This window comes from Lolium rigidum, chromosome 2 (assembly GCF_022539505.1).
Source record: "Lolium rigidum isolate FL_2022 chromosome 2, APGP_CSIRO_Lrig_0.1, whole genome shotgun sequence".
Classification (NCBI taxonomy): Eukaryota; Viridiplantae; Streptophyta; class Magnoliopsida; order Poales; family Poaceae; genus Lolium; species Lolium rigidum.
This window is the reverse complement of record NC_061509.1, coordinates 263,037,473-263,109,561: the sequence shown is the minus strand read 5'-3', so window position 1 is coordinate 263,109,561 and position 72,089 is coordinate 263,037,473. Positions and strand designations below refer to the sequence as shown.

The 72,089-nt window shown below is 45.7% G+C and overlaps 2 protein-coding genes across 3 annotated transcripts; one reads left to right on the top strand and one right to left on the bottom strand.

The window, feature by feature from the left end:
- Positions 1–18,937: 18,937 nt before the first annotated feature.
- Positions 18,938–22,647, bottom strand: LOC124693361 (probable E3 ubiquitin-protein ligase XBOS32). 2 transcript variants are annotated; one of them, XM_047226840.1, is made up of 10 exons: positions 22,015–22,647; positions 21,852–21,911; positions 21,694–21,765; positions 21,439–21,614; positions 21,201–21,364; positions 20,843–20,901; positions 20,708–20,754; positions 20,425–20,565; positions 19,895–19,986; positions 18,938–19,612 (listed from the first exon to the last, which is right to left on the bottom strand). In XM_047226840.1, the coding sequence occupies exons 1-10, from the start codon at positions 22,207–22,209 to the stop codon at positions 19,125–19,127; spliced, it is 1,494 nt and encodes a 497-aa protein (XP_047082796.1). In that variant the 5' UTR covers positions 22,210–22,647; the 3' UTR covers positions 18,938–19,124. The 2 variants fall into 2 exon arrangements, with proteins under 2 accessions (XP_047082796.1, XP_047082797.1); XM_047226841.1 differs by having other exon boundaries at positions 21,201–21,361; positions 22,015–22,642.
- A 41,268-nt stretch (positions 22,648–63,915) lies between these two features.
- Positions 63,916–65,433, top strand: LOC124690857 (RING-H2 finger protein ATL13-like). The gene has a single exon (XM_047224185.1). It carries the CDS (start codon positions 64,066–64,068, stop codon positions 65,431–65,433), a length of 1,368 nt encoding a protein of 455 aa, XP_047080141.1. The 5' UTR covers positions 63,916–64,065.
- Positions 65,434–72,089: the final 6,656 nt, after the last annotated feature.

Here is a 72,089-nt window from a genome sequence, read left to right as displayed (position 1 = left end):
GAACATTGCACAAAGCTTCTGAAAGTTAATGGAACAAAGAAACTCATTCAACATAGCAAAAGCGGCAATGCGAAATAAAAGACAGAATCTGTCAAAAACAGAACAGTCCGTAAAGATGCATCTGGACTGGGCACTTAACTTGCTCAAATGGAAAAACTCAAAACTAATGAAAGTTGCGTACATATCTGAGGATCACGCTCGTAATTTTGCAGATTTTTTCGATTTTTTTACAGAGACTTATGCGAGAATTCGTGACAGACAGCAATGCTGTTTCTGCGCAGCGATCCCAAATATAACATCAACTTTAGCATAGAAACTTTACTTGGCACAAAAACATGATAAGGAGAGATTGCTACAGTAGTAAACAACTTCCAAGACTCAACAAAACAAAAATTGCTGTAATAAAATAAACACATGGGTTATCTCCCAAGAAGTGCTTTTCTTTAACGCCTTTCAGCTAGGCGCAGAAAGTGCAAATCAAGTAACATCAAGAGATGATGCATCAACATTATTACCTTGGAAGTTGGGAGTTTTCTCAACAATGCATTGTATCTGGTCTATATAAGTAACTTCTCTCTCATTGCTCCTAGGCTTACTATTCTCATCAAACAAATTTTCAGGAACAAGCCAAGCATAGTTGTTTTCCAAAGCTTCATGCATTCCTAGGAGCTTACTAGGTATTGGCGCTTTAATTTCCCTACCATCATTAACATTATTAGTATACTTAATTCTATCCATGTCCATCTTTTCAAGTATTTGTTTAAAATTAGGAAAGAAACCAAGCCTCTTATGCTTAATAAAAACCTTTCTAGCTTTTTTAACTATATCCTCAAATTCTCTAACAAGGACTTTTAAAACAAAATTTCTCTTTTCTCCCATCTCCATATCCGAAAGTGTAAGAAACATATGTTGTATTATGGGATTGAGATTAACAAATCTAGTTTCTAACATGTGTATCAAACGAGTGGAAGCACTTTCATAAGTAGGAGCAGTTTTTGATAATGGTATATCTTCAAAATCTTCATCCATACTAACATGGGTGAAAAATTCTTCTATATTATCTCTTCCAATGATACACCCTCGTCCTACCGGTATCTTTTCAAAAGTAAACTTAGGATTAAGCATGATGAAATAAGCAAAAAGTAAACTAGGCAAATAAAATAAAGACAAGTAACTAATTTTTTTTTTGTGTTTTTGATATAGAGAACAAGACAATAAATAAAGTAAAACTAGCAACTAATTTTTTTGTGTTGTGTTTAAGTGCTGCAAACAAAGTAGTAAATAAAATAAAGCAAGACAAAAACAAAGTAAAGAGATTGGAAGTGGAGACTCCCCTTGCAGCGTGTCTTGATCTCCCCGGCAACGGCGCCAGAAAAAGAGCTTGATGCGCGTAGATGTACACGTCCGTTGGGAACCCTAAGAGGAAGGTATGATGCGCACAGCAGCAAGTTTTCCCTCAGAAAGAAACCAAGATTATCGAACCAGTAGGAGCTAAGAAGCACGTGAAGGTTGTTGGTGAAGGAATGTAGTGCGGCGCAACACCAGTGAAACCGGCGCCAACGTGGAACCTGCACAACACAATCAAAATACTTTGCCCCAACGTAACAGTGAGGTTGTCAATCTCACCGGCTTGCTGAAAACAAAGGATTAAACGTATCGAGTGGAAGATGGTGTTTGTTTGCAAAGAATAGTAAAAGCATTAGAATGTATTCAGATGTAAAAGAATGGACCGGGGTCCATAGTTCACTAGTGGTGTCTCTCCAATAAGATAACTAGCATGCTGGGTGAACAAATTACAGGTGAGCAATTGACAAATAAAGATTCAATACATATCAACGATGATTACTATGTGATTTAATCAGGGCATTACGACAAAGTACATAGACCACTATCCAGCATGCATCTATGCCTAAATAATCCACCTTCAGGTTATCATCCGAACCCCTTCCGGTATTAAGTTGCGAACAACAGATAATTGCATTAAGTATGGTGCGTAATGTAATCAACACAAATATCCTTAGACAAAGCATCAATGTTTTATCCCTAGTAGCAACAGCACATCCACAACCTTAGAACTTTCTCGTCACCGTCCCGGATTTAATGGAGGCATGAACCCACTATCGAGCATAATTACTCCCTCTTGGAGTTACAAGTATCAACTTGGCCGAGCCTCTACTAGCAACGGAGAGCATGCAAGAACATAAACAACACATATATGATAGATTGATAATCAACTTAACATAGTATTCTCTATTCATCGGATCTCACCAAACACAACATATAGCATTACAAATAGATGATCTTGATCATGTTAGGCAGCTCATAAGATCTATAACAATGAAAGCACAAGCGGAGAAGACAACCATCTAGCTACTTCTATGGACCCATAGTCCAAGGATGAACTACTCACGCATCAATCCGGAGGCGGGCATGATGATGTAGAGCCCCTCCGGTGATGATTCCCCTCTCCGGCAGGGTGCCGGAGGCGATCTCCTGAATCCCCCGAGATGGATTCGCGGCGGCGGCCTCTCAGTAATGTTTTCCGTATCGTGGCTCTCGGTAAAGGGGGTTTCGCGACGGAGACTTTAAGTAGGCGGAAGGGTAGGTCAAAGGGCGTCACGAGGGGCCGACACAACAGGGCCGCGTGGCCAGGGCCTGGGCCGCGCCACCCTGGTGTCTGGCCACCTCGTGGCCCCACTTCGTCTCTCCCTCGGTCTTCTGGAAGCTTCGTGCAAAAATAGGACCCTGGGCGTTGATTTCGTCCAATTCCGAGAATATTTCCTTACTAGGATTTCTGAAACCAAAAACAGCAGAAAAACAGCAACTGGCACTTCGGCATCTTGTTAATAGGTTATTGCCGGAAAATGTAAAATAATGTTGTAAAGTATGTGTAAAACACTCAAGTATTGTAATAAAAGTAGCATGGAACATAAGAAATTATAGATACGTTTGAGACGTATCAAGATGCTCTTAGACCTTTCATTCTACCTCTCTCGGGCACTTCCTTGTCCGGTCTAACTTTCCTTTAGAGCAACTCCAACAGGCGTTGTAAACTGCGCGCGCTAAAAAAACCAAATACAGCGCGGGAGCGGACGCGCGAAGCTCCAGCAGGCGTGCGAAAATGCAGCGCGCGGTAAAAAAATTGACGCGTGCGGGCTTCTGCGACATCCTACGCGCCAAAACTAGAAACTTCCCACCACTCAACCTCACCCCACGCGTCGCTCCGCCTCCACTCCACCTCACCTCGCGCGCCACTCCGCCGTGATGCCTCCCCGCGGTAGCTCGAGCTCCGGGTACGCGCGTCCCAACGGGACGTTCTACGCGGAGATCCGGAGTGGCGAGGAGCGCATCGGGCTCGGCACATATGAGACGACGCATGAGGCGGCGCGCGTACGACGCGTTGGCCTGGCGCCTCGGCCATCCTCTCCGTTCAATGAACTTCTCCAACATTTGGACGCGGCAGCAGGCCAAAGACCTCGCGCCGCCGGCCGTCACGCGGGAGTCGAGGCAGCGCTAGCGTGAGCTCGAGCAGCGCCTCCTCGCCGCCGAGTGGGGCGAGCGCCTGCGCCTCGAGTGGGCGCGGCGCTTGCCGGAGGACGTGGCCACGGAGGTCGCATTCTTTTCCGAGAAGGAAGAGATGAAGGCGGCGTTGAAGGCGGCGAAGAAGAAAGATCGGGAGGTGAGGAGGGCCAAGAAGGAGGCCAAGAAGAAGGAGAAGGAGGAGAAGGCCGCGAGGAGGAAGGATGAGAAGAAGAAGGGCGCCGGTCTGTCGACCATCGCCGTTGACTCTTCCTCCTTGGACTTCGAGTGGCCGTCGACTCCGGTGTCGTCCACAACACCGGACTCCTCCGAGTTCGAGTGGTCCGATTAGTTTTAGTGTAATCTATCTTTTAGTTTTAAATCCGATTGTAGTAAATGTGGGTTGAACTATGTAATATATTTATATTTTTAGGTTTTGTTTGATCCATTTAGATGTGCAATTGTGTGAGAATGTGGTTTTTGGGGCTGCATTTTAGCGCATCTGCAAAAGGACCGTTTCAGTGCTGAATTTTGGCGCAGCGGTTTACAACACCTGGCGAAGCTCTCGCCGGCGCAACGCGCTGCATCCGCATTGCTCGCGCTATTGCGCACGCTGTAAAGCCGATTATACAACGCATTTTATACCGTAGATGTTCTTAACTTGCATGCCTTGATGCCAAAGAAAGATTTGAAATAAGGTTTCTTTCCACGAAAAACTCTCTCTTAACCGTGGTGTCAACAGTAAAGTCACATCTCAGAAAAATAAACAGTAAAGTCACGCTCAATTTACCATTTAAACCGCGCGCGAATCTTCCACCACATAACAGAAGCGGGCTCCCTCCCGCCAGTCCGCACGCATCAGCCGCGTGCGCCACGCAAGCAATCACTTAAACCCTAACTATCTCTCTGCGTGGCCCGATATCTCTTCCCGAGTAGAACTCCACCTTGCCGCCGCCGATCGGATCGATCTACCACCGACTACATCACTTCTGCGTACCCCCATATAAGCCAGATCAGCCTCCTCCACCCACAAGCAAAGCGAATCCAAGCCACAACCACCAACAGAGTTCGCCTCGAGCGCAGCGAGACCAAACCCTAGTTTCTCGCTCGTGCTCTCTCTCGCCCACACCTTCTGATCGATCGCGACCGGCCTGGCCTGATTCCATGGCCGATGATCAACAGCCGCCGCGCCGGGGACGCGAGATCGAGGAGGGCGAAGTTGTGTCAGGGTACCATGCGTCGGCGGGATCCGACACGGACACCGACGACGAGGATGCCAGGTACTACCTTCAGTCCAGCCACGACAACAACCACTGGGTGAACGTTGGCGCTGGCTCGCCCGCGTCCTCGTTCGGCTCGGACTGGACCATCAGCGACATCGACGCCGGCGACATCGGCGATGCCCTGGAGAAGGCGAAAAAACAGTTCCCGTGCGGTGTTTGCGGGAGGGAGTTCGGCAGCAGGAAGGTCGTGCATGGCCACATGAAAGTGCACGCGCAGGCTGCCAAGGTGGACAAGAAGTTGGCTGCGGTGGTCAGTGGGGGCGGTGTGTCGGCAGTGGAGCAGTTGGGCGACTCCGTGTCGACGGCCGTTGTCGTCACGGCGATGCCCAGGCTCTTCGACGATACCATCACGCCCGTGCAATCGGCGTGCACCAATAACCCGGCCGTGAACGGTGGCAGCGGCGGCAGCAGCGCCACGAGCAGCATGGAGCCGATGCAGAGTGGTCAATCCACGGTCATCGCAGTGGAAGCTCATGCTCCGCCCGCCGCTGCACCGGAGCAAGTACATGTCGCCCCAGCGCCTGCCGCACAGCAGCAAGCCACCTTCATCCCCCTGATGGTTCCCGCAGTGCCGCAGCAAGACCCCGTCGGCCTACACATGGCCGTGGGTATGGCGCCCGCGGGGAAAAGCCAGCGCGGGTTCCCGTGCAGGGAGTGCGACCGGTGGTTCCCGACGTACCAGGGGCTGGGCGGCCACGCTGCGGGCCACAAGACCAAGAGGATCGCTGCGGAGGCTGCAGCCGCCGCCGCGGCGGGCATCGACCCGCAGGATCACGTCGCTTCCCGCGGCGGCGCCAGGCCGGCGAAGTCGCACGCGTGCGAGATCTGCGGCGCCGAGTACGAGAGAGGCGTCTCCCTCGGCGGCCACAAGAGGAAGCACTACAAGGGCAAGCCCATCGTGCCGAGAAAGCGGCTACGTCCTTCCAGCGAGCTCTACCTACCGGAGCTTACGCTGGCGCTGGAGCCGGGAGTCCCCACTGTGGCGCCGCCACTGGCAGCTGCTGAGCCGGCAGCGGCCCCGCAGCCTGCGCAAGTGGCGCCGGCGGTTCGGGCTAGCGTGAGGATATTCGGCGTAGACTTCGTGCAGCAGGCGAATAGTGAGTAGGAGGAGCTGCCCGACGAGGCCATGAACGAGCAATAGAAATCGATAGTGTTTTTTCTAGGAGTGCTTGATTAGGATGCTTCGAGACTTCGAGTTAGTTACACATTAGTTAACAGTAAAATGTAACCACCTACGCCTCCTCTCAGCGTTTTGACAACCTCAGCCATCAGATCTACCTCAAGAACGGACTGGATCAGCCCATCGTCCCGTGGCTGGTGGTGCTCTCTTGCATACTTTTTACCCCGCTATTCCGTACAAGTAGGCCGGGCCAACGTAACAGGGGCCGCTACTCCGCAAAACGAGCTCGGCGATTTCTCATGAACCAGGCCAAAATGATGCGGGCCGCACTAGATTTGTATGCAAACCCAGCCCAGTATCGTTACCCTCCCGACCCTGTATTTGTTTTTTTTCCATCCACGGCGTCTCCTCCTCTCCTATCGCCGCCGCCGCGGCCTGCTCCTCCTCCACTCGTCCGACGAATCGCGCGCATCCCTACCTTCCACCTACGGCACCACTTCCCTCACATCTTCACATTTTTATCTGCCTTGACTATGCATGGGTTGCCGTTCTTCCACCCTCGGGGCAGTTGTGAGTCCATCCCTGTTTGTTGCCATGGACAGGGGGCACGGATCATCCACAAGGTATGATAATCTCAGCCACAAACTCACAATTGCATCTCCTTAGACGCACCTGTAACCACTCACCATCCCCTCCGTGCACCTCAGCTTTAGACACGCTAGGTCTGTGGTTCGACACAAAGTGCATGGCTGATAGGTCAAAGTGGGACTGTGGCAAGTTTGTTGCCCATTGCATCGTGGTTATAGTTCTTAAATTCTATGCAATTATTGCTAAATGTGATTCAGGTTATTATATATTTTTCATTTCAAACAATTATTAACTTCACCATTATTTCTTCGATTGAAGGTAGTGGGCAGCGGTTTACTCCTCAAGAAACTCGTTATACGAGTCTTTTGAAATTTTATGTTCCCTGAGTTCATTTCTCAATTTCCATCAGTTCACATGATAGAAGGAAACTTGTAGGTTCTGTGTATCAGAATGAAACGTGGCATGCCTATCAGTTATTATTTTTAATACATCTACAGGTTATTCTCATGGCTAATAATGTTGTGATTGCTGAGATTGCTGCTAGGAGTAACAAAAGCCTTCTCGAGATTTTGTTTGCTGATAAGTTCCAATGGAGTCATGGGAGATTAAGCAGGTTTGCATGTAAGATGCCGTTTTTATCATGTTAATTTAATTACAAGTGACACGATATATGTTAATTTTGTTCTGCTACAGCTTGCAGTTTACTAACAAGTTACTGATATTTTTGGCATATGATCCCTAACCATGTTGCACAGGTAAGTAAGATGGTACTGTAGATACCCGTTTGTCAAGTTAGTTTTAATTGCAGTTAAATGCCATATATGCTATTTTTTCTGCTACTGTTTGCAGGTCACTCACAAGGTAGTAGTTGTTTCCTTTGTCATATCGACTCATGACAATATTTGACAGGTAAGTAAGATATTACTGTGAAGATTGAATGTTAAAACTATCACACAATCATAAGTAAGAGGTTTGATTAATCATATTAGCATCAGACCCAATTTATCCTTTAATCTTGTATTAGATTTTTGTGTTGTATCTTAATGCCTTCAGTTCCACCTATTTTTTCTAGCTGCTCCAGTTTGTTGCTCCATGGGGTTTATTTGTTTTGATTGATAATGCAGAGGATAATATTGATACAACATTGAATCTCAGATCCTGGCATGTCTATATATTTGTGTATGGATTCTTATATACATAGAATCTTCTACTTTTCCAATCGTCTACCATCTAGGATGAGTGTTTTGATGTTACTAGATAGATTCTTTTGCAGGCCTCAGTATCTTGCATCCTTTACATAGCATTTCATATGCATTTACCAAAGCTGATACTCTCTTTTTAAATCTTGGTTGCATCATTTTTATTTTTGTTTTCTTATGAATAATTTCATTTAAGAAATTTGGAGATACGATATGCTTTTTTCGAAGTGTGGTTTCTCTTATTTATTTTCTACCTAGAATTTTGTTAATACTTGATTCAGAGCCTCCTAAATTTTGGTTAGAGTGGCCCCATATATTGTATGCAAGATTTTTCAATGTTTATGTAGCATCAAGTGCCTGAGTTGCTGAAGGAGATCTGAGATAATTGGGAGAATTATTCTCCTAAGGTGAGTTACTAATTTCTTATGCAAGAAGCTTTGTGTTACTTCATTGCCCTGAATATTCCATATAAATTCATTAATTCACTTCCCTACATATTCCCTATAAATCGTGTTGTTCTCTCTAAAGATGAGTACCAGTGCCAATATAATCTTCTAAGACTATTTCCCTTTATGAATTTCGAAACTCTTCTTATGTTGCCATTCCGCTCCTCATTTTCGTGCCGCTCGCTCACTCCTTCATATATGCTTCAACCTAGACTAAGACATGTGGTTGATGAGCAAACTTTCTTATCTTGCTTTTGATGCGGCATCTCCAATTTTGTTGGACAAAAAATACTATCAGAGTTATTCATGCGTCCTTCTATTCTAAAAACTCCCCTTAGACTAGAAAGAGAAAAAAATATGAGATACTTTTGGATAAAGAAAAATAAACAAGAAATTCATTCTAAAAATGATGTTTTGCATGTATTATATGTGCAAATCATGAAAGTATGAAAAAATCACATGCTTTTGAAAAAAGGAACAGGAAAATAATTCAAGTATTGAATACTGCCTCTTCTAATGTTTGTACCAAGCATGCTAGAGAGGTTGTGTGTACTCCAGTGCATTCATGCATGTTTTTTTATTTACATATCTCTGTAACAAACTAATGTGAGGAATATGATGACCACCGATTGCCATATAACATACTTTATTTATTTTACTAGGTGATGTATGTCATGGTGGTCATGATGTATGTCAACGGATAACTGTCATTCCTTTACTATTTTCGGGTTTGCATCGTACTGACTGCTGATTTCATATCCCATGAGCTCTCCATATTCTTTCACCTGCCATTTTTAGCAATCACACTGCAGGTAGGATGTATATCAAATATATATGTGCATATCGCTATAGTCCCTTTTTCAAAGGGTAAAAAATGGACATTTTAGTTGACCTCACTAAAAGTTTATAGCAACAACCAGTTACCCATTCTATGTTTTATGGAGAATAAATAGCAGGTTCCCCTAGATCAAGTTCATTATATAAAGGAACGACAAGTCCTTAATTAAGTATGTGACTGCTATCTTTCATGACAAGACATACTCTTATTTGAAAGATACAAATATATATTGTAGTTCAATCAAAATGCACGTGAACTATGCATAATAAGTCTCGATCTCTTGCTTGATGCTCCTGCTAAACAATCTTGTATGGCAATGGAACGTACCTTGGGAGTTTTGTTATTTACCACTGTGCCATATATTTGTTCTTTTAATTTCTTGGTACTAGAGTTTAAGCACTTGAATTAAGTCTATTTTATTACAACAAAAAGGAATTTTATAGACCATGGACACGAATTATTCAGATTAGGAAGATTCTTATAAGGCTTTAGTGGTGTATCTTATAGCAAGCCTTATCTCCATGTTTTAAAAGTATCTATCAATATTTATATTTCTCTCCCTCTACTGCTATCCGACCTGCTATTTTTAGAGAAATAGATATGCAGCCTACAAAGAAATCGGTATATGTAGCAATCTCACTTGAGTCCTTTGAGGTATGGATTATTTGGGATACTCTGGATTCCGCAACGTAAGAAATCTATAAAAATATTCGTGTATGGTCCATCCGACTCATCTGTCTGCACCACTGTATTCCTTTTTATACACAAAAGTAGTTCCTATTGTTTACTCCCTTTATTTTCTGTAAGAATATAGGAAATTACATGACACCGGTGAGAGATCAGGTTGAAGCTTAGTGGGAATGTTTATTTTTTGTGATAATCTATAGTGTCTAGCTTTATTGAGTTCACATAACTTATCATTTCAAATCTGCCTCCTTTATGCTTGCTCATATTCCTATTGTTAATGTAATGGTGCTTCTTAATTTGATCCAAGGTCTGAGGTTCGGCTTACAAGCATGTTCATATTTCTGATTCAGTGTGTGATGGAAGTGGAGTGTACAAGTGGTTGCTTATTTGATGGAGGTGGCGTTTTGGCTCATAGGAGCAAATGCTCCTATTATATAAAATAATTAAAAAATAATTTTAAAAATTTCAAAAAATTCTGACATAAATTTTTTGTTGTACATCGTGACATTTTATGTTAGTGCACAAGTTTTCATGGAGAAACAACATTTTATGTGGCGTGTCCAAAAAAGATAAAAAAAATGTCCTGTACGTAGTCGTGTTATAGCATCAAAATTTGTCTTTTTTACTGGAGCCACAAATTTTTATAGTTTTTTTGGAAAACTTGTGTACAAACATAAAATGTGTAGATGTACATGAAATTTTTTAGTTTAGAATTTTTTGAAACTTCGAAATGTAGATTCACACAATGGGAGCAAATGCTCCTATGAGCCAAAGTGAATATCCCTTATTTGATGGCCTTCAGGCAATACTTGATTAGACACATGAGTTGTAGACAAAACTATCTGGAAGTATTTAGTTGTTTGTGGTCTCAATAAGAATGAATTTGATCACCGCAACAAGTCAGCATTGTTAGCTCAGTTGTGCAACTAGGTCTTTGACACATGTAATTTTGTCGGTATTATTTGTTGCTCTTTGTCATATAGCAAAATCAGAAATGCAATTGTTGGTCTTCTTACCTTATTTGTTTTGCTTCTGACTTATTTTCCTTTGATTTTCATGCACAAAAGGTCTCCATAAAAAAGATATTGGTTAAAGCTTAACTTAGTTATTAAGATAACTTTGGCATGTTATCCTGTGTCTAGGGTTGATACTGAATGAACAATACAATAGAGTGATCAAAGGGATTGAATTTAAGTTCATTATCCATTCTTTCTTATTTCTAGGTCCAAATGTACTATTATTTAAAACAAGCATGGCGGTCAACAACAAGTAATATCAAATCGTATGTTTCTATGGTCTTAGTTCATATCTTTCTTTTTCTCAAATGGATTGATCATGGTAATCGTATTTATTTACTTCTATCTTTCTTCTCTTCGGATGGACGGGCGCGGCAACGCGCGCCTTGATGATCTAGTACATATATAAATTTTAGGGGATTTGGAACTTTTACAACACACTGATTAGGATCAGAAATTTAAAAGCGTCTTAGGAGGTATCTAAAATTGTACTCCCTCCGATCCGGAAAGAATGTCGGACCGAAGATTTTGCAAAAAAATCCTAAAATTTTCTTTTCCTTTAACCCGCACTCCACCCTATCTCTCCTATTCGCTCACCCAAACTCTTCCCCCGCACGGCCGCAATTCCCTCAACTTGCCGTCAGTCGCGATTCCCTCGCCTCTCCGCTCCCTAGCCGCCAAACCACCGGCCGGCACCAGCTCTTCCCCCTACAGCCCCTCCTGCTCCGGCAGGTACTCCTTTCGGCAGAGAACCCCCAATACAACGCCCTCCCCCTCCCACAGCGAATCGTAGATCCCAAGATCTGGCAAAACGGCGCCGCCGTGCGATTCCTTCCTCAGGACGGCCACCTAGCGAGGCAGCAGTTCGGGTTCTGATCAGCAGACACAGCAAGAGGAGAAGAGGCGGCTCCACGCAGCCGATTCAGCGTCGGCCCTCGTCTCCTTCGCGGCTGCTTCTTCCCGACCGCGGCCGATTCAGGCTTCTCCTCCTCCGCAGTTGCTTCTTCCCGGCGGTGGCAGTGGCGGCGACGGCCAAGGCGTCGGAGGCCGGTGCCAGCACATACACATACTTCTGCGGCGTGCTGCTTTCCATGTCGCTGAGGAACCCACATGACGTGCACGCGGTCTGCACCTCCCTCGTCAGTTCGCCCAGGCCCGCTGCTCTAGCGAGAGGAAGATTATTTCGTGAATTCAGAAGGGCTTAAATGTAAATCTCATTTGTATTAGGCACCCGACACTTTTTTAGGATCGGAGGGAGTAAATATTTTGATGGATACGCCCCATATAATTGCTTAAGTTTGAATATGTGCATCTTGGTTACTCTTTAGTACAGTACTATCTTGTTACAACAAAAACGCTCTTTGCAAGGGAATAACTCACACATTCATCATATTCATCAGATCAACGGAATAAACGGCGCGTTGGCGGAAATTTTCCGGGAAATATCCTAAAACAGAGCTAATGCTCATTTAAACCGAAAGTGTTTGCATGCTCAACCATAAGGACTGTCTAATCAACATCAACCTACTATAGCAGACATATTTTCTGACCAGTAACACTGCACCATGGCATCTGCTTAACCGCTCTCCCGAGCAAACTACTCCCTCCGGGTCTCTCCCCAAGCAAACTCCTCACTTCGGATCGGTTAACAGGCGTGCATGTATTTCAAGAAAATGCTTTGAACATTATTTCTGTTAATAAAATATATAATATATGTCACAACTATATTGCTTGAAACTTTTTTTGAATATGAATCTAATGGTATAGATTTTGTAGACATACAATTTATATTTTGTTGACAAAATTAATGCTCAAAGTTTGACTTAAACTACGTGCATGTTAAAGTAATCCCGATAGAGTACTTGGTCGCTGGTTGCCGGGCCTTTCTAATTCTTGGGCCTAATCCATATCACTTCCCTTTATGGTATTCTTTCTTAGTTCCATTGTGGTTGTTCCCTGGGCCTTTTACTCTTTTTCTGCATACCACCAGCTGATGATGCTTAACCTCACTCTTGCTTTTGTTGCGCCTTGGTGGAAGATGGAGCTTTCATTAGAAGAAGAAATAGAGCAAAACTTTCAAGTGTTGTACGTTGGGGAAGTTGCATGTGCTCCAGGTTGCAAAGCATGACTCGCACGGGTGCTAAACAAGGTCGCTACCTAAGTACCTAGACACAAGAAGACAGCATTGAAACTAACAAAGCAAAAAACAAAAAGTAAAAAACTCATATGCGCACGTATAGTTACATTCATGATGATAGTCTTGATATATTTGATACTACACCAAAAAAAAACACATAATAATCACCACAAGAAATCTATGGAAAGTAGAACACATTGGACTAGGGAAGTTTGTTTATCCAAACAAAATTTACACTTCGTCATCGACTAGAACTTCAATGTTCACCATTGCATCAACAACTGTAATTGGTAAAATGAAACATCACATCTATAACATTCTCAGGGTCAATCCAAAGGACTTCTTCCATTATGCGTGCAAATAGAGACAACCGTCTGCTACCGTGTTGTAATTTTATTTTGTGTATTTTTTGGGGATTTCCCACAACACGTGACAATAGATGCACGGAAATGAAAGAAAGTGTGTAACACAAAAAAAACTTCTTGGCCATAAATTGAGAAAAATGAGGCAAAAACCATAATGAAAAGTGTATAACCATAGAGGACAAATCTATGTTTGTTCTAGATAAGAAATGCACAAAATGGCAACCCCATGCTCTCACAACCGAGCATGTCGATTGTCACAAAGGCACGAAGACTTAGTTTTGTCTAGAGCAATGGCGGATCAGAAAGCTATGCTACACCTTCACATGCAGAAAATAACAAACAAATATGTGTTATAAATATTGGTTGAAGAATGAAAGCAAAGCCGGGGCTCAAGATTGAAGTGATTAAATAAAGAAAACAAAAAAAATAGGCTACCACATGAGGCAGACACAAAAGAAATTATTTATTTAAGTTAAATTAACTAGATAGAGACTATGGATATACAAAATGAGAGAATTGAAGAAGTATACATGACTCAACAGAATGAAGAATGAACATATGAATGAACAGGCATATGAATTGGAAAAGTGAAAACTAAGAAGTAAAGAGATTAATGACTACATGAAAAAAGGTGGGAAAATTGAAAATGATTGCAGCGAGTGACTGATTGAAAGAATAGTAAGACTGAAGACTGAGGAATCCACTAACATAAATTAAAGACTCAAAAGTTAAAATAAGGCAAGGTCATAAGAAGATAATGACGAACTAGAATAAGTATTACTCCCTCCAATTCCAATGATTAAGGCATACATATTTTTTTAGAAACATGAGGCCAATTAAGATTTGATCAATGATGAAAATAATCTATCAACAAATATGATATTATAGAGATATCATATAAAATATATTTCATGACCTATCTAATGAAAATGGTTTTTTATTTTGCATATTAGTAGTTTTCTGTAAAAACTTGGTCAAACTTTATAGTGTTTGAATTTTCAAAAATAATATAACTTTTGGTCATTGGAATAGAGGTAGTAAGAAATAATAAAACTAAACACTCTAGAAAGATGAATGTCTCAACCATAGAATGAATGGAAGACTGAAAATATGTAAGTCGAAAAATGAATGCAAAGAGAAAAAAAATGAGCAAACTAATAGATACTTACTTTTCGTGAGGACTTAGTACCAAAGGGAAAACGTTGAAGAGTGAGTAACTTTCTCCCACAAGAGTGACTCGGGATTTTTATCGAACTGTCGACAAGATGCTAGTTCCCTCTCTCTATTCTCTTCTAGCAATCTTCAAAATAAAGATAAATGCCTTGCGTCCCTAAATCAAACGTGGTGATTGTCAATAAACATAGAGAGCGAATGAGATTAAAACAATTAGCAAGTAAATAAAATAGATAATGCAAATGTAGTAAATGTTTTGTATTTTCAGAATATATAATTGTGCAAAATATAAATGGAAGTAATTTAATGTAAATTGTGCTTCTTATGCTAAAAATGACTGGGGTTCATGGTTCACTTGTACTCTCACATAAATATGGTGCCCTTATCAGGGACCATACAGGTTCATGCTTAGCTGCTTGCGGCGAGTACATTGCTGAGGTAACAAGGTTGGAACTTGCTGAAGCTCTTGCACTTCGTCGGGCGATCTACTTCGCCAAAGATGAAGGCTTTGATCGGGTGGTAATGGCCTCAGACTGTCTATCTTTCATCCAACGTGTTACAAGCTCAGTGACTGATCGATCCATCCTGGGCACGGTAACTAAAGATATCAAGCTACTAGATCCTTTGTTTTCTTCTTACGTTTTCCAACACGTTTTTAGAGGTGCAAATGTACTTGCACACTCTCTAGCTAGGCTTTAGTTTTTCGTCGTGTGGTGCTGCTCCGCTGTGTATCTAGGAGCATATTTATAATGACATTATGGTTATGTGATCAATAAAACCCACTCGTTTCCTCAAAAAAAGAAAAGATGATGCACTTATAGATTTTGTAGACAAAATAATATTGATGCATCTTTGGCGTAGTGTTGATTCACATTTGTATGGGCATGCATCACATCCTCTTATACACATGATGCAAGATTCCTAAAATACTCTCATAGTAAGAGAAAACTCCGCATACTAGAAACTAAGTGGTTGCACTCTCGTGGTGGTGCAGGGTATATTTTCTGTTACTAGACGGACATAGGAAATCGTATCTAATTCTCCTTAGTGATGTAAAGAACGAAAAGTTAAAAACCATAGTAGTTCCCAAATTTTATGGCACTGTCTATTTCTACTACGAGTTTCCTACATCTAACACACATATTCCCCATCCTGTGTTATAACATACTAGTTTTATCAGAATTCATAAACTAATAGAGGGATAGATCAAGCTACTGCCACAAATCCGTATTTCGGGTGTACTACTCCCTCTTCATCATGGATATGATGGAGATGATGTTGGAGGAATTGATGGAGCAACCAAGGTGGCTCCACTGGCATCTCCTGCTCCAATATTTGATGGAGACGAAATTTGTGTATCTATTTTGGTATTTTGGTGATGGAGGCTGCCTCCTCGTGAATTTGCAAAAGCAAACATATTCACTGATGGTTTTAGGTCAAAACATATATGTGGGTGAAAGAGTGGGGCGTGAGAGAGAAGGTCCCCATGGCGTGTATGGGCTCTATGGCCGCACCATGGGGTGGTTCTAGGCTTCTAGCCCTCAAAACCACCTCCTGGCCCATCAAAGTTCCCGAGTCTTTCTTCCGGATGAAAACTTACATGGAAAAGTTTCAGGACCTTTTGAGCTCAGGAAGGTTTCTGAAAGTCCAAAATACGCAAAAGCAGGAAATCCTGCTCTTATAGCCCAAATAAAGGGATTCTGTGGGAAATCACATAAAACATTAAATATATGTTGGAATATAATTAACATAATAAACTACAAATTTTGTGGATACATTTCCGATGTATCATAGCCCTCGAGGGTTTCACATTTTTCGCAAGCTTGGACATTTGTCCAAAAATGCATCAAATTGAAACCATTATTCTTGTTGCAACATTGGTACAAATCCTTAGAGCATCTTCCACTTAAGAAAAACAAGTCAGATGTCGACATATTAGAATTTGAGAGTGTGCAAAATTGAACATAGTTTAGAGTGTTACATCATTATTGTGAGTCTTGCCACTCTCATTCCTTTTGAAATTTTTCTCATAGCACCCATGGTATTTGTTGCATATCTCTTGTATGTGGCTCCACCTATGTGACATAGACTTCTTGTTGCGATTCATCACAATTTTGTTGAATGGTGGTAGCATTCCCATTCATCAAATTCAACATGTATCCTCCCTAATAAGTTCCACATTATTTGGTGCACTTGTAATGGGTTTTAGGCTTATTGCCATCCAAACACGACATAAAACCCCGTCTTCAAAATCATTCCATGACGGTCATCCTTCTTAATCATCTTTCCTTTTTTCTGGCGTCAAAATGGGCATTGTTTGTTGCTCTTATTAATCCTTATTTTCTTCCTCATGTTCATCTTGTGCGGCCTTAGCGCCCTCGGAATAGTCACTATGGATAATGGACATGACTGCTGCGACGGCGAGACTCTATGCACCATATACACATTTTTCTGCATAAAACATATGTTGATATCCAAATTATAATAAGTTGACAAATATGCACCTCGGTAATTTTAGGGATAGCGTGAGGAATTCCGTGGAACATGTTGCCGGCATCCACAAAGTTGATACCATCATGAGGCGTTGGATCAGCACCAAGCAGGTTGCAGCCGCCCGTGGTGGCGCCTATCGGAGAAACGACAAGTTTATGTATGCATCTTCCTTGAGGTTGAACTCTTGTGTACCATGCCGAGCAAGGACCATGCCAATTGGGGCTAAGACAGTGTTGCAATCGACGGGCTCACTGCCAATCTCGACGAAGGAGAAACATGTTTGCAGCCGGCGAGCCGGTCTATATGGAAGTCGGACAAGAAAGACGACAAGGATCTCCTTGAACGGCCTGCGGTGGTGATCCCTTGGCTGAAATCAGCCATCAAGCCATCGTCGTAGCTTGTAGACTCCGCAGCCATATGGTGCTTTAGGCCCTTCAACTCTAGCGCCACCTTCTGAATATCACCCTGGTTGCAAGGTCATTGATTTCGGGAGTCGGTCCCCACCTTCCTCCGGGCCTTCTCTCACGCCTACCACAACCTTTGTAGCTCCTTTGCCCTCTCGTAGGATGATATACGGGGAGGCACGGGATAAGTGGCATCGTCATGTCAAACGAAGCATGTCGGTATCAGTTGGGCGGGAACATGAGCAGTAAGCGAAAGTGTGGAAGGAAAGGAGGAAAGTGAGGTTGGGTTTGGCCATCTCACTATTGGGTGGGCCTACTTGTGCTCCCTCTGCATGGCAATCATACCCGAGCAGCCCTAGCCGGCACCCAAGGTTAGGAGTGGACAAGGGGGTGCCACGCAGTTATTTGGGCCACCACGACAGATGGGGTCGTCGCTTGGGCTTATTTTGAGTCTGGGCCCCCAATTGGCCAATAATGGGTGGGGATGCTGCTTTGTGTATGACACTTACAAGTATGTACATACTATTGATAAACCGAACGAGAAAATGAAAAAAAAAATTGTTATGCCACACGTAGCATTTTTAGTGCATGATGTTCTTTTTATATGCGTTGGTGGCATGTTCAAATCAATTTTAAACGTCAAAATTGGGAAAAGGTACGTCACACGGCCATCTTCATAATCTATATGCACGCCAAGCCATTTCAAGAAGAACCGATTTTGCGTGTGACATGTGTAAAATACCCAAATTCAGTGCTAAAATAAGGGTTTGCACGAGGTTTTTTTTTCCTTTTACCGAGAGCATAAAAATTGTCGGTTTTCACGAAACTTTACGTATGCACATAGAATGTGGATATCGATGTGTCAACTAATTTTTCAGAACTTTTGTCACATTTTTAAAAATATTGTTGGATAAAAGGAGCATATACCTGGGATCAGATGTGAATTTCCGGTGTACAGTAAGTTAGTTACGCCTGTACTCTGTTTCTATCATGACATTCCGCTATATTACGTATCCTCTTGTCCTGTTTAACTTTCCTTTCACTTACTTGTCTTGATGTCGAAGAAATTAAGATTGAAACAAGATTTGTTTACATGTTATCTTCGGAGATATCTCACTCTTAACCTTTGCTGTCAACAGCAAGTCAAGCCCGCTTAAACTCAGGGATCGTTCATGCTGTTCCTAAAAGGTGCAAATAATAAATGAATAATAACATCCTGACGACAAGTTCTTGCAGCCAGTGTAGCATCATGCAAAGCACCTCCTTGGCCGGCACAGCTGAAAAACATCGATGCCAGTTCAGTTCAGCGGACAATGTCATCCTTTCTTGGACAGAGCTGTCATGTACTCGTGTAGTACAATTACTTTTCTAAATTCTAATTCTAATCACACAAGGGAAAGATCTCTTCTGCAGTGTCTCCAATGAGCTCTTGATGACAGAAAAAGTACAAATGATAAACAAGCAGTACGTGGAGAGCAGCACATGGACGGTTATCGGAACCACCAAAAGCGCGAACACAGAACATGCACGCACGGTATTCAGCTACCAACGACGACCAGTCCAGCTCTTTGTGCCTGCCACTCATCACAGCTCTCACGATATTATCTTCCTAAAAAAAGGCTCTGGGGTATTCAACCGCTACCGATTCAAACAAAATCTTCGCCACAACCAAAAAGTAATTGCACTGCAATAATTTCATTGCTCGCCCAAAAATGTACACAAACACATGGTTATTTACAAACCGATGTAGGAGTAGTTGCGCGCCGCCACTGATACCAAATAACAGCAGGCAAAACAGGACACCCTTCAAAGAAGGCCGCAAAAAATGAGGACGTGATGTTTATTACTCACTCCTATTAGCTACTGGTAGCAACAATGGGGCTGAACGTCAGAGGCCACGCACCTCTCCGGTTGCCCTCCCCATGGGACGCGGAACGGCTCAGGCTGGACCCAAACCTGGAGCATCTTATCAGGCACGGATTCGTGTCCATGGCACCCATGCAGAACGATGGATTGAGCTTCATTGCTTGGCAGCTCAGGGAGCGGAAGGAGGATGAGCCCATCGGTGGCATGCGTGCGCCACAGTGGAGCTCTCCCCGGTACAGGTGGCTGGCCGCTGACGATGCGGCAGAGTCGGAGTTCACTGCTGGGCAGGTCGTGCAGAACGACAGCGACAGGCTGTTCCTTGGGAGCTCTCTTATTGGGCTCATGCCAGGGAGCGCGACAAAGGAGATGATCGGGTGCCGGCAGAGAGGGCATGGTATGGCGCCTGCGGGGTTCGCTGACGTGTAGCTGGTTGAGCAAAGGTAGAGCGCGCATCTCGTGCAGAATTCATGTTTGCATCCTGCATAGGTGAGAAGGTTCAGTATTCTAAGGCTAGAAGTTATTGGCCGAAAGCAAGACAGCTTGCTTACTTTTGTACTTTGTGCAGTTGTTGAGTTACCAAGTGCATACGAACCCAGTTTTTAAAAGTGGATACGAAGCAGAACATAAAGTGTGAGCAAATTGATGAACTTCATATGACACTCATGCTAGCAATTACTGGCCAAAAGCAAGACAGCGTGCTTACTGTCAGCTTGCTCCAGCTACAATATCATGTAAGCAAAAGGTATGTTTCCCTGCGTACCTTCTGCAGCAACAGAGCAGCTCCCATCTAAGCAGACAGCACATGGATCAATACATACAGGTGACTGGTTTAGGTACCTCCAACCACACTCCCTACAAAACAAACAGCCACCTAACTATCAGATGTTACTATGGTTACCAATATAAGCACTGGTGACAATAGTTTAATATAACAGCCCGTTCCAAAATAGAGGTCACAATCTTCATATTGCGGGGTTGGGGACAACATAGTGGTCTAATCATACTATAGGAAACCAATAATTAAGCAAGTCAATAATACACATGCGACAACAAAAGAGGACGGCCTATAAGAAACAGTGCAGGGTTGTTTAGTACATTTTATCATATGGGGACTGAAGAACCAGAAAAGGGAATACAATCTATTTAGCAGCAGAATTTTGGGTTTTAGATAATAGACATGATCCTAGAAACCTCTGCGTCCGAAGATGCAAAGGGCCTCAAAACTTATATGCACATGAGCAACCAAATTGACAGGAAAAGGTTCAGTTTCGCAAGATTTAGTATACTAACCTGGCAATGCTCATGATACTCATAAGTGGGAGGCACAGGTATGGAGAAGGAAGTGTGTGTATTCGTTCCCCTGGTTCATTACTTAGAACTTCCTCAAGAGAGTTTCGATGCCATGACTGAGCTACCATTAATGGGGTTGAGCTGCACAAGACAAATGAACAAAAAACAAATTAACCACATCATAATGATGACAACAATAATGATAGTTCTTTGTATGTACTCCCTCCGATATATATCAAGCACCGCTGATTTAGTACAAAGTATCAGAAATTCAAAATCATACCCACTAGCATTTTTCGCAGACAGGTTGGCTCCTCTAGCAATAAGAAGCTGTATTGAACAGTGCATGGTTATCAGATGTTGAGAAAATCACCCAACATTTAAACAACAAAATTGCCATCAGACAACCAGAACATACTTGACAACATGCAGCATTTCCACCACAGGCAGCATAATGAAGTGGGGTGCTACCTGATCCTGTCAGATGAAAGTAATAAGACTTATAAATTACAACCATCATATCTGCATCAAAGTACAAAAGCTGAAATACAGTAATAGAGGGAGTATATTAAAGTTCTCATGGAAGAAAATACTAAAACATTTCGAGACAAAGAATCACCTAAGTTAATTTGCGGACTATATGCAATTGTATGAATCTCTATAATGTTAAGAACTTAGAATAACAACATACTTTATAAAACAGTGGAGTTAACAAGTTAGAAGTACCTGAAGGAAAATTCCTATTGAGGTAAAAAAAGAAGACAGTTGCAAAATACCTATCAAGTCAATAGTTGTTCCATCTTCAATTGTGACCTCAGAAACACATGCTCCCAGGTCTAGTAACAATTGTACACACTCCACATGGCCATTCAACGCCGCCATATGAAGAGGAGTTAGGCCTCCATCTGCCTTCCAGTTTACCATCTTGACCAAACCACTGCTAATACAGCTATATCACTACAAGATTCGTATAAGAAAAAAAAAAGGAGAAACAGGCAAGGGACCCAGACATACTCATCATCGAAATCAGCATCTGAAACTTCTTCAGATGATCTGTGATTCGTCTGGTTTAAGAAGTTTGGTATGCTTGGCACATAATCTGCAAGCACAAGGCGAAGGCACCGGGCATGACCGTGCAGTGCAGCAAAATGGATAGCAGTCCCTCCATTCAGATAATCTGACCTGTGGATCTGAAGACATTTCGCCGCCTCAGGACTACATATCCAAGCAGTAAAAAGAAACAGAGTGAACAGCAAGCAAAATACTCACATTTGCATTGAAGAGCATCAGCGTTTGAACAACCTCCCAGTGGCCATATTGGCAGGCTTGCATCAAAGCAGTCTACACATAATCAGAAACTTAGATATAACACTTTATCTCTGAATGTGGAACTGAAAATAAGCAAATGCACCAAAATTTGAGTTTACCTGCCCCCTATAGTTCCTGAGGTTGATCTCTACACCGGATTCGAGTAACAGAGAAACAATCTAAAACATGGCACCAGCAGCAGGACAAATGTTAGTGCCGCTCCTTTGTCCAATCACCACAAACATCAAAATTCCAGCTGGTTTAGCAGACAGATGGCATTACCTCATGGTGACCCTGTGCGGCGGCGTAGTGCAGAGGCGAGTTGCGGCCGCCGAATGTGGAGTACCGGGCCAGCCGAGGGTTGTACTCGAGGAGCGCACGCGCCTCCTGCAGGTCGCCGTCCCGGGCAGCTGAGACGAGGCGCTCGCCGGAGGCCGAGCACCCGAAGGAGTTGCCCACGAGGCTGAGGAACCCCATGGATGCGCAAAGACGAGGCCTTTTCCAGCGCACGGAAAGACCTCGTCTCAAATCTAATGCGCCCTAAATTTCTGAAATTTAGGGAGCACTGTTGGGGAAAGATTGCAAGAACCCACCTCAAGAACTGCCCGGGATCGCCGGTCCCGAGCGAGAGACAAACGGGGCCAAGGCCGGCGATTTGCCTGCAAATCGGCCCCAATCCTCGCGAGAGAGACAAGAGACCGGAGTGGGGAATCACAGGCGGCCGCCGCCTCGAATCCTCAGACCCCGCCGGCGATTCCAGCGAGGGGGGAGCGGATGGGGAATCTCGTGGGGAGGCAGAGCCGAGGCGATTTGCACGAACGCGAGGTTGCAATTCGGAGAGGGCAAGGCAGGTGAACGGAATAAATGATCTGAGGGAGACGGCGACGGGGAGATGCAGCAGGGCAGGGTGGTGGCAGAGAAATCTCCGCAGCACGTCCCTCTCCGGTGTGTTCGTACAGTGTTGGTCCAAATCTTTATTTTGTTCAGAACAGTAACTAATCAACGAGCGATGATGAGAATATTCAAATTTACTAGGGCAGGGGAGGTGTTGATGGTTGCTTTACTTTTTCCAACCCGCAAAAGAATTTTATGGATATCAATTTTTTGTTTTGTTGACTTCTTCCATATTACTACTTGTGTTTATTTATGCATTCGATAGTGGCAGTCGCCTCTTGTCTTTTAAAAAAATATATATGATGAAATTGCACAAACTTAGCGTGAGTGTTTTTGGTTTAATTCTTAAATCTCATACAGCTCCTTGGGAAACTTTGCTGTCTAGTTTTAGTTTTGACGAAAGATCAACCCAAAATTCGTCGCGCCGCAGATGATTGTCTAGATAATTACATGGCCATAACTTTTCCAATCTGCAATATAAAATTGTGTATAACAGATGTCAATTTAGGTGTTCTACTTGTACTTATTTATCATTTGTCATTATCAATGGTCTATTGTCCTTTAAAACGTTGTCAACATCAGCCTCACACATTAATTATTCGCCAGATGAAAACACCGTCGACGTGAAGGTTGGTGCACAGTTGAGAGAGAATATATAGTTGGCGTGGTTATGACTGCGCGGAGGCGGCAACGACACATGAGCAAGGCCAATGGACTTCTCAAAAGGTTAGGGATTTGGATGTTAAGGTTGGGAGTGTTCACTAGACTACTATGGATATGAATAAAGATGTTCCACTAACCAAAGCTATCGAGATGGTGACAACGTCCTTAATGGAGGTAAGCTTAGATTTATGTGATGGTGTACGTGGTATGATGTTATGCTTGTATTTCGTCGATTTTTCTATAAGCTAATGAATTATTATAGTTAATGAGAGTCACCTTTGTTGGTTGCTCGCAAACCCGTTTCTCGCATCCACTAGGCCAAATTTAGTGCATTTTGTTGTTCGCGTCGTTTCTAAATCTTGGTCCGCATGCTTTTTAAAGCACATTTTGGACTGCACGTGGAGGCGAGCTCAATTACATAGTTTCTAGGGAGCCAAGCTCTTCGCTTGCGAAAAAGGGAAAGGCTACACGCCGCCCGTGCAAGCTCGCGCATCCCCACATTCGAGCTCTCCTTCCTAACGAGGAGCTTCACCAACGAGCAGGTCAGCGACGACATCTACCGCGGTAGCCGCTGGACTTCCGCATCAACTCCAAGTTCGTCGACAGCTTCTTCTCTGATGGTGATGAGTTGTTCAAATCCAACTAGCTAAGATCTTTGAGCATGTTCTATATATGAGTTTAGGAATCGGCAGATCTGTCCTCGCTTGTTTCTTGCTGCTATTAATTGATATGCATGGTTTACCTTATAGTTGCTCAATATAGTTGAACCGTGCTCAATATTTCCCAAATCTTGCTTAAAACTTGCTCAATCTAGATTATCGATGTTGATGGTGTAGTGCTCTTCCTTCGGGAGAATGGTGTGAATGTCATCATCCCACATCCGACATTGCTAAGGTCTCTAAGAATTTATCGGCCAATTTATCGTCCGAGATGCCGATTTATCGGCCGATTTATCGTGAATCGGGTGGTAACCGATAAGATTTTGGCATATCGCTCCATCGATATTTCGGCCGATTTTCTGTATGACAGCTGATATTTCACCCGATTTTAACTCTCGAGGCCGATATTTCCGCTGATTGTCAGTGAAATTTCAATGACATTTAGTATGGCGGTCGATATTTTCATCCTATGGTTTTGTAGAATTGTGCATTAGCGCAAATTTTCCATTATTATTGATTCAAATGCAAGGAATCAAGGTAATACTTATGTGCAATGCTAAAATTTTATTTTTTGCATAGCATATTATAGAAAATTTAATGTCGAAAATTAGGATTTACAAAAAAATAAGCCGATAAATGGCTGACCGATAAAATCGATTAATCGGCCGATAAGCGATTAATCTTCATTTTAAGGCTGACCGATAAGTCAAGATTAACGATTTCTTGAACATTGTGTCTTGGTACTACCCGGATCTAGATCATAACTTGTGACAATTACCTTCTCTTCTAACCTATCACAAGTAACATATTACATTTGTATATACCCTATCTTAGGCTCACCCAATGCCGTCGAGTACCTGAACAAGCCAATTAGCAACTACACCTAGATGTGACAGATCTTCTCATACGGCCTTGCCACCGGCAAGTTTGCCATGGGCTCTAGTGAGCCTCTGGGTGCACCTTCGCTGAGTACTTTGACACGCATGAGTCTGATACCGTCGTCGTTGATGACGACTATCAGCAGACTCTATCTCCTAGTGCGGGTACTAGTGTTACTCCTAGTTGTTGTGGTATTGCTATATGTTTTGTTGATTGTGCCAAGAAGGGGAAGAAGTCGGTCTTGGTAGAGGAGGATGTTGTACTCATGTCCTTCATGACCGAGGCTGTGAAAGCTATGGCGGTCGCCATCACCAAGATTCACCTCCATATGTGCACCATGCCCTATACTTTGTTGTCATGGATGCTCGTGGGTTCATCCAAAAGGCTCTTATGGTGGCTCTGAGCCCCATCTTCTATAAAAGGTCTCACGGCAACAACTTCGTGCAGATGGCAGAAGACCACATGCAGCTCTAGCTGAGGACATTCCTCTACAGGAACTACTACGTGTAGTGCTCCTTGTTGATGGGGCGGTGATGCATGCATGCATGATGATGATGATGATGATGATTGTATATTTTGAAGTAGCTGGGACTTTATGAAAACATTTTCCAATGATTCTATATTATGTGAGGATGTATATACTAACCTCTCACATTACGTAGAACATGTTGTGGTAGGATTACACCCTCTTTTGATGACGCCATAATAGTTGTTGTGATTGTTATTACGATCACACCAGCTGGTAGATTGAACTTGTGATGCTTTTACCCATGCATGCTTCTATTCTTAGCAAAGTATGTATCATATGCTTCATATGCTCTGTGTTAGTAGAAATACAAGTGGTGCATGGTGTTCTATGTAAAAGTTCTAGAAGTGTACAATTCATGGGAGGAGGTTACCACAAGAACCTCCACAATGGGTATAAGACTAGAGATGAGGCAGATCAAGCTTACTCTGAGTTCTTTGCGGAACAACATGGCTATGATGTAGCTCGTAAGATTGTAGTTCATGGCACTCCGAAGATCGTAGGTCATGGCGCTCCGACGATCGCATGTAGCGGGCTCAAGGACTACATCATCGTCGCCTTTTTTCTCTGGATCATGTATTTGTTGTAGTCTTAATCGTGTGTGTGACTACTTGTAATACCCAAAAACATGAACAAATAGATGGTAAGTTCACCTAGTAGAGGTGCGAGGTGAACATATTGGGCCGTATGGAAGCACCCAAACGCATTGTGTTGCATCTGCCCATCCGAAAACCTCGTTTTGTGGACAACCAATCAAGTTGGGGAAAAAATGGTACCCTCAGGCAACAGTAGATTTTGTTAGCATCTAATCATATTGGAAAACATATGTCGAAGTCACGTTTTCCCTCATGCAACATCCATTAGCCTAGAAGCAGAAACATGAAAAAAAAATCCATGGGAGTATCCAAACTAGTCCCAAGATACAACCATCAAGTTCGAGTCAACCATAAAATATTGTAGTAGTCTAATAACTTGACAATAGTAATTTTCCTTAAACATTATTGGAGCAACCTTTTATCTAAAAAAAACAACAAGTACAACATAGACATACATACACACATGTTTATCAAACTAATTGACGATGTGAAGATTCTAGATAGGGTCGAGATTTACAAAGTAGGATGTCATCGACTCATAGTAATATTAAAACAAACTAGTATCAGGAGTGATGTTTTTCTCTTGGATGCATCTTTGATATATTTTTTAAAAATTAAAATATTCTAAAAGAAAAATTCACGAATTTAAAATATCTGTGAAACTGTACAGACACAGGTAGATTGTCGAGATGTACTACACTTTTTATAGGATTTTTTTAGAATTAGAAATATGTTCTTTGGGTAAAGGAAGTATATATGCAATCCAACCAAGCAGACCTGTAAATGCCGAAAAACAGTATGAAACCGGGCTTCGGTGGGCTCCAAAGATGGGCCACTAGCCCACTACCAGGCCGAATCAGACGGCAGCTTCGCGTGGACCAGAACACATGCCCGTGGCTCTTCTCAAAAAAAAAAAAACATGCCCGTGGTTACACTCAAAAAAAAAAAACATGCCCGTGGCTGGGCTTGCTCCAGCAAGACGCCATTGCCACCAGTCACTCTGTCAGTCAAGCACAGTCCTCTAACAAGTCATCTTGTCTCTTGTGTTTGCAAGAGCTATACGCTGTCAGGGAATGAATGATGATCCGCTTAATACTGTTCGCTTGGACCGGCTTGCTGTGGCTGCAACTCCTTGGAACTGTTCCCCTGACAAGAAGCAGGTAGTAGTAGCAAATCACGTACTCGGCCCCTGTGCAGAACGCAACACAACAAGATTATCGGCTTGGAATTAAGTCGATTGTTAGAACGAACAGTGGTTGGGGGCCAACCACTAATCCGAGCGGCTCCACTCCACTCCTCTAACCACCGTCTTGTTGCGTGCAATTTGTACTGCTGAGTGCGTGAGCACGTACTGACGTACAGAGGAGGCCGACGCGTCAGTATGACACACAACTGAAACATGAGCTGAATTTGGTATTCTGGAGTCTGATGCAATACTTATACGAAGAAACTTTGTGCCGACGAAATCAAAAACCGCCACAGCTCGGAAGGATCGATCGTGGAAGTGGAGAATCCCGAGACCATCAATCCCTCCTCGAAACGAGAAAATTAAACCATGCGAGCCGCGACACGAGAACAACAATTAGCAACGTTGACTAGTGACGCGGAACACGGCTCGCGTTTCCCGAGAACCCACGAGGACAGCTCCGGCCGGCCGTGAGGCCGACCCGAGGACAGAACAGAAGACTTGGGAAAGGCGGGCCATGGCGGATCCATCGCCTGGGGGTTCGGACGTCAAACCCTCCGCGAATTCGTGCGTGCGTCTGTGCGTCGAGAAGCTCGGCTGATTGTTGTTTAACACTATAGCCGGCCGAAGTTTAGCTCGAAGTGCACTTCCACCGACCGCGATCGATCGATGGATGGCGACGCTGTGCCTCTGGCCCGCTCAATCCGTGACAGCGAATGCTAACTGACAATGGCTAATAGCTTCGTCGTCCATCGTGGCAGTACGGCAAACAGAGGACTTAGGCAGCATGGACGACACCAAGGCCTCTGCTTTCTGAAGAAGCGCACCGAAATACACGCGTGAGAAGCCTGATCTACGACACTATTGTCAAGCACCATGATCTTTTTTGAACTATATTTGCTGTTCTAGCTATATTGTGTCTCTTTAGACTATTTTGTGTCTACTGATACATCTCCAACGTATCTATATTTTCTTATGTTTCATGCTAGTTTTATGACAATACCTACATGTTTTGTTCATACTTTATGATGTTTTGATGCATTTTCCAGCACTAACCTATTAACAAGATGCCGAAGCGCCAGTTCCTGTTTTCTGCTGTTTTTGATTTCAGAAATCCTACACAGGAAATATTCTCGGAATTGGACAAAACAAAAGCTCACGGTCTTATTTTTCCACGGAGTTTCCAGAAGACCGAAGAGGATACAAAGTGGGGCCACGAGGAGCCGCCACCATAGGGCGGCGCGGCCAAGGAGGGGCCCGCGCCACCCTATGGGGTGGGCCCCTTGAGAGCCCCCCTGTGCTGCCCCTTCGCCTACTTAAACTCTCCGTCGCGAAAACCCTAGTACCGAGAGCCACGATACGGAAAAAGTTCCAGAGACGCCGCCGCCGCCAATCCCATCTCGGGGGATTCAGGAGATCGCCTCCGGCACCTGTCGGAGAGGGCAATCATCACCTGGAGGGCTCTACATCACCATGCCCGCCTCCGGACCGATGCGTGAGTAGTTCATCCTTGGACTATGGGTCCATAGCAGTAGCTAGATGGTTGTCTTCTCCTCTTGTGCTATCATGTTTAGATCTTGTGAGCTGCCTAACATGATCAAGATCATCTATTTCTAATGCTACATGTTGTGTTTGGTGGGATCCGATGAATATGGAATACTATGTCAAGTTGATTATTGATCTATCATATATGTGTTGTTTATGTTCTTGCATGCTCTCCATTTCTAGTAGAGGCTCTGGCCAAGTTGATACTTGTAACTCCAAGAGGGAGTATTTATGCTCGATAGTGGGTTCATGCCTCCATTGAATGCGGGACGGTGACATAAAGTTCTAAGGTTGTGGATGTCTTGTTGCCACTAGGGATAAAACATCAATGCTTTGTCTAAGGATATTTGTGTTGATTACATTACGCACCATACTTAATGCAATTGTATGTTGTTTGCAACTTAATACTGGAGGAGGTGCGGATGCTAACCCGAAGGTGGACTTTTTAGGCATAGATGCATGCTGGATGGCGGTCTATGTTCTTTGTCGTAATGCCCTGATTAAATCTCGTAGTGATCATCATGATATGTATATGAATCTTTATTTGTCAATTGTGCACCTATAATTTGTTCACCCAGCATGCTACTTATCTTATTGGAGAGACACCACTAGTAAACTGTGGACCCCAGTCCATTCTTTTACATCTGAAATACAATCTTCTGCAATCTCTGTTCTCTGTTGTTCTTCGCAAACAAACATCATTCTCCACACCATACGTTTAATCCTTTGTTTTCAGCAAGCCGGTGAGATTGACAACCTCACTGTTAAGTTGGGGCAAAGCAGTGTGATTGTGTTGTGCAGGTTCCACATTGGCGTCGGAATCACTGGTGTTGCGCCGCACTACACTCCTCCACCAACAACCTTCACGTGACCTTCATCTCCTACTGGTTCGATAACCTTGGTTTCTTGCGAGGGAAAACTTGCTGTCATGTACGCATCACACCTTCCTCTTGGGGTTCCCAACGGACGTGTGCTTCACGCGTTATCAAGCACTTTTTACGGCGCCGTTGCTGGGGAGATCAAGACACGCTGCAAGGGGAGTCTCTCACATCCAATCTCTTTACTTTGTTTATTGTCTTGCTTTACTTTATTTTATTTTCTGTCTTGTTTGCTTTATATCAAAAACACACAAAAATTAGTTGCTTTACTTTATTTTATTTTCTGTATTGCTATCTCTATATCAAAAACACACAAAAAATAGTTACTTGTTTTTACTTTATTCAATTCTGTTTATTTAGTTTACTTTTACTACTGTCAAGATGAATACTCCTGAAAATACTAAGTTGTGTGATTTCACTAGCACAAATAATAATGATTTTATAAGTACTCCTATTGCTCCACCTGCTACTACAGCCGAATTCTATGAAATTAAACCTGCATTACTGAATCTTGTTATGAGAGAGCAATTTTCTGGTGTTAGTAATGATGATGCTGCTGCCTGATGTATACTCACGCTTCTTTTCCTGTAGACAGTGTTGGGCCTCCAAGAGCAGAGGTTTGTAGAACAACAGCAAGTTTTCCCTTAAATGGATCACCCAAGGTTTATCGAACTCAGGGAGGAAGAGGTCAAAGATATCCCTCTCAAGCAACCCTGCAACCACAAAGCAAGAAGTGTCTTGTGTCCCCAACACACCTAATACACTTGTCAGATGTATAGGTGCACTAGTTCGGCGAAGAGATAGTGAAGTACAAGTGGTATGAATGTATATGAGCAGTAGTAACGGCACCGAGAAAATAGCTTGATGCTACAACCGGCGTGTGGTTGATGGTGGTAATATTGCGTACGATACGGATGCAGTAAAACAGTAAACAAGCAGCGATTTCAGTATTTAGGAACAAGGCCTAGGGATTATACTTTCGCTAGTGGACACTCTCAACATTGATCACATAACAGAATAGATAAATGCTATACTCTACACTCTCTTGTTGGATGATGAACACCACTAATTGTGTAGGATTACACGAACCCTCAATGCCGGAGTTAACAAGCTCCACAATATTCGATATTCATGTTTAAATAACCTTAGAGTGCACGATAGATCAACACAACTAAACCAAGTACTAACATAGCATGCACAATGTCACCATCACACTATGAAGGAGCATAGATCACATCAATACTATCATAGCAATAGTTAACTTCATAATCTACAAGAGAATATGATCATAATCTATGACAAGAACCACACGATGCACACACTGTCACCATTACACCATGCAGGAGGAATAGAGTACTTTAATAACATCACTAGAGTAGCACATAGATGAATAGTGATACAAAACACATTGCAATCATAAAGGGATATAAATAAGCACTTCAATATGCTATTCATAACAGTGAATAAGTATTCTTTGAAATATAGCCTAAGAGACCCACACGGTGCACACACTTGTCACCTTTACACACGTGGGACAAGGAGTCTCCGGAGATCACATAAGTAAAATCCACTTGACTAGCATAATGACATCTAGATTACAAGCATCATCATATGAATCTCAATCATGTAAGGCAGCTCATGAGATTATTGTATTGAAGTACATAGGAGAGAGATTAACCACATAGATACCGGTACAGCCCTTAGCCTCGATGGAGAACTACTCCCTCCTCATCATGGGAGCAGCAGCGTTGATGGAGATGGCGGTGGTGTCGATGGAGAAGCCTTCCGGGGGCACTTCCCCGTCCCGGCGGCGTGCCGGAACAGAGACTCCTGTCCCCCAGATCTTGGCTTCGCGATGGCGGCGGCTCTGGAACTTTTCTCGTACCGTGGCTTATTCGTATCGAAGATTTAGGTCAGGGGGCTTCTTATAGGCGAAGAGGCGGAGTCGGAAGGGCTACGGGGGGCCCACACAGTAGGCCGGCGCCCCCCCCTCTGGCCGCGCCGCCTTAGTGTGTGGGGCCCCTGTGGCCCCCCTCTGGTTCCTCTCGGGTGTTCTGGAAGCTTCGTGGAATTATAAGATACTGGGCGTTGATTTCGTGCAATTCCGAGAATATTTCCTTACTAGGATTTCTGAAACCAAAAACAGCAGAAAACGAGAACCGGCACTTCGGCATCTTGTCAATAGGTTAGTTCCGGAAAACGCATCAAAACGATATAAAGTGTGAACAAAACATGTAGGTATTGTCATAAAACAAGCATGGAACATCAGAAATTATAGATACGTTGGAGACGTATCACTGCCCATCTTAATAATTTTGTTGAATTTTGTGAAATGCAAAAGTATAAGGACATAGATGGTGATATTATAAAACTGAAACTGTTTCCTTTCTCCTTAAGAGGAAGAGCTAAAGATTGGTTGCTATCTTTGCCTAAGAATAGTATTGATTCATGGACTAAATGTAAAGATGCTTTTATTAGTAAATTATCCTCCTGCTAAGATTATATCTTTGAGAAGTAGCATTATGAATTTTAAGCAATTAGATAATGAACATGTTGCTCAAGCGTGGGAGAGAATGAAATCTTTGGTAAAAAATTGCCCTACCCATGGACTAACTACTTGGATGATTATCCAAACCTTTTATGCAGGATTGAATTTTTCCTCAAGGAACCTATTGGATTCAGCTGCTGGAGGTACTTTTATGCCCATCACTTTGGGTGCCGCAACAAAGCTTCTTGATGATATGATGATCAATTACTCTGAGTGGCATACTGAAAGAACTCCTCAAGGTAAGAAGGTAAATTCTGTTGAAGAAACCTCTTCTTTGGGTGATAAGATTGATGTTATTATGTCTATGCTTGTTAATGGTAGATCTCATATTGATCCTAATAATGTTCCTTTAGCTTCATTGGTTGCTCCAGAAGAGCATGTTGATGTGAATTTCATTAAGAATAATAATTTCAACAACAATGCTTATAGGAATAATTATGGTAACAACAACTATAGGCCATATCCTTCTAATAATGGTAGTGGTTATGGTAATTCCTATGGTAATTCTTACAACAATAATAAGAGTGTACCCTCTGGTCTTGAAGTCATGCTTAAAGAATTTATTAGTACACAAAGCTGCTTTTAATAAAGCTTGTTGAGGAAAAGCTTGGTAAAATTGATGTTCTTGCTTCTAAGGTTGATAGTCTTGCTCTTGATGTTGATCTTTTAAAACTGAAAGTTATGCCTGATGAAGTTAAAGATACTAAGTTTGCTATAACAAACGCCATACAAGTTCGAATTAATGATAATATTAGAATGTTGGCTGAATTGCATGCTAGGTGGGATAGAGAAGAAAAAGAAAAAACTTGCTAAAGAGAATAATGTAGCTAAAGTTTGGACTATTACCACCACTAGTAATGTTGATTCTTCACATGTTGCTAAACCTCCTACTATCAATGGTAAAATAATTGGTGTTGGCAATGTTTCTACTCCTAGTACAAAGCGTGCAAAATTGTCGCAAGCTGCTTGAGCTGTTTGTGATAACAGTGCTGAAATTTTTCAGAATGTTGTAGATCATAATGGTTTAGATTTTGATGATTGTCATATTATTGAAGTTATGAAGTTCTTACAAAAACTTGCTAGAAGTCCTAATGCTAGTGCTATAAATTTAGCCTTTACAAAACATATTACAAATGCTCTCATTAAAGCTAGATAAGAGAAATTAAAACTTGAAGCTTCTATTCCTAGGAAGTTGGAAGATGGTTGGGAGCCCATCATTAAGATGAAACTCAATGATTTTGATTGTAATGCTTTATGTGATCTTGGTGCAAGTATTTCTGTTATGCCTAAGAAAGTTTATGATATGCTTGACTTGCCACCTTTGAAAAATTGTTATTTGGATGTTAATCTTGCTGATAATTCTATAAAGAACCCTTTGGGGAGGATCGATACTGTTCGCATTACGGTTAACAATAACCTTGTCCCCGTTGATTTTGTTGTCTTGGATATTGAATGCAATGCATCTTGTCCTATTGTTTTGGGAAGACCCTTTCTTCAAACTGTTGGAGCTATTATTGATATGAAAGAAGGAAATATTAAGTATCAATTCCCTCTCAAGAAAGGTATGGAACACTTCCCTAGAAAGAGAATGAAGTTGCCTTTTGATTCTATTATTAGAACAAATTATGATGTTGATGCTTCTTCTCTTGATGTTACTTGATTTGCACTTTCTGCGCCTAGCTGAAAGGCGTTAAAGAAAAGCACTTCTTGGGAGATAACCCATGGTTTTATTTTTACTACTGTTTTGTTGAGTCTTGGAAGTTGTTACCACTATAGCAACCACTCCTTATCATGTTTTTGTGCCAAGTAAAGTCTCTGATAGTAAGGTTGATACTAGATTTGGATTTCTGCGCAGAAACAGATTTGCTGTCTGTCACGAATTCGCGTCCTTCTCTCTGTAGAAGAATCAAAAAAATCTGCCAATTTACGTGCGTGATCCTCAGATATATGTACGCAACTTTCATTAGTTTTGAGTTTTTCCATCTGAGCAAGTTAAGTGCCTCAGAAAAATTCGTCTTTATGGAATGTTCTGTTTTTACAGATTCTGCCTTTTTATTTCGCATTGCCTCTTTTACTATGTTGAATGGATTTCTTTGTTCCATTAACTTTCAGTAGCCTTGGGTAATGTCCAGAAGTGTTAAGAATGATTATGTCACCTCTGAATATGTGAATTTTTTTATTATGCACTAACCCTCTAATGAGTTTGCTTAAAGTTTGGTGTGGAGGAAGTTTTCAAGGGTCAAGAGAAGAGGATGATACAATATGATCAAGAAGAGTGAAAAGTCTAAGCTTGGGGATGCCCCCGTGGTTCATCCCAGCATATTTCAAGAAGACTCAAGCATTTAAGTTTGGGGATGCCCAAGGCATCCCCTTCTTCATCGACAACTTATCAGGTCACTTCTAGTGAAACTATATTTTTATTCCGTCACATCTTATGTTCTTTACTTGGAGCGTTTGTTTGTTTTTGTTTTTGTTTTTGTTTGAATAATGTTGGATCCCACAATCCTTGTATTGTAGATATACACGCTCCGCTTTTTCATATTGAACACTTGTGTTCTTAGTTATGCTTTAATGTTCATGGCGAAGGCCGAAAACTGCTTCGTTAATTGCTATTTGGTTGGAATCAGAAAATGCTTCATATGGTCTTGAATAATTTGATACTTGGCAATTGTTTTGAGCTCTCATAGATCATGTTTAAGCTCTTGCATCATGTAGTTTAAATCTATTAGTGGAGAACTACCGTAGAGCTTGTTGAAATTTGGTTTGCATGATTGATCTCTCTAAGGTCTAGATATTTTCCGGTAAAAGTGTTTGAACAACAAGGAAGACAAGTGTAGAGTCTTATAATGCTTGCAATATTTTCTTGTGTAAATTTTGCTTGTACTTGTTCATACTTGTGTTTGCTTCAAACAACCTTGCTAGCCAAAGCCTTGTACTGAGAGGAAATGCTTCTCGTGCATCCAAACACCTTGAGCCAAAACCCATGCCATTTGTGTCCACCATAACTACCTATGTGTGGTATTTTTCTGCCATTCCAAAGTAAATTACTTGAGTGCTACCTTTAAAATTTCATTCCTTTGTCTTTGCAATATATAGCTCATGGGAAAATAGCTTAAAAACTATTGTGGTGATGAATATGTAGCTATGTATCTTAGTTCTTATAAGTTGCTTGTTGAGCGGTAACCATGTTTCTGGGGACGCCATCAACTTTTTACACCTTTGTTGAATATCATGTGAGTTGCTATGCATGTTCTTCTTGTCTGAAGTAAGGGTGATTTATCATGATTAAATGGTTTGAGTCTGCATATTGTTAGATAGGAACATTGGGCCGCTAACCAAAGCCATGCATCATGGTGGAAGTTTTCAGTTTGGACATTAATCCTCAATCTCTTATGAGACATTATCTGTTGTTGAATGCTTATGCATTAAAGAGGAGTCCATTATCTGTTTTCTATGTTGTCCCGGTATGGATGTCCTAAGTTGAGATCTATCAAAAACGAGAAATCAAATGCGATTTATCTCCTTGGACCTTTGTACAGGTGGCATAGAGGTACCCCTTTGTGACACTTGGTTGAAACATATGTTATGCAATGATAATCCATGTAAATCCAAGCTAATTAGGACAAGGTGCGAGCACTATTGGTATTCGATGCATGAGGCTTGCAACTTGTAGGAAGTTTTATGCATAACACATATGAATTATTAGTACCGTTGACAAAATTGTTTCTATGTTTTCAAAATAAAAAATCTAGCACAAAAATAGTAATCCATGCTTCCCTCTGCGAAGGGCCTTTCTTTTACTTTATGTTGAGTCAGTTTACCTACTTCTTTCTATCTTAGAAGCAAACACTTGTGTCAACTGTGTGCATTGATTCTTACATGTTTACTTATTGCACTTGTTATATTACTTTATGTTGACAATTATCCATGAGATATACATGTTACAAGTTGAAAGCAATTGCTGAAACTTAATCATCCTTTGTGTTGCTTCAAAACCTTCTATTTTGAATCTATTGCTTTATGAGTTAGCTCTTATGCAAGTCTTGTTGATACTTGTCTTGAAAGTACTATTCATGAAAAGTTTTGCTATATGATTCAGTTGTTTAGTCATTATCTCTTTGTTAGCAATCTATTGCTTCGAATCACTCCATTCATCTCATATGCTTTACAATAATGTTGATCAAGATTATGATGGTGGCATGTCACTTCAGAAATTATTGTTTTTATCGTCTACCTTTGAGGGCGAGTAGGAACTAAGCTTGGGATGCTTGATACGTCTCCAACGTGTCTATAATTTCTTATGTTCCATGCTAGTTTTATGATAATACCTACATGTTTTGTTCACACTTTATGATGTTTTGATGCATTTTCCGGCACTAGCCTATTAACAAGATGCCGAAGCGCCAGTTCCTGTTTTCTGCTGTTTTTGGTTTCAGAAATCCTACACAGGAAATATTCTCGGAATTGGACGAAACAAGAGCCCACGGTCTTATTTTTCCACGGAGTTTCCAGAAGACCGAAGAGGATACGAAGTGGGGCCACGAGGAGCCGCCACCATAGGGCGGCGTGGCCAAGGAGGGGCCCGCGCCACCCTATGGGGTGGGCCCCTCGAGAGCCCCCCTGCGCTGCCCCTTCGCCTACTTAAACTCTCCGTCGCGAAAACCCTAGTACCGAGAGCCACGATACGAAAAAAGTTCCAGAGACGCCGCCGCCGCCAATCCCATCTCGGGGGATTCAGGAGATCGCCTCCGGCACCCTGCCACAGAGGGGAATCATCACCGGAGGGCTCTACATTACCATGCCCGCCTCCGGACTGATGCGTGAGTAGTTCATCCTTGGACTATGGGTCCATAGCAGTAGCTAGATGGTTGTCTTCTCCTCTTGTGCTATCATGTTTAGATCTTGTGAGCTGCCTAACATGATCAAGATCATCTATTTGTAATGCTACATGTTGTGTTTGGTGGGATCCGATGAATATGGAATACTATGTCAAGTTGATTATTGATCTATCATATATGTGTTGTTTATGTTCTTGCATGCTCTCCGTTGCTAGTAGAGGCTCTGGCCAAGTTGATACTTGTAACTCCAAGAGGGAGTATTTATGCTCGATAGTGGGTTCATGCCTCCATTGAATGCAGGGACAGGTGACGAGAAAGTTCTAAGGTTGTGGATGTCTTGTTGCCACTAGGGATAAAACATCAATGTTTTGTCTAAGGATATTTGTGTTGATTACATTACGCACCATACTTAATGCAATTGTACTGTTGTTTGCAACTTAATGCTTGGAGGGGTGCGGATGCTAACCCAAAGGTGGACTTTTTAGGCATAGATGCATGCTGGATGGTGGTCTATGTTCTTTGTCGTAATGCCCTGATTAAATCTCATAGTGATCATCATGATATGTATATGAATCTTTATTTGTCAATTTCCCACCTGTAATTTGTTCACCCAACATGCTACTTATCTTATTGGAGAGACACCACTAGTGAACTGTGGACCCTGGTCCATTCTTTTACATCTGAAATACAATCTACTGCAATCTCTGTTCTCTGTTGTTCTTCGCAAACAAACATCATTCTCCACACCATACGTTTAATCCTTTGTTTTCAGCAAGCCGGTGAGATTGACAACCTCACTGTTAAGTTGGGGCAAAGTACTGTGATTGTGTTGTGCAGGTTCCACGTTGGCGCCGGAATCACTGGTGTTGTGCCGCACTACACTCCTCCACCAACAACCTTCACGTGGCCTTCATCTCCTACTGGTTCGATAACCTTGGTTTCTTACTGAGGGAAAACTTGCTGCTGTACGCATCACACCTTCCTCTTGGGGTTCCAACGGACGTGTGCTTCACGCATTATCATCTACCATATGCTTACTTGAGACCTCAATTTGAACCCATATGATGGCCATATTTTCGTGCAATTTGATTGTTTGTGCTGTTTTCGGATATTTAAAAAAAGTCCGGGGATAAAATGCATCGGGCTGTTGGGAAACACCCGGACGCAAACTGGCGCATGACCATTTTTGTGTCCGCAAGCCGATTGAAAGGACATGGATGTCGTCTAGATGGGGGTGAATAGGCGGTTTAAAACTTTTACGAGATGGACTTAACAAATGCGAAATAAAACTAGTGTTTACTTTGTCAAGCTTAAAACCTATATACTATGGTTTACCTATGTGCACCAACAATTTATGCTAAGCAATACAAGCAACTATGTGATAGCAAGATATATAACTTCAAGCACGAAGATTATCACAAAGTAAAGTGCATAAGTAAAGAGCTCGGGTATAAAGATAACTGAGGCACACAGAGACGATGATTTATCCCCAAGTTCACACTCTTGGAAGTGCTAATCTCCGTTGGAGAGGTGCGCTGGCTTAGTGCTTCCCGAGCGCCACAAGAGGCCTCACCTTAAAGTGTGGTTGCTCGATGTACACCAACGTCACAAAAGGCTCACTCCAAGATGCGGTAGCGCACCACACACCGAACGCCACAAAGGCCTCACCTTATCTTCGGTAACCCTTGCCGCAAAGCCTAAGTCACGGTTCCACTAAGGGATTTCCTTGGAGGCGGAAACCGGGTCTTACAAAAAGCCTGTGGCACACATCCACAACTTAATCGGAGACTCCCAAGAAATATGCCACAAAGTCCTCAAAACCATCTAGGGTTCCAATAACCCAAGAGTAATAACCTTCTTGCTTTCACCACCACAAATCACTGTGGAGAACACAAACCGATGCATCAAATGCAATGGCAAGAATGTCACTAAGAGATGCTCAAGTCCTTCTCTCTCAAATTCCAACAAAGTTACAAAAGTTATTGGAGGAATAGGAGAGGGCGAAAAATAGGATATTCACAAAGAACTCCAAGATCTAGATCTAGTATGTTCTCACTTAGAGAGGATACTGATTGGTGAAAATGAAGATCTAGATCTTCTCTCACTTTTCTCTTAAGAATATGCCAGAATCATGGGAGGAATCAAGAACTACGGCAAGCTTTTAAGGTCAACAATGAAGGGGAGAGATGGGGAAGAGATACCAGTCCAAGGGGGAAGAAGGGGGTCTTAAATACTCCCTCCCAACAAAATATGAACGTCTGGGTCCTCTAAGGCCGGATTATCCGGGGCCGAATTATTGCAAAAATCCGGCCCCCGAAAAATGACTAAGGACTTAATCGAATTGCTCGCAATAAGGGGCCGGATATTTGGCCAGATATTTTGTACCCGGGCCGGATTACCCCCCCCCCCCACACACACACACACACAATTTTTGTTGGCGGAAGCACCAAAATGAGAATAAGCATAACTTGAGCATCCGGACTCTGATTTTGATGATCACGGGCTCGTTTTGAAGCTAGTAATAAGCTCTAAAAGATCATGCAGGGAATAATCATAGTACAACAAGAGAGGATAGAAATAAATGGGCAAAGGTTTAACCTATCTATAAGAGACAAACCGGTAACACCTCCAATATGGAAAAATGCATTAACTTGAGTGAGGAAACTCGGATTTAGGTTAAACCAATTTTGTTGTAAAGGAAATGATAAGAGCTACCCACAAAGAGTGAAAATATTAATATCAAGTCAGGTAGTTTTTTACAAGAATTTAGAGGTGAAACCTCTCAATACAAAGAACCGGGAAAAACTCCAATATCGAAAACGCAACAAGTATTTCATGCGAAATCTGTTTTCGATAAACTAGAGCTTGTCATGAAAAATAAGAACAAGATCTAAAACACCATATAGATAAGATCCAAATAACCATCAAGAAAGATGATGCAAGGATGCAACGGTTTGAGCTCTCTCCGAACGATACGATCGAGTTACTCACTCGAGAGCCCTTTTGATAGTACAACCACTATCCTATAACCCGATCTCCCAACTAAATCACGAGACCGGTAAGAAAGAAACCATATCAAGAGAAAACATTAACCTTGTGCATTCCACTTGAGCTCGATGATGAAGGTCTTGACAGCAAGCAGATGGAACGACTTTCTTGATTCACTTGCTTCATGAAGTCTTGCGAGTTGCTCCCCCATACTTTACTATGGGATAGCTTCTTCTTTGGTGCATCTTCACATATCCATGATCGCCATATGGATGGAAAGCTTTAAGCAAATGATCTCTTCGAGTTGGCTCATCTTAAACTTGCACTTCATTACTTCATTCTAAATCATGTTGATGTCTTGAAGATAAACTTGATGGCTCACTTTATATTCATCTTCAAGACATACTTGACACTTGATATTGTTTATCAAATTCTTCTTATTGCAACCTTGAAGCCAACATATGGTTCAAGCATTGCCTATGGACAACTCCTACAAATATATCTCAATGCACGCATTAGTCTATAGGGATTGTCATTAGTTACTAAAATCACACATGGGGGCTCCATGCACTTTCAATCTCCCTATTTTGGTAATTATTAAGACAATCTCGTTGAGTGGGTTTATATAAGGAATTTAAGGAACAAACAAGTTGAATAAATAGAGCAAACTCCCCCATAATATATGCACGTGTGAATGCACTTAAATTCCATTGCATATATTGGCAAACGAAGCCTCATGGAGTTCCCTCTAAATATTCAACTATGCAAAGCAATAAAGGCAGATGCTTAAGAACACAACAAAAACATAATAGCCAACGCTTAAACCCTCCAAACTTCTCCCAGTTGGTATTAATTGCTGAAATGGGTGAAAAATTTAGAAGTTGAATATAGTGAGAGTTCCTCCATAAGGTGTGCATTTCTCATAATGTGGCTGGAATCAAATGCTTTAGATTCGCATTCGCATCCCTTTTTTGAGGATAACACTTTTAGGAATTCACCGGATATTGATTCAGATGTGGATATTGGTCAAGCGAATGGATACGGTAGCGGATATGGTGTTGGTAATACATGACACATATGGATTATCCATCATTTTTGCGGATTATCCGAGATCCTGAAAGAGGATTATCTAATAAAATTAGATCAACCCCAAATAAGTAATAACAAGATATACTACTTAGTCCATCAGCTCAACTATGCATCTCACCTCCTCTAATATGTTGTGATATTGTCACTATTGCATATTTACACTATTATTAGTCTATTTTTACACGCTTTTTCTTCACATTTTAATATAAAACAAACTTCTAACTTTACATGTGTATTTGTTTAACTATCCTCTTCGGAACGGAGTCTGCACCAAATTCGCCCTATATCCGTAATCCGGTATAATTTACACCGGTAGGCCTAACTTGCGCTCCTAACTTGTTCAGTACTAGTAGTGATCCACTACTCTCTCCACACCACGAATGACCAAAGTAGCGAGAACTCGCGCAGGAAACTGATGTCACAGTCTAGTTTCTGTGCACTCCTTCCGTTTGACTCGCCGCAAATCCTCCACCATCTAGAGCAGACCGTGGCTTTTGACTCTGCGAGAAGCTCGGCGAGACGGCGACTCGCCAGTGCCCAGTGGCCAGCAGGGTATCACGAGACAGAGCAAGAATACCACGCGCGCGGCAGATCGCCACGAGGTACGTGCAGCTGGCGAGTTACCCCGTCGGTGCATCTACGAGCAGAGCAGGGAAGTTCAATGAAGCTAGCTAGCTACTACAGGGACTCTCCATTCCGTACCATAAAAGAGCCTTCTTCTGGAAGCTGCCAAAGTCAACCCCCAACCCATCACCATCGCCATCTACGGCCATCGTGTCACAAGACAGCGGCATCTTGCATTTGAAAAATCTTTCTCGGGATTCGCGTGCTCTCATTTGTTTCTGCCGTTTACCAATTTTTCGTTCAAATATGGTTTCTTCGCTGCCATGTCGCCATGGCCGGTGCCATCCTCGTGACGAAGAAGGCACCACCGCTGATCACAAGCCTGTACCCGTCACCGCAGTACACGCCATTGCTGCTTGCACCGACGCAGTACCGGCCATGAGTGCGTGCTTGTCTGAACCTGATCCGGCAGGTGGGTTGCGTCGTCTGCCATTGATACGCAAGGCACCAAGCTTGTTCCATTCCACGTCCTCAACAACACCAATGATGAGCAAGTTGCATCCTTCCTGCGTGGTTGTGGTCTACGGGAGACGACGACAATTATTGAGTGATGCACGAAGCCTATTTGTTTCTGCTCGGTTTGGGTGTGTTTTTTATTTTTGTTAGAAACAAACGCAGACGGTCACGTATTAATAGACTTACCTCTATAAACTCACACATGCACATTCTACTGCTATAAGCACCCCCGACATACTGTGTGCAAGAAATTGATTCGACGGGTCTTCAAATTGATAAAATCACCACGTACACTCGCTATCGACAGGAACGTCGGCTCCCACTTAAAAAAAACTTCACTTTTTATGAGACATAACGAAATGTTAAACCGAAGATTTAAACTCTAGAGGGCTAGAGGTGCCAATCCTGTACTAGCCATCCAACTGGTCAAGACGTCCTCCTCATACTATTTATTTGTGTGGAGTAAAGTCTATTTTAAACCTTGAACTGGTAGAGAAGTTCAAATTAAACCCCTAACTCTCAATCCCTGAAATCAACACCCTAAACTTTTAATTCCCGGTTATAATTTTCCTCTAGATCATTACCAAACAGGGATTCTCTCTCTGTCTCAATATCAACTGTGGACTACATGTTCTGAATCTTGTGTGTGTGTGTGTGAGCTCCTCGCCGTAGTACGAGCAGTCTCCGCTGGATCTTTCTTGGAAGCCACAACCGCCGAGTCCGCTGAGCAGCCACACGGACCAGAAGGCGTAGGTTGAGAGCAGCGAGTAGAAGCTGCTCGACATCAGTCACGGGCGCGTCGGCAAGGTATTGTGGCCTCGTGCCCTCAGACCGATCGTACCTCCGGGTTGTCCATACCGCCATGGGCGAAATGACCCAACACGCCTGAGTGGCACAACCATAACACAACAGGTCAATTGCACGCCGGCAGCTCCAGCCACCTTGCCGCGACGTGCTCTGCACCGACCACCAGTGCACAGACACACCATCGTAGCGCCTTCGCCAAACCTCGCCCGCGTACATAATGGTCAATGTGTACTTGGAAAAAAAGAGCTGGTGTACGGAGCTGCGACGAGAGTATGTACAGCGAGAAGAGTAGCTTGGCGAGCGGGTGATGGCGTGTAACTCACACGTTCGTTGGGAACCCCAAGAGGAAGGTATGATGCGCACAGCAGCAAGTTTTCCCTCAGAAAGAAACCAAGGTTTATCGAACCAGGAGGAGCCAAGAAGCACGTTGAAGGTTGATGGTGGCGAAATGTGATGCGGCGCAACAACGGGGATTCCGGCGCCAACGTGGAACCTGCACAACACAACCCAAGTACTTTGCCCCAACGAAACGATGAGGTTGTCAATCTCACCGGCTTGCTGTAACAAAGGATTAACCGTATTGTGTGGAAGATGATTGTTTGCAAGAAAACAGTAAAACAAGTATTGCGATAGATTGTATGCGATGTAAAGAACAGGATCGGGGTCCACAGTTCACTAGAGGTGTCTCTCCCATAAGATAAAAGCATGTTGGGTGAACAAATTACAGTCGGGCAATTGACAAATAGAGAAGGGCATAACAATGCATATACATGATATGATAAATATAGTGAGATTTAATCCGGGCATTACGACAAAGTACATAGACCGCCATCCAACTGCATCTATGCCTAAAAAGTCCACCATCAGGTTATCATCCGAACCCCATTCAGTATTAAGTTGCAAAGCAACAGACAATTGCATTAAGTATGGTGCGTAATGTAATCGACAACTACATCCTTAGACATAGAATCAATGTTTTATCCCTAGTGGCAACAGCACATCACAACCTTAGAACTTTCTGTCACTGTCCCAGGTGTCAATGAAGGCATGAACCCACTATCGAGCATAAATACTCCCTCTTGGAGTTAAGAGCAAAAACTTGGCCAACGGAGAGCATGCAAGATCATAAACAACACATAAACAATAGATTGATAATCACCATAACATAGCATTCTCTATCCATCGGATCCCGACAAACACAACATATAGTATTACGAGATAGATGATCTTGATCATGTTAGGCAGCTCACAAGATCCAACAATGAAGCACAATTAGGAGAAGACGACCATCTAGCTACTGCTATGGACCCATAGTCCAGGGGTGAACTACTCACTCATCACTCCGGATGCGATCATGGCGATGAAGAGTCCTCCGGGAGATGAATCCCCTCTCCGGCAGGGTGCCGGAGGCGATCTCCTGAATCCCCCGAGATGGGATTCGCGGCGGCGGCGTCTCTGGAAGGTTTTCCGTATCGTGGCTCTCGGTACTGGGGTTTTCGCGACGGAGGCTATAAGTAGGCGAAAGGGCAGGTCAAGAGGCGGCACGAGGGGCCCAGGGGACAGGGCCGCGCGGCCAGGGCCTGGGCCGCGCCGCCCTGTCATCTGGCCACCTCGTGGCCCCACTTCGACTCCCCTTCGGTCTTCTGGAAGCTTCGTGCAAAAATAGGACCCTGGGCGGTGATTTCGTCCAATTCCGAGAATATTTCCTTACTAGGATTTCTGAAACCAAAAACAGCGAGAAAACAGCAACTAGCTCTTCGGCATCTTGTTAATAGGTTAGTTCCAGAAAATGCGTAAATACGACATATAATGTGCATAAAACATGTAGGTATCATCAATAAAGTAGCATGGAACATAAGAAATTATCGATACGTCGGAGACGTATCAGCGGGTGCCGGTGATGGTGCTACTGCCGCCGCTTCTCATCTCACAGTCTGCCCGAGCTCAACCGCGTCGCCATGGACTGCCCAAAACTACGTCGGCGCTCAGAGCATCTCCACCGTTGCCCCCTAAATAGGCGCCGGCAGGGGCGCTGGCACAACCATATGGGGGCCATCGGCGATGCATCCTCTATTTGGGGGTGCTGCTCCCGCACCGGCGCCTCCAAACCAGCGGCTCCGATAGAATTTTTTAGACAAACTAAACATTTTCTTGTAGTTTCATTTTCATGTCATTCAGGATCAAGGAATAAATAATGTTTCGAGCGAATCCGGGTTCGCTTTGCGGGCGGCAAAATATTATTCATTCCTCGATTCCGGATGACATGTGAAATTGGTTTCAGCTCTAGCCCGCCTCCTCCCACGCATCATACATTGTGGGTTTAGATTTTTGCACGACTGAAGTGAAAGGCGAGGAAGGAGGGGTTAATATAGACAGGCGGTGAAACGGGAAGCCTCCCGCGCGGCATCGTGGCGGGAGGGCCCCATCGCAAAACGCGAGACGCCAACGCGCCCGATTCGCGTCCTTTGCGTAGGAGCCGGCACGGAGTTGCCGGCACTTCTCTTGGGCTCGAAAACTATCAGGCGCTTTTTGAGACGCGCCGGCCCTCAAAGCGCTATTGGAGCGCCTCGGTGTAGATGCTCTCACACTCCCATTGATCCTTCCTCCACCAACGAGACGCCTGCCGGATCTCATCCCATGTTCGTGTCTCCTCAACTCGAATCGAAGGCGCCATCGGCCGTTCACTGCACTGCCTGACTTCCTGTTCTACTGCTGGGCGTGCTGCTCCGCGTGCTCGTTTTTGCTGCGTGCAAAGCTAGCTATTGCTGCCTTCCTGCTATGTGCAAGCTGCTCGGTATTTGCTGGTATGTGCGTCTTCGAGAGAGATCGGAGAGATGAAGGTTCGACGATGGCAACAAGAACGTCTTTGTTTCCCTCTTCATATGCAAATAATTTAGGAAAAGTGATGAGATCTGAGATCTAGGGTTTGGCCCGATCTCGCGAATGACCCAAGATTCAAAGGGGGAAAGAGAGGGAGAGGCGGAAGAACACGAAGAACACGAGGAACACAAGACTCACGCACGCACACCGACCCGATACAACCGACACTTACCCTCGTGGCTCGATGGACCACGCCAATAGAATCACCCGGGAGAGACTCGAAGTAGAATCCCGGAGGAGAGATCGGTGTTGGAGCAAGGGAATTGGTAAGGGAGAGAGAGTGCCTTGCACTAGAATCTCACATAGCAATTCACCAAACAACAACAAGGGTTGCCTTGATTACAGAGAGGATGATACCCAAGGGAGACTAAGCTCAAAGTTAGGTTTGAGTTCTAAACAAGTCTAAAGAGCCAAAGGGGTGTTTGGGGTGCTTATATAGTCTTACAAGGCGACATGGGCGAAAAGGTAAGTTTGGGCCGAAAATATAGCTTAAGTCGTTGTTATCACCAAGATTTAACCGAGTCAGAGGTGGGCCGCAGTCAAGATGGGCTTAAAGAAATATACGTGGAGAATTATATGAATCGGCCTGTTGGGTTTAATTGCCCGTGTATCTGTAACATATTAGATCCGTTTTAGTTTAGAGATAGAATCTTACTCGTGCACGGTTTAGTGCACGTCCACATTAGAAAGTCCCCTGGACTATAAATATGTACCTAGGGTTTATGGAATAAACAACAACTCACGTTCAACCCCAAAAACAAACCAATCTCGGCGCATCGCCAACTCCTTCGTCTCGAGGGTTTCTATCGGGTAGCGACATGCTGCCTAGATCGCATCTTGCGATCTAGGCAGACAAGCCCCACGTTGTTCATGCGTTGCTCGTACCGAAGCGCTTTTGATGGCGAGCAACGTAGTTATCATTAGATGTGTTAGGGTTAGCATTGTTCTTCGTTTAAGCATGCTTACGTAGTGCAACCCTTGCATATCTAGCCGTCCTCACGCCTATCCCGGGTGTGGGGCGGCACCCCGCTTGATCATTATTTAGTAGATCTCGGTCCGTTACGATTGCTCCTTGTTCTACAAGGATTAGTTTAATATCTCGCAATAGTTTGGCCTTACAAAGGGGGAGGATCCCGTGGCACGTAGGGGTGGCGTTCGCAAGTCCTAAACGGGATGTTCCTAGGATCAACTTCATGTTGGTTTTCCGGCCTTGTTTAGGATCGGCTTACGAGCACCGTGCGTGGCCATCCGGCCCAACCTGGAGTAGGATGATCCGATTATGTGGTGAAAACCCTAAATCGTCGTAGATCTCATTAGCTTCATCTTGATCAAGCGGGACCACCAAGTATTCGTACACCCCGTACGGATCGTGGGTGGATCGGCTCTTTGAGCCGATTCACGGGATAACCCGAGAGCCGATCGAGGCTCGTATTTAACGTTTACATGTATGCCCTCGCAGAAACTAAGCGAGGCAATCTCATCACCTTCCCGACCAGGTATAGGTCGGGTGACACGCCCTTGCACTTCGCAACGCCGCGTGCGACCGGAAGAGCATTGCGGGCCGTCGCTCGGAGGGGTCTCGGCCAGCCCGCAGCTCTAGGCTCCCCCGGCTCTACGGCTGTTGACAAGGCCGCTGCCCGCCGGTGGGTTTTGGCAGTCAACACATTCTCGGCACGCCGCGGGGACAATCGTCTACATCAACCACATCGCCATCTACATCCGAGATGGCGGACGGCACGCCGGTCACCTACGAGGATCCGCTCGACGACCTCAAGAAGCAATACAATGAGATCAAGGCTACCCTCGAAGCCGACCTCATCGGCTCTTTTCGGAGAACCCGTTACGGTGGCATCGGATGGAAGGGGTTCTCACCGAAGGTGCACTCGATGGGATAGACCTTTCTTCCCCGTCGGAGGAACGCACCGAGGGTGCGCGCGAGGAGATCAACTACACGGTGGCTCACTCGCTACACCGCCACTCGAGAACTTGGTTAACGTGCTCGGAGCGTGTCGCTCCGCGCGTGATCCAGGAGATCATGAGCCACCGCACTCGCCGTCGGGACCAGCTCTCGGGACGCATCAAGGAGAATTGCCACTCCGAGTCCCGTCCACCGCTGCCATTTGCGTTGGCAGCACCTGCTGAAGTGCCGACTACACCGGCATTCCTCGTCTACAGAACTGGTGGCGACCCCAGTGACTACCCGTTCTTAATGGAGGCGCCTAAGGAGATCCCTCATGGGTACGCATGCATGTATGTGCCGGATTGTGGTGATCGGGCACTCACAAACCAGGCCACAACATCGGGGACTCCGGCGAAGACGGGGGAGGAACGTCGGCGGCAGAGCGGACGTGGCTGACTAAATACGCCACACCGACGAAACTCCCGAGCCCGGCTCTCCGCAGGCTCGGCTCGAGGCCGGAGAAGCGAACGTGGCAGGCCGAGTACGCCACCCCGGCGAATCTTCGGAGTGCAACTCCTACGGCCAGACACAGCGGATCAGATCGCTACCATACCGAGAGACCGGTTCGGCATGATGCCGAAAAAGAAGGGCGGTCGGCTATTCCAAGCCGTACCCTGACGATTACGAGATGATCCCGCTGCCACCAAAATATCGGCTCCCTGACTTCTCCAAATTCAGTGGATCAGATGGCTCCAGCTCCATCGAGCACGTCGCCCGATATTTGGCTCAACTAGGACCGGCTTCGGTGTCGGATCAGCCTACGCGTGAGGCTCTTTTCACAGTCCCTCACGGGATCGGCTTTTGGATGGTACACCTCTCTACCAGCGAACTCCATCCGAGCCTTGGAAGCAATTGGAAGAACGAGTTCCATATGCAATACCATACGAAGCTTCCGAGTCCGGCATTGCCGATCTAGCACAACTACGTCGGAAGCGCGGGAAACGGTGACGGAATACATCCGGCGCTTCAGGAATCTTAGGAACCGATGTTATTCGGTTCGTATAACTGAAAAGGAAGCGAGCCGAGTTGGCGAGCAGCGAGGACTTGCAACACAGCTCAAGGACATGGCCTCCCAAGCGAGATTATCCCTCACCGGCGCACATGGTTCGAAACTATCGGCATATGAACAGCGCCACCCCGACCTGTCACCAAGACAAGTTCAAACGTGCGGTAGTCATGGTCGATACGGAGGAGGATGAAGTGCTCGCGGGAGGCCAAGAGATAGCGAGTGGCTGAGTGGACGCGGGGAGGAACCCCGTGGCCTCGCAAATGGGTAAAGCCGCCGGTGGCCGCCCGGGGGATTTGATTTTGACGTGACCAAGATCGAACAAATCTTCGACCTCCTCGCTCAAGGAGAAACAGCTTGATGGTTCCCGAAGGTCTCAAGTTCCCCACGGCGAAAGAGCTAAACGGAAAGCCGTCATCGCAAATTCCACAACTCGCTTTCCCATGCCACCAACGACCGCCGGGTGTGGCGTCAGCACATCCAAGCGGCGATAGAGAAGGGGCGACTAATTTTCAACCAAGTACGCCATGAAGGTCGACACCCAACCCTTCCCCGCCGTTAACATGGTAGGAATCACCTACCCCGAAGTGCTGCCGCCCGGGCCCCTCGTTCAGCATCAATATGGTAGGGCCCGGAAACCACTCGGCAAAGATGGAGATGAGGGCAGCTGCTCTCACAGCAAGGATACGAGATGGAGGCCGCTCCATGCGATCGGCTCCGTCATGATGGCAAGCGCTATGTCACGGAGGGAGAGGTGAAGAATATAAGATATCAGCGACCCCTCTCGATCACCTCCTCAACAAATATGTTAATCAATATGGTCAACGCCGGCAACCCTATTACGAGAGAAGATCGTTTGGCTAGAGAAGCCGAAGATATCGTCGGCAGGATCACGATGAGGAGGAGCATGAGCGCTATGCCACGGAAGCATCAAGGGAGCAAGACGACAACGCCGAGGCATTGGGACTGCCCCTTCTTCGGACACCGTCTGGGATTCGGGAATGAGCCGATTGCCCACAATCGGCAATTGCCCAGAATGCAATCGAGAAAGAAGGAGGCAGCCAACGTGTCTGTGTTCGAGCGCTTAGGGCCTCTCCCACCACAAAGCAAACGCGCCGAGTCACCTCGTTGGGCAGATCTTGAAGATTCAGAAGACGAGGGAGAAGTGGAAGAAGACAGGTACCACCGGCCAAGGTGGTGCCCTGACGGACTCAGCCGTTCCCAGAAGCGCGGGGTTCAGCGATTGCGCGGCCTGGAGGAAGCCGAAAGGTTGTACCTGCATACGCTAAGAAAGGCACGGCCCGATCTGGCTGCAAAGGTTCAGCGAACCCTGGATGAAGAGGGTCGTCCACGGAAAATGGAGTGGCGCCCTAAACGAGGAAAGCCGATGATGAGACATCGGCCGGCACAAACATGGTACTCGTCTTGCCGACAGAGCGTAGCGCTCCACGACTCTACGGAGCACACAAGGTGGGCGACAGCAGGCGCATCAAGTCAGAGGTTGGGTTGGTTTCATCCAGCTTGACCAAGTAGCAAGACCAAACCAATGGGCAAACCAGTAGAGGCTGATCCTTGTGATCGGCCCCAAAAATTTACGAAGGGAACTTACAAAACCTGCAACGAACAAGCAACGTGGAGGCCGATTCCAGCAATCGGCCAAAATTATCCTCACCTACCTCTCTGCCTGGGTTCAACATGTTATCCAACGAGCCGATACCATCAATTTTCTTGACGAGAATCGGCTCGGGGGGCGCCCAGTATATAGAAATATGAGGGTATACAACGAAGCGTCATCTTTTGTTGACGGGTATTGAGATATGGGGGCCGATGCACAGGTCGGCTGTAAAAAAAAAAACAACAAAAAGTGAAAATTCGAAAATTTTCGAACATAGCCGATGCAGCAGGCATCGACTTAAGGACTCGGGGGGCATCGACTCAAGGGAAATTTCTTCAAGGACAATGTCAGGAGCAGCATGTCAAGAATCAAGAAACAGCCGATGCGTAGCCATCAACTCTGGTTGAGCGAGGATTATCCAATGCAGTGGGGTTAGTACAATCTGGAACGGAAGATTATCGGCTCGTCGGAGGAAGAAAGAGGATCGGTTGTGGCACATTCTCGCCTCGAGTAAGGACTCGGGGGGCAGCTCGCCTTGAAGACTTTCCGCTCGGAGAGGCCGATTTGTGTTCAAATCGGGCCGACGCTACGTAAGGAATTTCCCCGCACACAATCAGGCCCGGGTCTACACGCTTCATGCGCGTATTCCTCGTCTCTCGTTTTACATCGGCCGAGACTCAGGGGCAACGAGCTCCGGTGGATTGCTCGTTGAAGGGCCGGTGCGTTGTTATCGGCTCATCACACATTGGCAAAGTGGGCAAATCGGCTCAACCAAACTCAGAAGAAATCGGCAAAATCAAAGTGGGGAACAATTCTTCATTGATAAGCGGGATTTCTTACATGAAGAACTGAATTGCTCTCAAAAGGAAATACGAGGGGATACATTGCCCCATCTACCACTACTGACCCTATGACGAGAGGTCCTATCTACGGGCCGTCGTTGTCCTCATCATCATCCTCCGAGCTCTCATCGGCACTGCTGCCGATGGGCTCTTCGTCGCTACTCCCGTAGCCCTCCATGGGGGCCTCATCCCCATCCTCGTCGTCGCCGCTTGTCGTCGTCCCACCACATGCGAAGGCGCTTCGCTGGTGGGTAGCCTTCGAGGGAGTCGTCATCGTCGTCCTCCTCCTCCTCTTCTTCCTCCATCACCCCCTCGGAGGAGGTGAAGTCGTCCCAGGAGAAGCGATCGTCATCGCTCTCCTCCTCCGATTCCCCGTCGGCGAGGAAACGGAGGTCGCTCTCCCCGTCCGTCGAGGGACTCGGTCGTCCTCGGACCAGATGGAGAAGTCATGATCTGACTCCTCCCCGGCCGCAATGGCGCGGCGGGTATTGGCCGCATGGGCTGCCGCTGGGTTGCGCTCCGGCGTCGGTTCGCGGGGCATGGAGGACTGGCTGGAGGAGTCCGATGGGGCTGAGGAGGAAGAAGACATGATGGTGCAGGAGGGTTTTTGGGCTGCTAATGTGAGGATGCAGGGCAGAACTGTTCGTGGCGGTTAAATAAAGGGGGATGGTGAAAATTCAATGCCACAGCAGTTTCCGAGGAAGTGGTGTTTGAAAGAAAGAGAAAAGACTCGCCAAATCACGCGGAGAAGTTGAGAAGGCAAGTCATCATGATAACGGATACCGCGACGGTTCCGCCACGACATGACCCAACGAGAGCGTATTGATTTTGGAAATTCCATTTCCAAAACCAGGAGGGCATGTGTTATCACCAAGATTTAACCGAGTCAGAGGTGGGCCGCGATCAAGATGGGCTTAAAGAAATATACGTGGAGAATTATATGAATCGGCCTGTTGGGTTTAATTGCCCGTGTATCTGTAACATATTAGATCCGTTTTAGTTTAGAGATAGAATCTTACTCGTGCACGGTTTAGTGCACGTCCACATTAGAAAGTCCCCTGGACTATAAATATGTACCTAGGGTTTATGGAATAAACAACAACTCACGTTCAACCCCAAAAACAAACCAATCTCGGCGCATCGCCAACTCCTTCGTCTCGAGGGTTTCTATCGGGTAGCGACATGCTGCCTAGATCGCATCTTGCGATCTAGGCAGCACAAGCCCCACGTTGTTCATGCGTTGCTCGTATCGAAGCGCTTTTGATGGCGAGCAACGTAGTTATCATTAGATGTGTTAGGGTTAGCATTGTTCTTCGTTTAAGCATGCTTACGTAGTGCAACCCTTGCATATCTAGCCGTCCTCACGCCTATCTCCGGTGTGGGGGCGGCACCCCGCTTGATCATTATTTAGTAGATCTGGTCCGTTACGATTGCTCCTTGTTCTACAAGGATTAGTTTAATATCTCGCAATAGTTTGGCCTTACAAAGGGGGAGGATCCTCGTGGCACGTAGGGTGGCGTTCGCAAGTCCTAAACGGGATGTTCCTAGGATCAACTTCATGTTGGTTTTCCGGCCTTGTTTAGGATCGGCTTACGAGCACCGTGCGTGGCCATCCGGCCCAACTCGGAGTAGGATGATCCGATTATGTGGTGAAAACCCTAAATCGTCGTAGATCTCATTAGCTTCATCTTGATCAAGCAGGACCACCGGGTATTCGTACACCCCGTACGGATCGTGGGTGGATCGGCTCTTTGAGCCGATTCACGGATAACCCGAGAGCCGATCGAGGCTCGTATTTAACGTTTACATGTATGCCCCTGCAGGAAACTAAGCGAGGCAATCTCATCACCTTCCCGACCGTGTATAGGTCGGTGACACGCCCTTGCACTTCGCAACACCGCGTGTGACCGAAGAGCATTGCGGGCCGTCGCTCGGAGGGGTCTCAGCCAGCCGCAGCTCTAGGCTCCCCGGCTCTACAGGTGTTGACAAGGCCGCTGCCCGCCGGTGGGTTTTGGCGGTCCAACGGTCGTGCAGGCCGGCCGAGGAGCCGGTCGGACCGGGCTCTGTGACCGGGCGGGCCGGTCCCGACCGGGCTCGTGGACCGGCGCCGACCGGACGAGGTCCCGAAGCCCCGGTATGTTGCCCGGATGGCACGAGCGCCAAATCCGGTTTGGACCGGGCGGCCCGGTCGGGAGGCCGGTCGGACCGGGCTGGGGACCGGGTGGCCCGGTCGAGAAGCCGGTCTTGACCGGGTTCCGGACCGGCCGTCCCTCTTCTCTTCCTTGCGCTCTTCGGGCGACGTCCGATCCAGCTCCGTGTACATCTTCTCGATCAGCGGCTCCTCTCCTTCCCTTGACCATGACGTACCGTCCTCTCCGTGATCTTGATGCTCCACGTACCTAATGACACAAAGTGTTTCGGCATGACGTAGCATTCCATCCAATGGGGTATCGAGGTCGAGGGTAGTGAGGAGCGAGTTCACCTTGTCATGTAGAGCTTTAGCTCGAGCCCTTGTCATTGGTCCGCTTGGGGGACTTGTTGGTCTTGGTGAGGAGGTGTCCGAAGGCCACCCCGCATCGTCTCCCCCCCCTTGGGAGAGAGTCGTCCTCGACTCTTGTTCCTCCTCATCTCCATGATAGGGTGAGAGATCCGAGATGTTGAAAGTGTTGCTCACCAAGTACTTGGATGTTGGTATGTCGATGACGTAGGCGTTGTTGTTGATGCGCTTGAGGACCTTGAAAGGACCATCTCCTCTTGGCTTGAGCTTGGAGTTGCGTTCTTGCGGAAACCTTTCTTTCCTTAGGTGGATCCAAACGAGGTCTCCTTCTTCAAACACGCGTTCCTTTTTCTTGGCGTTGAGGCGGTTAGCTTGGCGAAGAACATGCTCTTGTGTGGTTGCTCTTGTCTCTTCATGTAGTTTCTTCATGGCGGTGGTACGCTCGTCGAAGTCCATGTTCGTTCTTTCATGAAGAGGTAGTGGGAGGATGTCGAGTGCCGTCGGGGGTTCAAATCCGTAGACGACCATGAAGGGACTCCTTGAGGTTGTGGAGTGTTTGGCTCGATTGTAGGCGAACTCCGCGTGGGGTAGGCAATCTTCCCATGACTTCAAATTTGACTTCACAAGTGTGCGGAGGAGTGTGGAGAGGCTTCGGTTGACCACTTCGGTTTGTCCATCGGTTTGAGGGTGCGATGACGATGAGAATAAGAGCTTCACTCCAAACTTGGCCATGAGCGACTTCCATAGATAACTCATGAACTTGACGTCTCGATCCGACACAATGCTTGCCGGTATTCCATGTAGGCGAACCACTTCCTCGAAAAACAACGAAGCAATGTGTGAAGCATCATCGCTCTTATGACATGGTATGAAATGAGCCATTTTAGAGAACCTATCCACTACCACAAATATTGAGTCATGACCATGTTTGGTGCGTGGTAAGCCAAGTACAAAGTCCATGCTTATGTCCGACCAAGGTGCATATGGAATGGGTAAAGGGATGTAAAGACCATAGGGGTTGGAAGTAGACTTAGCTTGTAAGCATGTTGTACACCGGCGGCAAAGGCGTTCCACGTCGCGGTACATTCTTGGCCAATAGTAGTGGGTTGAGAGCATGGCATATGTCTTCTCTCGTCCAAAGTGACCCATGAGACCACCTCCATGTGACTCTTGCAAAAGCAACTTACGAAGAGAAGACTCGGGAATGCAAATCTTGTTAGCTTTAAACAAGTAGCCATCATGCAAATAGAAATCATCAAATCCGCGGTCAACGGAACACTTGGCAAAGATTGGACCAAAGAAAGCGTCGGAAGGGTAAAGTTCCTTGATCTCCTCAAGACCCAAAATGTGAAACTCCAAGCGGGTGAGTAGAAGAGTAATCTTGCGGGAAAGTGCATCCGCAACCACATTTTCCTTGCCCTTTTTGTATTTGATTACATAAGGGAAGGACTCTATGAACTCAACCCACTTAGCATGTCGCTTGTTCAAATTGTGTTGACTTTTCAAATACTTCAAGGACTCATGATCCGAGTGGATGACAAACTCTTTTGGCCAAAGGTAATGTTGCCAAACTTCAAGAACACGAACCAAAGCATAAAGCTCCTTGTCATATATAGGATAGTTGAGGCGTGCGCCATCCAACTTCTCGCTATAGTATGCCACGGGTTTTCCATTTTGCATGAGAACACCACCTATTCCAAGGCCACTCGCATCGCATTCGATCTCAAATGTTTTGGCAAAATCGGGAAGAGCAAGTAATGGTGCCTCGGTGAGTCTCTTTTTCAATTCATCAAAAGCTTTTTGTTGTGCTTTGCCCCAAACGAACGGAACATTCTTTTTTGTAAGCTCGTTTAAAGGGCAAGCAATGGTGCTGAAATCTTTCACAAAGCGGCGGTAAAATCCGGCAAGACCATGGAAGCTTCGAACTTGACCAACATTTGTGGGAGTGGGCCAATTGTGGATGGCCTCAACTTTGGAAGAATCAACTTCAATCCCGTTGGCGGAAACCACAAAACCAAGAAAAACCAATTTGTTTTGAGCGAAATGGCATTTTGGAAGGTTGGCAAAAAGCTTCTCGTGGCGCAAGATGCATAAGACTTCTCTCACATGTCGAACATGGTCCTCGAGATTTTTGCTATAGATTAGAATATCATCAAAGTAAACAACCACGCTCTTGCCAATGAGAGGTCTCAAAATGTGATTCATAAGTCTCATGAAAGTCGAAGGAGCATTGGAAAGACCAAATGGCATGACGAGCCATTCATATAGACCAAGTTTGGTCTTGAATGCCGTCTTCCATTCATCACCAATCGCCATGTGGATTTGGTGGTAACCACTACGCAAATCAATCTTAGAGAAAATGGTGGCACCACTCAATTCATCCAACATGTCATCTAAACGCGGAATGGGATGGCGATAACGGACGGTAATGGCATTGATGGGGCGACAATCCATACACATCCGTTGCGTCTCATCCGGTTTAGGCACAAGAATCACGGGAACGGCACAAGGGCTAAGGCTTTCTCGGACATACCCTTTAGCGAGGAGGTCTTGAATTTGGCGTTGTATCTCCTTGGTATCTTCGGGGTTGGTGCGGTAGGCGGCGCGGTTTGGTAGCGGAGCGCCGGGTATGAGGTCGATGCGATGCTCGATGCCCCGAGCGGTGGTAGTCCATGAGGTAGCTCGTCGGGGAAGACGTCTTGGAACTCCTTCAAAAGAGACAACAAAGACGAAGGAATATTGGTTAAGTTGTTAGTCTCCTCCGCGAGGCCCTTGCAAATGAGCACGTAGTGTATGGTGGTGGATGGGTTGTCTTTCACTTCTCTCCACTCGCTTTTTGTGGCTAGGAGGACACTCTTTCTCTCACTCATATGTGGGTGGTGGCACTCACTCTCTTTTTGGTGGGTAGCTCCCTCTCCTCTCAACTCACTATGGTGGATGTGGTGTTGTGCCCTCGCTAAAGCCTTCGCATTGTCGGCGATGATTTGGCTAGGAGTCATTGGGCGAAGCTCGAACTTCTTGTCCTTGACCTTGAAGGTGTATGCATTGGAGTAACCATCATGTATGGCCTTCTTGTCAAATTGCCATGGGCGGCCAAGCAACATGTGGCACACGGTCATAGGCACCACGTCACACTCGACGGTGTCTTCATAGGGTCCTATCTTGAAGTTGACGGTGACGGTGTGTTGAATCTTGACATTGCCCTTGTCACTCAACCATTGGACATGGTATGGATGAGGATGCTTGCGGAGGGTGAGGTTGAGCTTCTCGCATAACTCGGTGCTTGCCAAGTTGTGGCAACTCCCACCATCGATGATGACCTTGATTGACTTGCCACCAATGCCGGCACGCGTTTGGAAGATGTTGCATCTTTGGTCTTCCATAGCTTGGGGTTGAGTGGTGAGCACTCGAGTGACCACAAGAGAAGGGCTTGGATCATGTGTGCATAAGAGAGGGTCTTCTCCACTTTCTTCATCATAGTCTTCCTCATTAGCAACGGCGGCTTGCACTAGGGCTTCATATTCACCTTCACTTAGCGTCTCTATGTCACCATTCTCCATAGTGATCATAACCTTGGTGTTCTTGCACTCAAAGGACTTGTGGCCTTGGGTGCCACACTTGAAGCAAGTGACATTGGAGGGTCCCGTAGAGGCCTTGGAGGAGGCGGTGGAGGATACCGTTTGCTTCATGCGACTTTGTATGGAAGGTTGCTTGGACGGTGTAGAGGATGCGGTTGGCTTGACACTTGTTGTAGGAGTTGATGTGGTAAGCTTGGAGGCGAAGTATTGCTTGGACTTCGAGTACTTGATGTCCTCATTCACTTGACGCTCGGCCTTGGAAGCTTGGTGAACTAACTCAACCATGTTGGAGTATTGTTGGAACTCCACAACTCTCTTGATGGGGTAGTTGAGGCCATTGAAGAACCTAGCGATGGTTTGGTCCTCGGACTCTTGGATGTTTGCTCGCATCATAGTTAACTCCATTTCCTTGAAGAATTCTTCAACGGTCTTGGTGCCTTGCTTCAACTTTTGGAGCTTGTTGAAGAGGTCGGTCTTGTAGTGTTTAGGGACAAAGCGAGCTTCCATCTCCTCCTTCATGTCTTCCCAAGTATCAATTGGAGGATCTCCCTTTTCTTCCCTTAGAGTGACAACTTGTTCCCACCAAGTGTTGGCATAATCTTCAAACTCGAGGAGGCCATGGCTACTTTCTTGGCACCGGAGTAGTTGTGTATGCGGAAGATCTTGTCAACCTTGAGTGCCCATGAGAGGTAGGCCTCGGCATCGTCTTCACCCTTGAACTTGGGCATGTTGAACTTGAGCTTTCCATACATATTCTCTTCATCTTCCAAGTTGCGGCGGCGAGGACGGATGCCTTCATCTCTTGCGACTTGAGGTGGTAGAGGAGGTCTTCCACGACCAACCATAGCATTGGGTTGGCGTTGGAGGTGAACACTAGCTTCACTTGGCTCATTTTGAGGATGTTGTTGCGGGTCTTGGCGAGGTTGTTGGCGTTGCCCAATTATGTCCCTCTCATCTTGATCATGTTGTGGTTGCCCTCGGCCCCGTTGGTCATGGCGAGGATGATTCCGGAGATCACGCCTTGGTGGATCTTGATGACCTTGGTCTTGAGCATCCACATGGGCTTGACGATGAGGTGCCGGGTCCATGTTGTGGAGGACGTTGTCTTGGGGTTGGTCGTCATGCCCATGGTGGGCATGGCGAGCCGCTTGATGACGATCTTGGTGAAGAGCTTGTTCTTGTTGCGGACGTTCATGAGGACGAGCATGGCGATGGAACTCTCCGCGCCTTGAGTTGGAGCGAGAATCATCATGACGAGCGTGCGGTCGACGAGAGTGATGATGATCTCCATGCCTTGAGTCGGAGCTTGAGGACGAATGGCGATCACGGGAGTAGTCATCATGTGATGATGTCGATGACGATGAGGAAGTAGAGCGATGTCGATGTCGACGACCCAAGTTGGTGATGGCGCGCTCGAGGCTATCCATGCGCCGCTCCATGTTTGCATCATTGGCCGTCACTTGGTCATGCAAGTTGTCCGTAGCTTCACGGAGAAGGTTCATATCTTGGTTCACTTGGCCGAAGTTGTGGGCCACTTCTTGATATTGTTCATCGATGCGTGTCTCGAACAAGTTGAGTTGGTCCTTGAACTCTTGGCGTTGCACCCATAGGTTGTGTTGGGTGGCCAACCTCTCGGAGGGGTGTAGGACCTCATCCTCCTTTGCTTGGTCTCCATGCCTATCCATGATCACAAGACAAGAACTATGTTTTTTTTTTTGAAACTAACTACTGCAGGGGAGCCCCCCACAGCCTTTTATTACTCAAAGCATAAAGTATGTACAATATTTACAAAAAAAGAACACAACTAGATTCTAACTATTTACAACAAATTGTCAATCCATGATGACAAGATGGGAACAGTACTCTCTTTTACTCTATGCTTAAGTAGAGTAATATCAGAAAAGAAACCCTCCTTCCAACTTCTAAAGGTTGGTTGTATATCCTTGAAAATCTTATTATTCCTCTGTTTCCATATATTCCAGCAGGCCAAAATAATAATTTCCACAAAACAAGGCCCCTTAAAACGTTTCTTCGTGTTTTTCAACATTTCTGGCCCAGAACCTGATGTCCAATTGATTTGTAAGTATATCCAAACTCTGACACTGAAAGTGCATTCAAAGAATAAATGTGACCAATCTTCTAGAGCATCAGCAACACATAAGACACAACTATGATCAGAGGTAACTTGCCAATGTCTTCTCCTTAACATATCCTTGGTGTTGATTCGATCATGTAATATAAGCCAAGCAAAAAATTTGTGCTTAGAGGTACACTTGCTTTTCCAGATCCATTGCGATGGAAAGTGTGAATTGATATGTTGAAAACTCAATCTGTATATTTGACTTGGAACAAAGGCTCCTGATTTATTGCTTGTAATAAGCCATTGATCATCCTGATCTGAGGTAACTACACCTGCTAGCATATGTTGAAGTGTTCTCAATTCAGTAGCAGCCTCAGCAGAAATAGGCAGATGAAAAGCCTGTTCAGGATCAATAATTTGCAATGCCTCTTTGACTGAAATGTATGTGTCCCTTGCAAAAGAAAATAGTCTGGGAAAAATATCTTGTAGTACCCCATCATTCCAATTATCTGACCAGAAAAGAATAGTCTCTCCAGAACCAAGCTTGCAATTTGTCAATTGTCTGTATAATTCAAACATTTTCATAATGTTCCTCCACCAAAATGAACCACAAACAGTGACAGCATGTGGTGCCTCTTTATAATAGTATGAGTTCCTTATTAGTTTGACCCAAGGAAGATCCACATTATTGTAGAATTTATGAAGCTGCTTCATCATGAGGCACTTGTTCTGAATCTTCAGATTAATGATACCTAAACCTCCTTTATTCTTTGGTTTGCATACCATATCCCAGGAGGCCAGAGAGTGCACTTTCTCATCATCCTTTCTTTTCCTCCACAAGCAATTCCTTCTGGCTCTATCAATCACATCAATCACTCCATCTGGTATATCCAATGTACTAAGACAAGAACTATGTTGTGGATGTTAGTGGAAGGAGACTACCTCTCACTCTTACCGTGGTAAGATAGTATTGAGGCAATCAACCAAGCCGAAAGTAAGACCAATTGTATCGGGACACACACAAAGGCACACGCAAAAGCTAGCAAATATGGTGTTAGGAATGGATGGTGGAAAGCCAAAAGACAAAATCCAAAATCGAGTATGTTGTTAAGAGTGGGTAAGGTCCAAAAATCCAAGTGTCAAAGTGGCGATCACTATAAACACGGAAAAATGTGGAACTCACACACGGGATGAGCGGGGTTAGTGCAACCAAGGAACGAGCGGAAAAATGAAAAACCCCTAAGCAAGGGTGCTCAATGTCACACTAACGCAAGAAGAGATCGAAGCTAGGTTGCATAGATTAGAAACACCAAGATTCGCACGAGGTCTCTCTTCTCTATCTCTCTTGCTTGCTTAAAAGATTTTCACTCTTTTTGTATCGGTGGCACTTTGCACTTTGCTTTTCTCTTTTTTTTTTCACTAGCACACTATGCTCTTACTCTTTTGCTGGCCACTCACGAGCTCTACTTATGAGCTTTACTCACACAACGCACACCCTCACGGTCGGGACCTCGTGCGATGTTTCGCAACACTCGGAAGCTTCGCTCGTGGGATAGATCGCAAAAAGAAGAGGGCTACAAGGGTTACTGCAAGTTATACCTGCGATGGTGGTGGTGGTGGTGGTGGTGGTGGTGGAGATCGCCGGATGTCGAGGTCGGAGGATGGCGTTGCGTCGCCCGGTCGGAGGCCCGGTTGGACCGGGTTCTGGACCGGCCCGGCCGGTTGCGTGGCCGGTTGACTGGATCCTGGACCGGCCCGGCCGGTCTGTAGCCCGGTCGACCGGCTGCTCAACCGGATTTCGCGGGAGTGAGTTTTCTCTCTCCTGTTCTTCACGAAAACCAAGCCAAATCGACCAAATCGAGAGGAAACGATGGAATTGGAGGCTACAAGTTGGGGAAATAGTAGATCAAGCACAACAACACCAGATCCACGGAGCAAAACCACTCAAAACTCAACCAAATCACAGATCCGTCCAAAGGCAATTTAGGGCTATTTTTTGGAAAATTTTCTAGAAACCAAATTGGGTGGGTGGAGGGTCAAATCCGCGGAAACCAAAGGCTGCTGATACCATATGATGAGATCTGAGATCTAGGGTTTGGCCCGATCTCGCGAATGACCCAAGATTCAAAGGGGGAAAGAGAGGGAGAGGCGGAAGAACACGAAGAACACGAGGAACACAAGACTCACGCACGCACACCGACCCGATACAACCGACACTTACCCTCGTGGCTCGATGGACCACGCCAATAGAATCACCCGGGAGAGACTCGAAGTAGAATCCCGGAGGAGAGATCGGTGTTGGAGCAAGGGAATTGGTAAGGGAGAGAGAGTGCCTTGCACTAGAATCTCACATAGCAATTCACCAAACAACAACAAGGGTTGCCTTGATTACAGAGGGATGATACCCAAGGGAGACTAAGCTCAAAGTTAGGTTTGAGTTCTAAACAAGTCTAAAGAGCCAAAGGGGTGTTTGGGGTGCTTATATAGTCTTACAAGGCGACATGGGCGAAAAGGTAAGTTTGGGCCGAAAATATAGCTTAAGTCGTGCAGGCCGGTCAGGGAGCCGGTCAGACCGGGCCTGTGACCGGGCGGGCCGGTCCTGACCGGGCCTGTGACCGGGCGCCGACCGGACGAGGTCCCGAAGCCCCGGTATGTTGCCCGGATGGCACGAGCGCCAAATCCGGTTTGGACCGGGCGGCCCGGTCAGGAGGCCGGTCAGACCGGGCTGGGGACCGGGTGGCCCGGTCAGGAAGCCGGTTTGACCGGGTTCTGGACCGGCCGTCCCTCTTCTCTTCCTTGCGCTCTTCGGGCGACGTCCAGTCCAGCTCCGTGTACATCTTCTCGATCAGCGGCTCCTCTCCTTCCCTTGACCATGACGTACCGTCCTCTCCGTGATCTTGATGCTCCACGTACCTAATGACACAAAGTGTTTCGGCATGAGGTAGCATTCCATCCAATGGGGTATCGAGGTCGAGGGTAGTGAGGAGCGAGTTCACCTTGTCATGTAGAGCTTTAGCTCGAGCCCTTGTCATTGGTCCGCTTGGGGGACTTGTTGGTCTTGGTGAGGAGGTGTCCGAAGGCCACCCCGCATCAAAAAGTCAACAATCCCAACGGTTATCCCAGCAAAATCCTGCCTAAAACGAGAGTCCCGCGAGAAGCAACCGGGATTTCTAAGTTGAGGGTGCTAATTTCCGGTATTCTAAGTTTGAGGTTTAATTCCAACGCCCTCTACAAGTTCAAGGTTTTTTTAGACTTCACTCGTTTGTGTGCTTTCATTCGACAAATGCCTTCATCGTGACAAAGAAAATACCATCACAAATCACAGTCAGTTATACTACTTTGACATATAGACAACCAATCCAAGGTACACTAAAATTAATAGCATCCAATCCAAGTGGTTGCTTTATTTTATTGTGTTATTGTTGATTGTAAAGCTAAAATGTAGAGTAATATGGAGCACAATTTTAACCTAAGATGTAGACATCTTTTCTTTTAGCCAATTCGTAAGTATCATATGTATGAAACTGCTATTTGATATTAAAGCCAGCCTAAAGGACCCTTTCAGGAAAGTCAAGGAACCGAATATTGTTTTTTATTCGCAGAGAAAACACTACAATCCTTGATTTTGACTTTCTTGTAAAGACCGAGGAATGGAGTTGGAAAAGCGGAAGCAATATGTGAAATAAAAAATGAATTGGGATGTTCTCGTTGACTTTAGAGCCAATATAGACACCCGTTAGTTGATTATGGACTTGTATTTCCTGCGTAGAGCATTGTAGTTTTGCAGTAAATTTAATCGTGTGAATAACAAATGTTGTAATCAATTCGCAAAAAAAAAAGAACAAATGTTGTTATCAACAAAACCGTACACAAAAAGGAAACGGAGGTAGTAGTAGTGCAAAGCTAGGCTTCTCACTTTCAGTACACAAAAAGTAGAATTACAGGTGGCCATAGTAGAAGGAAAAGAGGCATTCGTTGCAAGTCAATGCAACAAAAGTGCAAACAGAAGTACCCTAACCCAGGTCAGCGGCCTCTGCCTAGACAAGCCAACTAATGGCGTATCCTGCATAAAAAGGTACACGAGGATTGAACAAGAGTAGAGGCAGAGGACGCATCACACGCATCATTTTGTAGCCAATACCGCAATAGTCAAATACTGCATCCAATTAGAAGCAACTCTATACTGAAGTGACACAGTAACGACTCGATCAAGAAATAGAAAAAGGAAGACATGAGACGCCAACAAAACCAGCAAAAAAGGGCAACGGATGAACAACAACCCCTTTGCAACAGCGATGTCGCCAATTGTTTATGCCGTCCCGATGACCTCACTGCACAACAGTGACCCACACTTGCATGCTTAATTGTGTGTCCTAAGCCTCACCTAATGCGGCTTTAATTCATTGATTAATTACGTAGGGATAGCCTAATCCCGGTCGATCTCTGCAATTTATTCTCCCTGTGACTTCTCACACAAAGCTTCCCTCCCCCCTAGACCTGCAACGGCAAGTACTCCCTCCCTTTCTTGCTGCATCGCCATCACCAATAATCCAGAGTCGCCATGCCAAGATCCTTCACCTACTCGTAGCCAGCAAGATTCCATCTTTTTCCTCTGGTTCGTATAGCCAAGCCTGGACTTCGATCCGTACTATTCCGGTCGGTGGTGCTGAGTTGGGGCGGTGGCGGTGGTGTTAGGAGGATGAGCAGCTCGTCGTCGGCGGATGCGTCGCCGGGGTCGGTGCTGCAGAACAAGATAAGCCCGAGCATCCTGTTCATCGTGGCGGTGCTGGCGATCGTCTTCTTCGTGTGCGGGCTGCTGCACCTGCTGGCGCGCCACCTGCTGCGGCTGCGGCGGCGCCGGCGGGCGGCGCGGGAGGACGCGGAGAGCGTGACGGCGTTCCAGGGCCAGCTGCAGCAGCTCTTCCACCTGCACGACGCCGGCGTGGACCAGGCCTTCATCGACGCGCTCCCGGTGTTCCTCTACCACAGCGTCCTGGGCGGCGGCAAGGACCCGTTCGACTGCGCCGTGTGCCTGTGCGAGTTCGAGGCCGACGACCAGCTCCGGCTGCTGCCCAAGTGCAGCCACGCGTTCCACCTCGAGTGCATCGACACGTGGCTGCTGTCCCACTCCACCTGCCCGCTCTGCCGCAGGAGCCTCCTCGCCCCCGGCGAGCTCTCGCCCACGTGCAGTCCCGTCGTCATGGTGCTCGAGTCCGAAAGCTCACGCGACTTGGCCGAGTCCGCGACGCACGCCGCGGCGGATGGCGAGCCGAGCGGCATGGCCGTTCGCGTCCCGGGAGCAGAGGAGGTGGTCGAGGTGAAGCTGGGCAAGTTCATGTGCGTGGAAGGCAACGCGAACGCAGCTGCAGCCGCCGCGGTTGCCGGGGACGGAGCAGGCACCAGCACCGATGCCAATGCCAATGCGGAGCTCGGGCAGAGAAGGTGCCACTCCATGGGGTCCTACGAGTACGTCGTGGAGGAGCAGGCCGCGCTCCGCGTGGCCATCAAGCCGCCGCCCAAGAAGAAGCCGCCCGCGTTCTCCAGGGCGCGCCGCGGCGGCGGCGCCATGTCGGAGTGCGCGTTCGGCGCGTCCAAGCGCCTCGGCGAGGGCTCGCTCCGGTTGCCATCGTTCTCCACAACGACGACGCCGGCGGAGAAGCAGAATCGGCATCCTCACGACGGAATGGCCGCGGCGAAGCTCGCCAAGGACAGCTTCTCCGTGTCCAAGACCTGGATGGTGCCGCCGTCCTCCAAGAAGAGCGACCCGAACGCTTCGGCGTCGTCCGAGCGGCGCACGGTGTCGTTCCGGTGGCCGGTGAGGAGCAGCAAGGACGAGGACGGAGGAGGAGTCGAGCGGAAGAGCGGGAGCGAGGCGGACTGGGCCGACGACGTGGAGGCCGGGAGCTGCGGCGGCAACAGCGTCGTGTCGTCGCTCGCCGAGGAGCGGCCGTCCTTCGCGCGGCGCACCCTGCTCTGGGTCGTCGGCGGCCGGCAGCAGAGCAACAGAGTCGGAAGCTGCGCACCTGATGATCAAGATCAGCAAATCGACTCGAGCAAACCCCAATGAGAACGAAAAAACCACACAAATTCTTTCTTCTTTTCTGTTTTTCTTTTACTAGGTCGTTAGTGGTTGCAAATTTGCAGCGGCGAGAAATCTGTAAAACCCATAGGAGCTCGGAAGCAAGCTGTTTCAGAATTCTGATTAGGTCGATCAACTGCCACTCATTTGCACTGAAATTTTGAACTGTACAAGAATCTTCCCAGAAAACTGTCACTGATCTTTGGTGACCGACAGATCCCTGCTCTGGGTCGTCGGTGGACGGCAGCAGAGCAACCGAGTCGGAAGCTGCGCATCTGATCAGCAAAATCGATTCGATCAAACACCAATGATACGAACGCACAATCTTTTTTCCATTCGCTTAATTTCATCATCCTCTTCCTTTTTTCTCTTCTACAATATTATTAGAGCATCTCCACCGGCGCGCCCAAACGGTGCTGGCTAGTTTTTGAGTCCAATAGAATCGCCGGCATTCCCGTGCCGGCCCCTTCGCGTAGGGCGTGAATCGGGCGCGCCGACGCCTCGCGGCACGTTCGAAAACGATAGTGGGCTCTGCCTGGTAGCCAGACGCACCGATTTCCCCACCTCCATTCCACGCCCAAGCCGACTCCCACCTTTCTAGATCGCCACAATCGCCGTTGCCGCCGCGCCCCCTGCTTGAAATACACATCGTCGCCTGTCAAGTAACCGCCGTCCATCGACACGGCCGCCACCCCCTTGACCGGCGGCTGTTGTTTCGCCCAGAACAGAGCTCGCCGCCACTGCGGCACAACCACCCTGCCGGCAAGGTGTTCGTCAGATTGCCGCGATGGACAGCGATGACGAGATGATGGTGCAGCTGTTCACGGAGGAGCAGAACGCTGAGGTTGTCCGGCGGCAACAACATCAGCTGATTCTGACGAGCATGCTGCGCGTTCGCGAACCTTTATTCGTCGTGCCTCGGCGCGGCGGCTCAAAGCCAGCCAAGAAGAGGAACATCAACCGACATCGTCAAGCCGGCGCAATGCTGCTTGACGCCAACTACTTCAACGCCAACGCGACTCATTCGCCCAAGGAATTTCGACGCCGGTTTAGGATGAACAAGGAGTTGTTCTTGAGGATTGTCTACGGCGTCGAGGAGTACGGCAACTACTTCATCGCCAAGCAAGATTGCACAGGTTTGTTGGGCTTCACCACAATTCAGAACTGCAATGCTGCAATGCGCTGTCTTGCATACGGAGCTCCTCTAGATACAACCAATGACTACCTACGGATGGCAGAGTCGACATGCTGATGGTATCTACCTGACGTATGCTATATTTGTGAAGACAAGTCCCTCTCCAGCAAACAAGATGGAAGCTTATTTTACAACATGCTAGGAAGCAAGGATGTTGATCGTGCTTTTGGGATGCTTCAGCAGCGTTTCGCCGTTGTCAGGTACCCTGCTCTCACTTGGTCCGAGTCTCAGATGTGGGAGGTGATGAACGCATGTGTGATCATGCACAATATGATCATTGAGAGCGAGCGCGGTGAACCTATGCAGGATGATCAACCATTTAATTATCAAGGGCCACTTACTCAGGTAGAGCATGTACCTCAAGAATTTGCCCTTTTTCTTCGTATGCGCAATGAAATTTGAGATGCAGATGTCCATGCACAACTTAAAGCGGATCTAGCTGCGCATTTGTGGACGAGGAGAGGAGCCGTCAACAATGCATGATTTTATTTCTATTTGTTTGGTTGTATGAATAATTTAAGTACTATTTATTTTATTGTATGAATAATTTAAGTACTATTTATTTGATTGCATGAATAATTTAAGTATTATTTGTGTGATTGTATGAATTACTGAATATAGGATGAATAAAATGTGATTGGTATGTTGTTTCAAAATATTGTAAAATGAAGAAAAAAAGTTTTGGGGCTACCGTATGGGAGGTGCCGGTGTGGAAACAGCGTTCTCAAATAGAGCGTGCACTGCGTCGCCTCCCATACAGCAGTGCCGACAACCTTGCTGGCGATTATTTAGGACGCGTCGGTGGAGATTCTCTCATGGTTGCAAATTTGCAACGGCGATAGGAGCTCGGAAGCAAATTGTTGCAGAAATCCGAGTAGCTCGATCAGCTGCCACTCAACATTTGAACTGTACAAGAAATCAAGAACCGAAAACAGCCAGCGATGAGCGATGTTCACGTGAATGATGGATCCACAATGGCGATGGTCCGACGCGGAGGCGGGACAAGAGAGAGTGCTGCACACATGAAAAGCGGGATTTGTTTGATCCGTCGGCGCGTGATCGCACATGTGAGAGCGAGAGTGCTGCTTGGGCCTGCGCCTGTCCACCACGATCACTGGCGCTCTCTTGTATCATTCGCGCCTCCGGGATGTTTGGCAGGATCGCTTTCGCTTCTCTGAAACCAAGGACGCACGCATGGTGCCGAGTTCGGCAAGCTAGCCGAATGCCTGAATCCTTACCTGTAGGCAGAGATTTCTCTTCTGTCATCTCACAAAAAGTTGCAGAGGCTTGCTGACCTGTGGCACTGAACTGAACCACAGTTCTTGCTTGCATTTCATTTACAAGGGTTCCGAGTGACAACAAAATATTTGAAATTTGTTCGATCTGATGTTTCAAATGAACTCTTCTTGTCTACGTAGCTGGCAAGCCCAGAAGAAATTGCAGTGCTCCTTCTCGTTTGATGCAGAAATTTCAATGCAATGGAGCCATTACTCCAAGGTCAAACCGCATCTGGTCTGTCAGTTTTATGTTATTTTCAGGTCACCTGGAGCAGGCCAGTGCTGGGTTTTCCCATTTTGCCGGTGCAGTTAAGCTACCATCAATGTGTTAGGCCTAATACTTCAAGAGTAACACCAGATCGTGAACAATAGCCACTAGAACACCTAATGATCATAATCAGAGAGGTTTAGAGATGCATTACGGGTCATTGACGATCCCATCGACGCCTGCGTGAGGCAGGCTTGGTGTGGCGGTGTTGATGACGAACTTGTGGTCGATGACGATCTGGGGATCCTCCTGATCCCCTCGGGCCGCCACCTGCACTGCCCTGGAACAGAGCGACGAGGTTCCAGTCTTCCCGTTGCTTCTGGCCACTCTAGATCGGTAGAGTTTTGGCATGTGGGGGAAGCAGATGTGTAGATCGTTAACTGGGTATCAATCTCTGCCAGACTCCCCCCCTTTATATGGCACAGCGCAACAGGGGACCAAAACCATCGAGTTGGTTTTGGCACCCCGATCGAGGTGCGTTTGTTACATACGAGAACAAGTCACGTACGTGATTAAGCCCCGGACGTTGGTCCAGTGGGCCCATCCCTTTAACGTTAAGTTTTGACTTTTCTCTCGTTAATCGAAAATGACTGTCGAACCTGACAGATCAACCAACATTCTCCCCCTTGATCGTTAGGTTTAACATCATTTGCCCATTCTCCATAGGAATAATAAACCAAAGTGAGGTGTTACAACAACCAATGAAATGCTATTGAACCTCAACACTTATGGCATACCAGCCTATCTTGAAATGGATAACATAATACTTATTGGGAGTGGTTCTTATTATGGTCCCTTTATTCCAGAATCATAAAGCTTCCAGTAAACCCATGCCGGCAACATGCTCACGAAAAATTCTGGGTGGTAAGCCTTTCGTTAGCGGATCCGCAAGCATACGAGTCGTACTTATATGCTTAACATTAGTTGTTTGATCCTGGATCCTATGCATCACAACATGATACTTAATGTCAATGTGTTTGGCAGCATCACTTGACTTGTTGTTATTAGCATAGAAAACTGCGGGTTCATTATCGCAGTACAATAGAAGTGGTTTTGAAATGCCGTCGACCACTTTAAGTCCGGGAATGAAATTCTTTAGCCATACAGCCTGCCCAGGTGGCCTCATAACATGCTATAAACTCTGCTTGCATCGTAGATGAAGCAACTATAGTTTGTTTGGAGCTTTTCCACGATATAGCTCCTCCGGCAAGTGTGAATACATAACTCCGACGTGGATTTCTTACTATCCACACAACCGGCATGATCGGAATCTGAATAACCAACAACTTGTAGGTTATCGGACCTTCCGTACGTAAGCATGTACCCTTTTGTCTCTTGCATATAACGCAAGACTTTCTTTGCGGCCTTCCAAGTGGTCTAGTCCTGGATTTGATTGGAATCTGCCAAGCATCCCGGTTATAAAAGCCAAGTCGTGGCGTGTACAAACTTGTGCATACATGATGCTTCCGACAACCGAAGCATAAGGAACCGACTTCATCCGATCGGTTTCAATTTGGTTCCTCGGACATTGAAATGTCCCAAACTTATCGCCCTTGACTATCGGGGCAGGTGAGCCGGAGCACTTATGCATATTGAATTTCTTTAGTACTCGCTCAAAGTATGCCTTTTGTGATAGTCCCAACACACCTTTAGACCTATCTCGATGAATCTCAATGCCGAGGACATATGAAGCTTCACCGAGATCTTTCATATCAAAATTGGAAGACAGTAAAATTCTTGGTCTCGTGCGAGCATATCCTTATCACTGCGAGGCCAATAATATGTCATCCACATACAGGACTAATATTGTGAACCTACCGCCCTTAAACTTAACATAAATGCGAGTTGTCCTTAACATTTTCGAGTAAAACCAAAAGTTCTAATAATCTTATCGAACTTGAGGTACCACTGTCTTGAAGCTTGCTTCAAGCCATAGATGGATTTCTTCAGACGACATGCTAAATGTTCCTTTCCTTCCACAACAAAACCTTCCGGCTGAGTCATGTATACGTCTTCATCAAGGTCACCATTTAGAAATGCCGTCTTAACGTCCATTTGATGCAATTCTAGGTCGAAATGTGCTACCAGAGCCATGACGATCCTAAAAGAATCTTTAGATGACACAGGAGAGAAAGTCTCATTATAATCGATTCCTTCTCTCCGTGTGAAACCTTTTGCCACAAGTCTAGCTTTGAACCTTTCGATGTTCCCTTTGGGGTCGTACTTAGTTTTGTAGATCCATTTGGAGCCTACTCTTTTGGCGTCATTAGGAACTTCTACTAGGTCCCAAACATCATTTGAGCTCATAGATTTCAACTCGTCTTCCATGGCGATTTGCCACTTAGACGAATTCAAACTCTTAATGGCCTCCTTGTATGAGGTTGGATCCTTCACCTTTCCTATATCATCTACATCCTCACTCATGTAGGTGATATAATCATCTGAGATGGCTTTTCTTCTTTCTCGATGTGATCTTCTCACAGTGCGATGGTGGTGGAGGGGCATTATTATTATGAGGATCTTCTTCATTATCCGACCGGTGATTTTCTTCACCTTCCGGATTTGCGTTATCATTAGTTTCGGGATCACCATCAGGTTGAGGACCGGAACCGTGAGGTTCGGTCTCAACATTAGAAGTGATTCTCCTCTCGCATTGGTAGAACGACCTTTTGGATAATCGGGGATGGAGCACACACCCGATTTTCCTCAAGATCGATCTTCCTTATTTCATTAACTTCATTATCCTCAAAAAATACCGCTTGCCGGGTCTCCACGTACTTAGTGGTATGACCTGGGCAATAGAAACGATATCCCTTTCCCCTGTGCGGGTATCCGACGAAGAAACAACTAACCGTTTTTGGGTCTAACTTCTTAAGTTGTGGATTGAAAATTCTAGCTTCAGCAGGACAGCCCCACACACGTAAATAGTTCAAGCTCGGTTTCTTTCCCGTCCACATCTCGTGAGGTGTGTTCGGTGCTGACTTAGTGGGAGCAAGATTTAAAATATGTGCAGCCGTCTTCAATGCCTCCATCCATAGGCTTACCGGCAAACTTGCATGACTAAGCATGCTACGCACCATATCCAAAAGCGTGCGATTGAGGCGCTCAGCCACACCATTTTGTTGAGGTTCACCAGGCATTGAATAATGGGCAACAATTCCATTCTCAGCTAGGAACTTAGCAAAAGGTCCTGGAATTTGCCCATAAGGAGCGTGCCTACCGTAATACTCTCCCCGCGATCAGATCGTACAACTTTAATTTTTGCATTCGGTTGGTTCTCAACTTCGGCTTTGAACACTTTAAATTTGTCCAAAGCTTCCGATCGATCACGTATAGGGTAAATGTACCCATAACGGGAAAAGTCGTCTGTGAAGGTGATGAACGAATCAAAACCATCTATAGACTTAACATTAAGAGGTCCGCATATGTCAGTATGTATGAGTTCGAGGACACTCGTGGCTCTTGCCGCTCCTTTCTTAATTGTTTTTGCATATTTACCTTTGATGCAATCAACACATTTGTCCGCATCGGAGAAGTCTAATGGGAGGAGTACATCATTTTTAATAAGTCTTTCCATTCTCCCCCTCGAAATGTGGCCTAAACGACGAGTGCCACAATTTCGAAGAAGTGCTAGTACCCTTCCATTTCTTCTCAACATTTGAAACATTACTCACATGCAAAACATAATCATTCATAGATAACATATATAGTTTGCCTCGTCTGACACCGAGGCCAACATCTTTATTACAATAATTTAAAACAAATTGTTTGTTACCAAACTTGCACTCAAACATGTTATCATCGAGACAAGAAACTGAAATCAAATTCCTACTTAAAGTAGGTACATAAAGAACATTATTTAAATGAAGGTGAAAGCCGGTGTGGAGCTCCAAGGTGAGTGACC

Coding starts and splice junctions, on each gene's coding strand:
- LOC124693361 (XM_047226840.1), bottom strand. CDS start 22,209: ATGGGGTTCCTCAGCCTCGTGGGCAACTCCTTCGGGTGCTCGGCCTCC. Junction 21,912..22,014: donor CCGCACAGGGTCACCATGAG/GTAATGCCATCT, acceptor GCCATGTTTTAG/ATTGTTTCTCTGTTACTCGA. Junction 20,902..21,200: donor AACAACTATTGACTTGATAG/GTATTTTGCAAC, acceptor TTCATCTGACAG/GATCAGGTAGCACCCCACTT.
- LOC124690857 (XM_047224185.1), top strand. CDS start 64,066: ATGAGCAGCTCGTCGTCGGCGGATGCGTCGCCGGGGTCGGTGCTGCAG.